Source organism: Syzygium oleosum, unplaced genomic scaffold, assembly GCF_021117445.2.
Source record: "Syzygium oleosum isolate NSW1041296 unplaced genomic scaffold, Sole_v2.1 Sole_v2.14, whole genome shotgun sequence".
Lineage (NCBI taxonomy): Eukaryota > Viridiplantae > Streptophyta > Magnoliopsida > Myrtales > Myrtaceae > Syzygium > Syzygium oleosum.
This window is the reverse complement of record NW_026607498.1, coordinates 6,719,334-6,788,891: the sequence shown is the minus strand read 5'-3', so window position 1 is coordinate 6,788,891 and position 69,558 is coordinate 6,719,334. Positions and strand designations below refer to the sequence as shown.

At 40.9% G+C, this 69,558-nt stretch overlaps 6 protein-coding genes across 10 annotated transcripts; 4 read left to right on the top strand and 2 right to left on the bottom strand.

Moving 5' to 3' along the window:
• Window positions 1–2,237: 2,237 nt before the first annotated feature.
• On the top strand, window positions 2,238–5,298 carry LOC115690029 (lysine-specific demethylase JMJ32). 2 transcript variants are annotated; one of them, XR_008817986.1, is made up of 5 exons: window positions 2,238–3,056; window positions 3,141–3,316; window positions 4,354–4,424; window positions 4,537–4,912; window positions 5,064–5,298. XR_008817986.1 is itself a non-coding variant. In XM_030616248.2 (4 exons), the coding sequence occupies exons 1-4, from the start codon at window positions 2,361–2,363 to the stop codon at window positions 4,647–4,649; spliced, it is 1,056 nt and encodes a 351-aa protein (XP_030472108.2). In that variant the 5' UTR covers window positions 2,238–2,360; the 3' UTR covers window positions 4,650–5,016. The 2 variants fall into 2 exon arrangements, 1 of the variants encoding a protein (XP_030472108.2); XM_030616248.2 differs by lacking the exon at window positions 5,064–5,298 and having other exon boundaries at window positions 4,537–5,016.
• An 8,897-nt stretch (window positions 5,299–14,195) lies between these two features.
• Window positions 14,196–16,253, top strand: LOC115690013 (probable carotenoid cleavage dioxygenase 4, chloroplastic). Its single transcript, XM_030616234.2, has one exon. It carries the CDS (start codon window positions 14,245–14,247, stop codon window positions 16,072–16,074), a length of 1,830 nt encoding a protein of 609 aa, XP_030472094.2. The 5' UTR covers window positions 14,196–14,244; the 3' UTR covers window positions 16,075–16,253.
• A 3,510-nt stretch (window positions 16,254–19,763) lies between these two features.
• On the bottom strand, window positions 19,764–26,234 carry LOC115690023 (WAT1-related protein At4g19185-like). Of its 2 annotated transcripts, none has more exons than XM_030616243.2 (8): window positions 25,315–26,229; window positions 24,887–24,949; window positions 24,536–24,652; window positions 24,095–24,380; window positions 22,812–22,967; window positions 21,003–21,154; window positions 20,582–20,805; window positions 19,764–20,133 (listed from the first exon to the last, which is right to left on the bottom strand). In XM_030616243.2, the coding sequence occupies exons 1-7, from the start codon at window positions 25,524–25,526 to the stop codon at window positions 20,595–20,597; spliced, it is 1,197 nt and encodes a 398-aa protein (XP_030472103.1). In that variant the 5' UTR covers window positions 25,527–26,229; the 3' UTR covers window positions 19,764–20,133; window positions 20,582–20,594. The 2 variants fall into 2 exon arrangements, with proteins under 2 accessions (XP_030472103.1, XP_056173873.1); XM_056317898.1 differs by lacking the exon at window positions 19,764–20,133 and adding an exon at window positions 20,184–20,478 and having other exon boundaries at window positions 25,315–26,234.
• Window positions 26,235–31,300: 5,066 nt separating this feature from the next.
• On the top strand, window positions 31,301–36,092 carry LOC115690045 (F-box protein SKIP31). Its single transcript, XM_030616275.2, has 9 exons — window positions 31,301–31,557; window positions 31,672–31,878; window positions 32,007–32,080; window positions 32,777–32,852; window positions 34,451–34,561; window positions 35,074–35,248; window positions 35,364–35,482; window positions 35,641–35,701; window positions 35,786–36,092. The coding sequence occupies exons 1-9, from the start codon at window positions 31,492–31,494 to the stop codon at window positions 35,854–35,856; spliced, it is 960 nt and encodes a 319-aa protein (XP_030472135.2). The 5' UTR covers window positions 31,301–31,491; the 3' UTR covers window positions 35,857–36,092.
• Window positions 36,093–37,616: 1,524 nt separating this feature from the next.
• Window positions 37,617–45,039, bottom strand: LOC115690022 (arabinosyltransferase XEG113). Of its 3 annotated transcripts, XM_056317892.1 has the most exons (14): window positions 44,600–45,039; window positions 43,814–44,107; window positions 43,491–43,696; window positions 42,471–42,576; window positions 41,401–41,657; window positions 41,148–41,283; window positions 40,145–40,239; window positions 40,008–40,061; window positions 39,642–39,755; window positions 38,889–38,987; window positions 38,696–38,815; window positions 38,276–38,362; window positions 38,018–38,181; window positions 37,617–37,929 (listed from the first exon to the last, which is right to left on the bottom strand). In XM_056317892.1, coding segments are annotated over exons 1-14 (1,914 nt in total). In that variant the 5' UTR covers window positions 44,781–45,039; the 3' UTR covers window positions 37,617–37,928. The 3 variants fall into 3 exon arrangements, with proteins under 3 accessions (XP_056173867.1, XP_030472102.2, XP_056173868.1); XM_030616242.2 differs by having other exon boundaries at window positions 37,617–38,181; XM_056317893.1 differs by having other exon boundaries at window positions 37,617–38,181; window positions 43,814–44,101; window positions 44,600–45,037.
• Window positions 45,040–49,724: 4,685 nt separating this feature from the next.
• On the top strand, window positions 49,725–51,224 carry LOC115690020 (serine/threonine-protein kinase PBL27-like). The gene is made up of 2 exons (XM_030616240.2): window positions 49,725–50,157; window positions 50,566–51,224. Exons 1-2 carry the CDS (start codon window positions 49,725–49,727, stop codon window positions 51,222–51,224), a joined length of 1,092 nt encoding a protein of 363 aa, XP_030472100.2.
• The last annotated feature ends 18,334 nt before the right edge of the window (window positions 51,225–69,558 follow it).

Sequence of the window (69,558 nt, the reverse complement as noted above, 5' to 3'; positions counted from 1 at the left end):
TATTAGTCCTTGCGAAAGAGTAGAACCAAATTTGAGAGCCACAGGATCAGTATAATGAGAGAAGAGAACTTCTCGTTCCAAGGAAGTTTGGCTCTTTTTTGGTCTAGTGCTTGATCTTGCGGTTTTCGAACTTCCTAATTACCTAATTCACTCATCATTGTCTTCATTTTGAAGCTATTAGTGCTCAGGACGGATTAGAACCAAAGTTGAGAGCTATAGGATCATTCAAATGAGAGAACTTCCCATTGCAAGAAAGTTTGGCACATTTTTGGTCTAACGCTTGATCTTGTGGTTTCGAAGCTTCCTAATCTTCTAATTCACTTACAATTGTATTCATTTAAAAGCTATTAGTGCTTGATAAATATTAAAACCAAAGTTGAAAGCCGTAAGATCGTTCGAATGAGAGAACTTCCCATTCGAAGGAAGTTCGGCTCCCTTTGGGTCTAAGCAAACCAAATGCCGAAAAATGAGAAATATTTCCGTGAAACAAACGGAACCTAAGTAAAAGATGAACATTACTTTATGTGAATTTAGGTGCAGGGCACACACTGCTCCTGTGCATCTCTCCCTTTGTTTACTAGATGGATCTTTACTTTGAAAAAAAATAAAAATAAACTAGGTTCCAATTATAATTAATGATTATGCTTATATTTTTCTTGTGAATTTCAGTCGTTCGTAAATTTGGGCATTCTAATCCCAATTTAACCTAAGTTGTTTTTACTCAAACGCACCTAATCATCTATTGAGTAGTGTGTACTAAAAGTAGCAAGAGGATGAGATTTTATTTGAGGATGAAATAAAAACTAACTCGAAACGATATATTTCGCTTTTCTAGTTATGATGCTAGAGATGCTTTTCAAGTAGTATTTTTTTTTTTTGTAAAAAAAGGTTCTTTTTCGATATTATGAAGGATAACTTCACCAAATATATGGGTTTCGATAGTTTTAAAATATATATATATATATATATATATATATATATATATATATTTCATATGTATGACACCCATAAAAAGTATGAGTATTTTAGACAAAGAAGTCATCACAAGAGCGTGATGATACGATATTTTCAACTTTTCACTAAAATAGTAAAGAAGAGCTTAAGATTTCAAATTTTAAATTTTTTCTCCAAAAAAAAGGAAGAGAAAATCTATTTATCAAATAAATTTGAATTGTTAAACTCCTCCGTTGCGCGAATTAAAGTTTGCCAACCAAATTTTAATGTTATGATTGGATAGTCCATGATGTTTGAATTTTGTAATGACCCATGACATTTTGTAAAGTGTTGTGCGGCGTTGATCAAATTTTGCTTTGACCTCTAAGCGTGATTTGCTTTTTGTTATATTGGTTTAAGCACTTGACTGCAGCAATGGAGGGTTAATTTGCGCAAAAGTGAGTACCTACAAAAAAAAAATGAAATTAATGATAATACTGCGAAAATCCCCAAACTGGTATGCCTGTGATAATTTTACCCCGATCTAATTTTTTTACTACCAAAAACTCCAAACTGGTACACATGTGACAAATTTACCCTCAATTTATTTTCATTAAATTTTATTGTCAAATTGCTTTGTTAAATGACATGCGACAATTGACGGGTGTACTAATTTTATGTTTTATCCTCCGTTTGTCACAGGCGTACCGGTTTATGATTTTTTTTGTGGTATTAATTCAATTTAATGGAAATTAACAGAGGATAAATTTATCACAAATGTACCAGTTCGAGATTTTTGGTGGTCAAAAAATTAGTTTGGGGTAAATTTGTCACAGATGTATCAATTTGGGGTTTTTCGTGATTAAAAAATTAATTTGGGGTAAAATTGTCACGGATATACCAGTTTGAGATTTTTCGTCGTATTAACCCATAATTTTAAACAAAGTATAACTAAAAAGTAGACAATATTGATTAGTAAACCAAAAAGAAAAAAAAGGCTAGAGATGGAGAGGAGGCCGACTCGGCTGCGGCTGGCAGTGGAGCCACCATTGCCGTGGCCATTGTCGAGGTCACGAGTGGTGGTTGCGCCACCCCGCCACCCTCAAGGCGTGCTCACCGATCGGAGAAGAATTTGATCGGACTCGATGACAAAAGGAGCAAATTGCAAAGTATTTGGAAATATCGAGGGGGAAAATTAAGATTATTCAAATCTCTGGGCCAAATTTGTCAGAACCTGTAAAACGGGGGGCAAAAAGGGATGTTCCGACCGTGCTGGCGACTCGCAAGCCACCGCCGTATCCCGGGGGAGCAAAGATCGCGAGGTGGGCGTTCGCTGCACCGTCATCAGCGGCGGCGACAGGGCGGCGGCGGCGGCGGCGGCGGCGGAGAGCGGCCACTGGAAGCACAAGAGCTAGCTACTAAGCTCGATGAAGCAGATCGAGTTGCTGTGGCAAGAGGTTCGAGACCTGAGCCTCGGCAACGCCTCCTCCGTCCGCCGCCTCGACTCGCCCCCGGCGCCGCTCGAGTTCCTCCGCGACTTCGTCTCTCCCAACAAGCCCTGCCTCGTCTCCGGAGCCGCCACCGCTCACTGGCCGGCCACCGCCCTCTGGCGCGACCGCGCGCACCTCGCTCGCGCCCTCGCTTCCTCCTCCGTCACCGTCCACCTCACCCCCGACGGGCGCGCCGATTCGCTCGTTCCGATCGACGACTCCTCCGCCTCGCCCTCGCCCTCGCCGCCGCCGCCGCCTCTCTGCTTCGCCTCTGCGCACGCGGAGCGCGTGCCGTTCGCCGAGGCGCTGGACATGATCTCGAGGAGCAGCCGGGAGAGCAGTTTCGTCGCGTACGCGCAGCAGCAGAACGATTGCTTCCGATCGGAGTACGGTCCCCTGGCGCGCGATTGCGATGAGCATGTCCCGTGGGCGAGCAAAGCCCTGGGTTCGTTGCCGGAGGCCGTGAACCTGTGGATTGGGAATCACTTCTCGGAGACTTCTTTCCACAAGGATCACTACGAGAATCTCTACGCCGTTGTCACCGGCGAGAAGCATTTCGTGCTCCTTCCTCCGACGGATGTTCATCGTATGTATATTAAAGATTACCCCGCGGCGCAGTACTCGTACATTAAGGTTGGTTTCGGCATTGTGATTGGTGGTAGTTTTGTTGCTTTGGGGTGATTTTTGAAACACCTTTTGGATTGGTGGGATTTGCAGGAAACTGGGGAATTCAAGCTGGAAGTGGAAGAACCAATCAAGTATGTACCTTGGTGCAGTGTCAATCCTTATCCTTCCCCAGAGAACTTGGAGAGCGAGATGGCGAAGTTTCCACTGTATTTCAATGGTCCCAAGCCGATCGAGTGTACGGTCAAAGCCGGGGAGATCCTTTACTTGTAAGTGTTGTAGCTGATTTGAATTCACTGTTTTCGGTAGGATGGTGAGAATTTTTTGTGCTTGGAGGAAAGAATGGGAGGCATTGGCACGTCGTATTTGAGCATGATCAGTTATAATTCTAGATGATTGAGGTTATAATGATAGAATCCGTCAGATAAGGTTGATTCATTGTGGCGATCAAGTTTGGTAATTTTAGCATTTTAGCTTAAATAGAGACATGCTCGATCACCTCAGAGCGTGTTTATGGACAGAAATTGTTATCAATTAGGAATCAATCATGGTGGAGATGTGGGCCTGCTGGTCATTCCTACTTCTAATGAAAGATAGCAGATGAACGGCGAAACTTCGAGGCTGCAGAGTTGATTTATAATCTGGATCATGCTATCAGATAGAGGTGTCACAAAGTTATCATACAGGAGATCCTGATACAAAGTGTCTAGATAGTTTTTTCTTTAGATAAGTTATGTTTCTAACTGAGGGGAGGAACACTGCACGGGAGCATTCTTCTTCTTCGGGTGTATTCATTGAGGCCTCTTTGTTTGGGATTAATTAAAAGCAAAAAGTACTTTTTACTTTCCCGCCAAAACTAAAAAAATTATACATCAATCTATATTCCAACATTTATATCTCATGAAAGTTTCAGCGGTATTTGTTTGAAAATAGTGAAAGTTCATGAACCGATAAATTTAGATTAAGCAAAAAAGAAAAAGTTAAAGTTAAACCGGACACAAATTGAGAAATTCCATCGGATGTACTTCTGAGACATAGATAGTTGTTCAATTGATACTTAGATAGCGAAAGTCGTCTTGGTGTATGGGATCAGCTTTTCTGGTTATCTATATGGATCTAGATATAATGCACCAGCTTCAATTTTCTTTCCCTTTCTGAAAGTCTCAAGTGGGTGTTGCAAGTTTGTGGGAAACAGGTGTTTAGACATTCACGTTCATGATATTATACCCAGATCAATGGTTTTCCTGTGGTTGAGTGTAGTGCTGACTGGTGTGGCCTATCTAATACTCACGTGACTCTGTTGCAGACCAAGTATGTGGTTTCATCACGTTAAACAGATTCCAGATGACACAGGACTCACCATTGCTGTTAATTATTGTAAGGATGCAGTATTTTATCGTTTTTCAATTAACTTCATAGTGGTTATTGTAAAAGAACAACAACCTTCATGATGATCTTCAGGTGCTAAAATAACAAGTGAATTTTTCAGGGTATGATATGCAGTTTGATATGAAATATGCATATTTCAACTTCTTGCAATCAATCGAATACCAACCAATACATGACTACACGGGGACTGAAGGAGAGTCTGAAGATTTATAATCAATCTGCATGCTGTCGTAAATCAGTGTCTCAATGAGCTGTAGCCCATAAATTCATCTCTGAACTTCTTATTGTTTTTCTCTGGTTATGGATGGAATCTTTATCTGAAGCTTGGCTTGAGATGGTTATGAACAAGGAGACAGTTTAAACTCAATATCTGGGAAAAGGTCCCTGACTGTCAGCAAGTTTGAGTAATGCTTGGGGAACAGGATCTCAGAATAGCCTTGCTGGTGCATTTACTCATTCACCAGATTGGGTCAAATGTGAGATTTAAATGCCAATCCATTCCGCTTGGATGGACTACTTCTGTCTTGTTTTACTTTAAAAACAAGGAAATATAATTTCAATTTTTGATAATTTGAAGCTACCGAGCAGTTTACCTGGCCATTTTTTGAAAGATGTTTGTGTTTGCAGGTTTTTCTGTCAGGGCATCTTGAAACTGCTTATAATTGAATGATCTCCATTGAAGTTTTCAAAGAAATCTGAAGCTACCAAGCTGTTTATCAGTTTTGTTACAGTCTATATCAAGAGGACATCATTGCAGAATGACCTCCATTGAATTTCTTGAGGTGTTTGCACAGGATTACTGGTCCAAAAAGCAACAGATGGTCCAAGGCGTATAATAGAATGATTTGTGGTTCCATAAGTACGGTGCCAGTTGCTTTATGGTTTAGTAATAACTCAGTTTATTGGGTGAGTCAGGTTCTACTTGCTTCTTCACCTCAGTAATTTAGGTCTTAAGCTAGTCTTACAGATATTATGAGCTATACGTCTAGTTAATCATCCAAAAAGAAGTCATCCTGTGCTGCGAGGTTCTAGGAGACATATGTTTGGGGAGTTTCCAAGCCATAACTTTCTTGTAGTTCAATGCTAGGTGAGTAGTATCATAGCCCCAGGGGAGAAATGAAGAGAGGGCATTCTTTTTCCTTCTCTCTTTTTTTATCTTTTTCTGGGATTGCGTTAGTTCAAGTCTCTTTCTATTTTTGCCAAATAATCTCCGAGTCGGTTCAATGCCACTCCCCAGAGCCATGGATTATTTTGCTCGTTCAGTTATCTTGGATTCTACGCGAATTAGTCATCCTGAATCAGTTCTCGCTTGTGAAGTCTACTACCAGTCTCCTTGATGCTGTGCTTTATCCTGTCTAACCAAGTCCTTTTTTTCTGATATGTTCTTTCTTTTTCGATGAGGCCCAAGTCCTTATTCTGTTTTTGTCTGAATCCGCTTTCTTCTCTGTTCTCGTGTGTGTTCATTCTGTCGTGCCTTTTCCTCCTTGATGTCTGGTTCTCACACGAATAAGAGGCATTCCCGTCTTCTATCTATCAGTAATGCTAGCAAAAGAAAGTTCTCAACAATTTCAATGACCATCTTATGATAGCTCGCAGTGCTAAGTTTCCAAATTGAACTTCCAAGGGCCAGAAGTGGATACATGATCAATAATTTACAGGAATTAGAGGCCCTAATATGCCTTTGACAGGCCGAGTACATGACTCTTTAAGCAGACATTTCAACCCACAAAGTTCCGTAAAGTCATGTTTTGCCAACCATTAAGGTAGTTACAGTCGATGAATCAAGTCTCGTGGACTCGCACCGCATCAGGACTGCAACTGTCCCCAGTTTCCTCTCACCTGCCCCATCACATGACGAAGTGGTGATTGAATGCGAGCTTCCTGTGCCGCATATTAGGTTAATTTCTGGTATATCGGAAGTGAACGGAGGCCATGGTTCTGTGCTGTTGTCAATTCTTGTTTGCTCATGCACTGTCTGAATCTCCATCTTGTTGCATAAAACTGGTCCCCGAAACTCCTAAGATTTTTTACCCCCACCTTCTCTTGAAGTCAAGGTTTCGGACCTCAGATATCTCTCTCCTACCGCAACAGATGTCCATGAAAAATACCTGAGGCAAGTCTCGTGACAGCTCGTCCAAGATTTTTCTGAGCATTCAAATGCCGTGACTTTACTCCATCATCTATGCATGGACGAGTGTAAGGTATTGCCAATGTTTTGTCACATTGCATCAGGGTTTCCCTCTTGTGGTCCACCGCATCATGTCAGAGAGATGTTGCCCCTCAAATTAGACTTAAAATCGGAGTCCTACTCACATCCCCGTGGATGTGTCCCCCTCAAATAAGGAACGGAGGAAGATGATTCATCATTTGTACGGTGGTTTCTTCTTTGTTTTTTGAGGGAATAATGACATAAACAGTCCTTAAACTTTGACTCAATGTGCAATTTGATCCATAAATTTTTAATTTGTTCAATGTAGTCCCTGAACTTTAAGCGAATGTTCAATGTGGTTCCTAAACTTTTAATTTATTCAATGTCATCCATGAACTTTTGGTACATGTTCAATTCAGTCTCTGAACTATATGAAAATGTTCAATGCAATCCTTTCCATTTATTCTAGTTCAGGGACTACATTGAATATTTTCATATAGTTCAGGGACTGAATTGAACATATACCAAAAGTTCAGGGATGATATTGAACAAATTAAAAGTTCGGTGACCACATTGCATATTGGGTTAAAGTTCAGGGACTATATTAAACAAATTAAAAGTTCAGGGATCAAATTGCATATTGGGCCAAAGTTCAGGGACTGTTTGTGTCATTTTCCCTTTTTTGAGCTACTTGGGACCAATCCTTTCATGCGAGACTCGCCATAGAGACAACAATGCTACGATTATTGAAGGCCAAGATTTTTTTTGATGATCTCACTGCATCTATTGATGTTGAGTCATGCTAGAAATGCCTGGTTGCAGTTGCTCAGGACCCCATGAAATTGATCATGGAGTGCTCATTATTCCCATTCCTTTAGCTTGAATTTTCCGGTTTTGTTCTAGTGTTTTTCCCTCACGTTATCCCCAATTAGTGAACAGAAGACTTCGACTCCGACTGAGCCCCACCCCCGCACCTCCTCGACGTTTACACGTGCGGGTGTGTATGCATGACCGTATGTCCATATATGCATTAGAACCAAGCGGAAAAGATAATTCGATTTGCCTATGAATCTTTCGTTTATCTTACAATACTTCAATCCTGTTTTCAAGTTTTTTCTTCGGAAAGCAATGCGAAAGGTTGGTATGTAAAGAAGGGCAGAAACCACTGGACCTGGAGAGGGCGGGCTCACCCTCGACGCCCGGTGAGGCTGCCCTAGCTTGGGCGAGGGTCGGCCTCACCAAACTTGAAAAGGGCGGCTTTGTTGGTGCTCGCCCTCGCCCAAGTGAGGCTGATTCTCGTTTGTGGCAGCGCGGGCGACCCTCGCTCAGGCTAGGCCAATCCCTCGTCGAACACTGGCACAGGCCATGGAAGAAAAGAAAAGAAATAAAAATTATAAGATTTTTCAAATTTAAGGTTCAATCTTTCTTATGATACACCATTTTAATTATTTATCTCTGCCCCAAATCTTCATTTATTAAATTAATTTCCTCAAATGTTATCTTTATTCGCTTTACTTTCTCTTTTGCAAGTGGAAAATGAACCGATGCACATGCATGTATTGGACATATGTCAATTTAGTTCAAATATTTTGCCTGAAATTTCAATGCAATCATTTCAATCAATTTTCGCCGAAAATTGCTGACATGGTGATATGCCACGTAAGATGGCCAGTGATAACTGGACTGTCATGTGAACAATTTCTTATGAGAATTGACTAGAATGACTATATTGAAATTTTGCGCAAAATGTTTATAACTAAATTGACAAAATTGAAAATTTTAGAATTGAATTGATATATGTATAACAGGCTAAGACTGATTGGATAATTTTCCCCAAAAATCAGTGTGTCCCCAAAATCTTGCTGATTTAGCTTTATTTTGAATTACTAGCCCATAATAAATATATATTTATAGATCTTCGGGACCATCTAATTAGCTTTCGACACAACTCGTCGGGATTATCTCCGCCTAGGAATTTCTTAGATTTTCGAAAAAAGAAAAGGGAAATGTATCCAAATTGATAAAAGAAAATTTGTGAGGTACGTTAAGAATCTGCCAACCTGGAATCAAGCGGGAGAAGAAAAGAATCTAATCGACCAAGTTCTTGAATGGATTGGACAGACACCAATCACCAAAGTCTTGAATTGGATCGAATGGAGTTAGAATCTAGTTTTTGTACCTGTCCTGCTTCTGGATAAGATGGCCGGTTGTGGCTGCAAACCCATTGAGCCTACGGTCAATTTCCTTGTGGGTTATTATAACAGCGAAAGGTTCATCACAAGGTACAAAGAAAAGCATGATCACTTTTGTTGTGCACGGCCTCGAACATATCTGTGTGCGTGTGAATGATCTGTAAAAAAATCTGCAAAAGAAAAAATTATATGTGGATAGAATGAATGCACTCGCAAAGATTATTCCATCTTAAATATTTTATGTGACGGGTATAGCAAGTGGCAGTGAATACACGGTGCAAGATTGATCAATTACCGTTGTCTGCAATCGTAAATCACATCCTACGCCATGCGCATATGCATCACAATTTTGACTGGCCGATCATACCGCGTGTTGATGAGTGGTGCTTCTGCTGCACTATATACCTTCTCCTATGATCGGGGCGTCTAGTTTAAATGCAGAGATTTCGTCGACCATTTTTCCGTCATAGGACTCAAATGGGCACATGTAAGATCTTAAACGTTTCGACAAATCATTTCTACTAAAAATTTAAGCTGTCAGGCAGACCTATCACGTTCATAGATAGCGTGTCTCTCCCACCTAAGATGGTCCTTCGACACGCAACACAAGATGTCGACCTAACTATACCGAACAAATGGTCGGAGGTAGGACATTAGACGAAATAGCGGGAATACCATGCTTAATAAAAATGAGAGTGCAAAATGTGAACTTGTAATGTTTGCTATAATACTAAGTTAAGCAATTAATGTGTTGTTTTAATTTTAAAGTGCTTGAAAATGGGTCATAATATATACACACACAATCTATTACTAAACATTAATAATGCTTGTCTTAAACTTTTGTTGTTTTGGCTGACATTGGACTCAGCAAAATTTGACGAGACATTGTTTGCACCAAAATTTAACCAGGCCATCGACACGAGTAAACACGTGGCTAAAAGATGAATGGTTATCGATACTATATATGCGAGCCATTGTTGACGATCGAAAGACTAATCGATATTAATAAACATCGATGATCATAAATTGGCTGTTGACATACGACGGCATATGGTTGACGATTGTCATAGCAAGACTAATCAGTAAGGATACAGATTAAAAAGGAACGATAAGTTACTTATTGAAATACCAAACGAACATCTTCAATTTCGTTTGGAGTAAAGTTATTGATTCCCTTCTCTATTCATGATATTTTCCATCTGGAATTGCCACGAAACCTATCTCGTCCATCAAAAATAAAAAAAAAATGACTTTCGATGAAAGATAGTTTATAGCAGAGTCAAATTCCGGCGAAACAGAGACACATGCTAGGGGGTGGTCCTGGAGAGCATTTATGTCCCCGTGAAGATATCATCCTTTCCAATTGGCATCTGCACCACAGAACTCACCATCGTCCTTTTCCAGAAGCTTGATATCCCCCACACAAACGCAGGCAAATTCACGCGATGGATCAGAAGAATGTGTCGCATCAGTCATGGCCTACCAGCGCTCCATCCTTTTAATTGGGAGTGAGATATTTTGCTCTTCGGATGCGTGCGGCAACGTGCATTTCAATTAGAAGCACACATCCAAGATATTTCACTTGTAGTTGATGCCATTCAGTTTGGCAAAGCTATTTATGGAAATTGCAAATAGCTTAGTCGTAAAATTTCTCAAAGGAGGAGAGAGATCTTCTGGGAAGCGATTTCGTCTCGATATTATCGTCTGTTTTGCACTTCAGACGGTTGTCGTTATGGGTAAAGACGCTCGAATGGAAACCGTGTTGCTTATGTGATATATATGGTCAACATATCTAATGAAGGCTCCGATGGATTTTCGCATTGCTTGCACAAGCCTGTGCATAGGGAAAAAAACCAAAAAAATCTAAAACTTATTACAATTTTACCAATTCAATCCTAATTTTTTTTTTGGCCAATTAAATTCTAAGCCGTTTGCATTTGTGCCAATTCAGTCAATCTAGTCAATTTTAGCTGGAAATCGCTGACGTAGCATCGCCGGTGCTAACATGAATGATTATTATAATTATTTAAAAAATCATGAATTATTTATTTATTTTTTCTGTTTTTACATTGCGGGCGGCGAGATTGTGCCTCGCCCGACCACCCTTGGCAGCCCTAGCCCAGCGAGGTTGAAGACCATGACGGTTAGATCTCACGGCCTCTGGCGAGGTCTGCCACAGTGAGGTGGGCGAGGTCGAGCCTCGGCAAAGGCCACGATGGTCAGCCGTCGCGGCCTTTGCCTCGCAGCCTTTGACCTCCCAGCCTCTAGCGAGGGCCGACCTTGCCGATGTCGGGCGAGGCATGACCTTGTTGGATCATGCGAGGTCGGGCCTTGCCCATGGTTGGCGAGGCTCGACCCTTACCAATCCAACCGACAGTGAGGTCGAGCCTTACTCGATTGGCAAGGGTTGCCGGCCACAATGAAAAAATAGAAAAAAGGGAAAAAAGAAAGAGAAAATAAAAAAAAATTATAAAAATTGTCCACGTTAGCAAGGTTGAGCCTCACTCGATCGGCGACCTTGCTGGCCATAATGAAAAACCATAAAAAAAAGGAAAAAAAGAGAAAAAAATATAATAAAAAATTATATAAATTTGTTTACGTCAGCGTTGACGATGTCGCGTTAGTGATTTTCAGCTAAAATTGATCAGATGGACTGAATTAGCACAAATGCAAAAAAAAAGGTTTAGGACTCAATTGGTAACAAAAAAAAAGTTTAGGACTGAATTGACACATTTCCAATATATTTAAACTTTTTTTGATAATTTCCCCCCTATACATCATGGGTGAAGTAATTACAAACTGAGATCTTTAGTATATATATATGGTCCGTTATTCACAACGCGTTCCATCTCAGTTGGTTTGGGAAATTGTTTTACCAAGTGATAAACCGAGGAAATTTAAGCCTAGACAAAGTGGGGATTGGTCGTGGTCCGCTGGGGGACCTTTCCTCCATCATGCCTCATCGTAATAAAGATTCAGTTTTATCTAAACTTCCACAAAATATCAAGACCCACAAACACTTGGAAAATCAACAGTCATTTGTATTTTTCTGTAATCACGGGCATCGGGATACCCAACCCGACCGGACCCATTGACACCTTGACGGATAATAGTAATGCAAAATACATAATGGACATACCAAGTAGATATATTTTTTTCTGTTCTTTTTGGTTTGTCGCTCGGCGAAAGACCATTAATTTCTCTCCTTTCAGAGGGAAGTTTTTCTTGCGTTCGGAATGTGTTCCCGGATTGTGCACAGTGCAACCAAACTTGCCCGTTTACGCAAGAAAGGACGCCGTTTGCGCACCGACGAAACATCTTTCTTCGCTTTCCTGGTGTTTTCCTTGCATTCCCGTCTCGCGAAAGAAAAACACCGAAACAGCGTTAACGTCTCCGAAGGAACAATCAATGTGTGTGGAGAGACCTGTTCTGAAAAGATAGAAAGATTCGGCAGCTGATGTTAGAGAAGGCCTCACAGTTGAGGACCCCGGAATGATCAGTGTCTCCACCGAATGAACAAAGGGAAACTTGCAATTATGCAGGCTCAAAGATGGAAACGCTGCGCAGCCTGGTTTGGCACGACGCCATACATCACCACCCGTTTGATCCTGAAGCTTGGGAGGTAAGATGCATGGCCGAAAGAGGAGCCAGGGAAGGGAAGCGAAGGGAAGGATGGCGACAGACTAACCAACCCTGAAGAGACGCTAAGCCTCTCTTTAAAGGTAAAGTACAAGCTCTGTCGCGTAAGCGTTTGGTTTCAGTCAGTTCCTTTTGAGGCAAAGGTCCTGTCAGGCACGAAAACTAGGTCAGGAAATGACTGAAAGGTCTTCTAGCTTATTTGATTTTCTGAGATAATAACACTGTACCTTGATTACTGAGATCCACCTAAAAAGTGGGTCTATGCCCCGAACGAGACTATCAGCAAATGCAGGTATTCGATCCCCTTACGTGGCCTCTCTTAGGCCTTATCTTCTGAGGACCGACTTTTAGTATTAAGCTTAATCCATATTCTGAGCATAAGGCTATTTGGCCTCAGAATTCCAATGCATAAGATCCTTGTGGAGGCGAGTGCAAGATATACTATTAGGATAAGACACTATCTTTATAAAGGTCTCAAATCGAAGAATCGGAGGACGGGGATTGTGGAAGGGTTGTTATATTTTAGTTGGCTCATGACTCATTGATTTAAGATTTTTTAATGAAGATAGGTCCGATTGGATATGTTAACAGGATTGGAGGAAAGTATTGGATTTCACTTACCATCTTCCCATTAAAGTTGAGATTTCAATGAGCTTGTTTCTATAGGTTTCGGTGCCACAAGATTCAACTTCTGCATAAAGTATAATCTCCTCTTATATTGTTGAATTCCAAATGTTAATCCATTTTGTGGACAGAAACCTTGTCTTACCTATTGAAATATCACACATTGCTTGATTATGTGTGTGGTCCCTCTCTACTTATTGGCTTTAAGCTTTATTAGAGTCACATTTTATTCCACCTATTAACATTGTGGTGTGTTTGTTTGAGTGAAAGAATGTAATTATTTTTCTAGACTTTAACGCATTTTTTTTTTCTGAAAATGATCGGTCAACGAAAAACCATTCACGGTAAAAAAAAAATGCATATTTAAAGTTAGAAAAATGAAGTGCCTAATCTGAAAAGAGGAAAACATTTTTCTTGAAAAACGAATTTCATGGAGAGCATTCTCATTTATCATGAAATCTTCCTCGTGACAGACACACCCTTGATATTATACCGCACCAGTTTTCGATCCCATGCTTCGCACGAGACGCTGCATGAAGTAGCCCATTGAAAGTCTCCATAGTTAGAAGTCCATGACTGTATATTTGGGTAATACTTGTGATTATGAATTTAGTTACACCTCACATTGGTGCATTCATATCAATTTACATCTACCTTAAATATAAGGTTTAATATCATGAAAAATCTCAAAACTAATAAACCTGTAATAAATTTATTTCGAATTAATTTTTTGACCACTAAAAATTCAAAACTAATATATATGTGATAAATTTATCCTAAAATAATTTTTTGACCACCAAAAATCCAAAACTGGTATACTTGTGACAAATTTACCCTCCATAAAATTAGATTAATACAACGAAAAATCACAAATTAATAAACATGCGACAAACGGAGGGGTAAAACCCTAAACTTGTCCACCCATAAACTGTTACGTGTCATCTAACTCAGTAATTTGACGGAAACATTTAACGGGAACTGACGGAGGGTAAATTTGACACATGTATATCAATTTGTGATTTTTCGTGATCTTCCCTCGTATATGTTTATAATTCGAACCCCGCACAAATATATTTTTTATTTTTCTATTTTTGAAGGCTAAACGAATCTCTTTCGAAATGAGACATTTGGGCCCATAAATACTCTCTCTCTCCTCTCGCTCGATCCCACAGGCAGCTGGAGGAGGACGGCGGCGATAACAATCATGGAAGCCTTGTCTTCCTCCTTCCTCTCCTCCTTCTCCTCCAAAACACTCCTCAAATCCGCCGTTAATCCTCCTCCTCCGCCGCCGCCTTCCTTTTCTCCTCCTGTTCCCTCCATCACCTCCGTCCGCACCGATGAAAGACCCCCCAAAACCACCACCACCACCACGACAAGATCTCCTCCGCCGCCGCCTCGACAAACACCGCCGGCGCCGGCCTCATCACTCCCCAGAACTGCCGCCACTCCACTACCGCCGCCGCCACCCGCCAGAGCCAGAAGAGACACGTCGCTCCCCGTGACCATCTTCAACGCCCTGGACGACCTCATCAACAGCTTCATCGACCCGCCGGTCAAGCCCTCCGTCGACCCCCGCCACGTCCTGTCCGACAACTTCGCCCCCGTGCTCGACGAGCTCCCCCCTACCGATTGCCTCGTTGAGTCCGGCAGCCTCCCCGCCTGCCTCGACGGCGCCTACCTCCGCAACGGCCCCAACCCTCAGTTCCTCCCCCGTGGCCCCTACCACCTCTTCGACGGCGACGGCATGCTCCACTCCATCAAAATCTCCCGCGGCCGTGCCCGCCTCTGCAGCCGTTACGTCCGCACCAACAAGTTCTCTGTCGAGCGCAGCCTCGGAATGCCGGTCGTCCCCAACGTCTTCTCCGGGTTCAACGGCCTCGCCGCCTCTGCAGCCCGTGGCGCGCTCACGGCGGCACGCATGGCGGCCGGCCAGTTCAACCCGGCCAACGGCATTGGCCTCGCCAACACGAGCCTGGCCTTCTTCGGGAACCGGCTCTATGCCCTCGGCGAGTCAGACCTTCCCTATGAGGTCCGGGTCACGTCGGATGGCGACGTCGAGACTGTCGGGAGGGAGGATTTCGACGGCAAGCTGTTCATGAGCATGACGGCTCACCCCAAGATGGACCCCGAGACCGGCGAGGCTTTCGCGTTCCGGTACGGGCCGGTCCCGCCATTTCTGACCTACTTCCGGTTCAACAAGGATGGGCAGAAGCAACCGGACGTGCCCATTTTCTCGATGGTCCGGCCCTCGTTTCTTCACGACTTCGCCATCACAAAAAAATACGCGATCTTCTCGGACATACAAATCGGGATGAACCCGATGGACATGATATTCGGAGGCGGATCACCAGTCGGCACGGACCCAGGCAAGGTGCCCCGGCTCGGGATCATCCCTCGGTACGCGAAGGACGAGTCGGAGATGCGGTGGTTCGACGTCCCGGGGTTCAACATCATCCACGCGATCAACGCGTGGGACGAGGAGGACGGCGACGAGGTGGTGCTGATCGCGCCGAACATCATGTCCGTCGAGCACACGCTCGAGCGGATGGACCTCATCCACGCGCTGGTCGAGAAAGTACGCATCAACCTGAGGACCGGGATCGTGTCGAGGCAGCCCCTCTCGGCCAGGAACCTCGACTTCGCGGTGATAAACCCTGGCTACATGGCGAGGAGGAACAAGTACGTGTACGCGGCCATCGGGGACCCGATGCCGAAGGTGTCCGGCGTGGTGAAGCTGGACGTGTCGAGGCCGGACCGCCAGGACTGCACGGCGGCGTGCCGGATGTTCGGGCCGGGGTGCTACGGGGGCGAGCCGTTCTTCGTGGCGAGGGAGCCGGACAACCCAGCGGCCGAGGAGGACGACGGTTACGTGGTGAGTTACGTGCACGACGAGCGCGGAGGGGAGTCGAGGTTCCTGGTGATGGATGCCAAGTCGCCGGAGCTGGAGATCGTGGCCTCCGTCCGGCTACCCAGGAGGGTGCCGTACGGGTTTCATGGGCTTTTCGTGAGGGAGAGCCACCTCAACATAGCATAGTGTTCATAGAATGAGGTGATGAAGTGACACGTGAAGCCCGGTGAAGGTACACAGATTGGGTTTTATTATAGGATTTTACATAGTCTACAACAAAAATGAAACATGATATACACCAGCGCCAGTTACAGGAAAATGGAAAATTTTATAGACAGGCTATATGTCACGGCTAAATTACGTGAGATTTACGTGAAATTCACTATTTTTAGTTACGTTGTACTAATTCGATATATTTTATAATACACTCGTGATGTACTTTTTTCAGGAATAGAGGATATAATCTGTCTCATGTAATGATTTCTTCGAGAACCCCACAAATTTCGTTCGGACTATAGTCGACGGGGGTAGGGAGTGATATCTTCCTTAGCTTGCCAATGACCTTCCGAGGCTATTTCGTGTGTTGCCGCAGCACTTTTATCTTGACCGTGGCTCGTCGTCGCTGTCTAGACTTAATTCACTGGATCAAGCCAATCACATAAAAATCGGTAAAGCCGGTATCGGTCGTTGCCAAGATATGAAATTCCACGCAGTTCCTCGCATCACGCAAAGCTATTTAATAAGTCTATCCAATTCTTTCTGATGCTTCGTCCACAAAAGGTTGAGTAAAGCACCGTGCAATGACAAATCACCGAAAGGGAAAAGGGGAGCAAGGAAAAGAACAGAAAAGCAAAAGGGAATAAAGTTGGGCACAAGCCTCACGGTGATAAGACAGTTCATTCCCATAAGGAACAAGCTTCTAATTCATACATGCTTTTAATTTTGTGTTGGGTGGTTTTGGGCGCTCAAACAGTGAGGCCTTCCCGATAATCTTCTCCTCACACATCGGGTTTAGGTCGGAATATCAACAACCCTCTCCGACTGATTATTGAATTTAGATTTGTTGGTAACCTAAGCTCTCATATGAGTATTGGGTGATTTTTGACCTTTATTGTCTAAAAAAAACTAGCTCAAAATGTGAGATTTTCTCCGCATATTTATAAACTATCAACCTGCCCCTTCCGCAACGATATGAGATAACCCAACACTTTTATGATGTTACCTATGACAAATGACGTTTTGGGACGACAGCGTATGACCCAACCACCGTCATGGGTTTAGGAGTCTGTTCCTAGGGTCAAAAGCTATTTAGGCAGAACTGATGTTCGGACGTGAAATCGCCTCTTCATTCCGTACCTGAGGTTCGGTTATGATCCCTCGGGAGACCAATCTGTAGCGGTGCGTTGGAGTTAAAAGTTTTTTTTTCACCGTGTCTCTCAAACAAGTGTCAGAACACACAATGACTGCGGAATTCTTAGTGTTTGCTTGCTATTACATTTTACGTAGGAGGTGCAGCAAAAACAAATTTCAGTTATGATGAGGTGCGGCGGGAGATTGGTCTCCCAACGATTTGGATTAGGAAGGTACCTTCGGTTCAATTGTTAAGGAAGGAATCCTAAGTCGTCCTTAATAAAGTTTAAGGAATTTCAATGCAGAGGAAAGTCTTGCGTGGTCCGGACAACATCATTAGGAGTCCACGTGGGATCCAATATCGTCGATAATTTCGAGTGACGTTACTTATGGAATCAGTAATTGAGTGATAGACATAAGTTTCGGCGTGTCCAATAGGCCTGATGAAGAATTTATTGGATAAGCCAACACCATTCAATTCTGCAGGCTATCGACAGATGTATGAACCGTGGATGGAACATGTGGGCCTCATGTGAGGTCCGGATAAGTTGATCGCGAGATATTCTATTCCAGGAGAAGGCATACCACTAGGACAAACACTTCGGTCACATACCAATAAAGGGTTTTGTTAGCAAAACAGTTTTGGAGCTATTGGGAGAGTAACAACATATTATGAATAACAAATTATTGAAAGAGTATACCCCACAATAGTTTAAAATTATTTGTTTTGTCACCCAGAACAAGCTATTAATAATCTCAATGTGAATTAAGAACAGTCACTTAATCATTTCTCATCAATAAATATCGTGTGTTTAGTGAGATTTTTAGATTTTTAAGAGTACTTACGTTGCCCAAGATTGGCTCGGGAAGGAAGACCAGCCACTGTAGCAAAAGAATCCAATTTCCCCTATAAGACCCAAACAAGCGAAAATCATATGGATCAACCCAATCACATTTTGAGAATCGGTGAAACGCACGCACGGTCACAGTAAAAAGCACAAGTGCCCGTATAATTCCTGCTTCGTGATTGGCTCTATCCACTACGATCAAGTCCATACAAATTTTTCTCGACTCAAAAATCGTTTTTTCCATGAATAACTAGCAGTTCCTTAGGGTCGAATCATTCAATGAGATCCGTTTCTTCTACCATGATCTCTTCTTGTAAAAATCTCTTAATTCGAAACCCTAAGGAGCGGAGAAATCATCTTAGTTTGAAGCAAAAGCTCTTGGCCTGCCGGCGCTAGATGATGACGCCCCGGTCGCTGATTCTCTCCGTTCGGCCTTCTGTCTTGGCTAGTGTGGCCTCTTCTTTTGGCCTAGGCTTCTACGTGATTACTACGAAAGAAACCTGGAAGAAACAAAACAAATTTTGGCATCCGATTTTGATGCGAACGTGATCGAATTTCGCATTTAACTTGCTCGTTAGATAGCTCAGGCGCTGCGGTCGCGTCGTTTACTTAAAGTAGGAAAAACTCTAATGACAAAGAAAGGTACTACGACGTGGACCTTAACGTCGATACGACGACTAAATGAGTTTGCCTTGCGCAATAGACTGAATCCATATCAATGTTAGGATAGGAATTGATGTCTGAGAACCACCCGCGCCGCGAAATCCGACATCGGACTCTTTTGCCCGTGGGAGCGGAGTATCGTGATCGGGTCGGAGCGGTTCAAGATCGCTCTCGAGCTTAATGACTCGGTCTCGGTGGAGTGAAATTTATTTAACACACAGCTGCTGATGGAGTGAAATGAAAAGCATGGCAAGTACGAGTAGTTGCTGCACGAATAGTTCCTTGTGACGAGACGTTCGCCAGCGGACACGCAAAGCATCTAATCGAACTCAAGCTTTTCTTTTTAATGATTCGATCGTGTGTAATGGCAATGTTATTTCGCTGTCGCGTGAGGGTTTTTCAGATACAATCGTATAGACTATAATTACTGACATTGTCGACTTAATGCAATAGGGCTCTGCAACCATTTGGGACAATAATGTTCCAAGATCAGACTCTGAGGAAGGAGGAATCGCACGCAGTGAAAAAGGGAAATGGAAGGCAATGAGCTTGATTCCTCGTGCTAAGTAACTTTTGCGCCAGGAACGAGATTAAACATGCTCAATCCCATGCTCAATCCATTCATGACATTTGGCGAGATGACAATTTCCATTCGACCCCGCACTACTTCTACCGAATGCGCGGGGAAGAGGTGATCATTGGGCAGGCTTGAGTTTGGCCGAGTCCTCAAGTCGGGTCCGACTTGTGTGCCAAGTTCCGTCGTAGTCTTTTGTGGGCCGGGCAGACCTGGTTTGGGTATGAACGAGATGTATCGGGCCTTATACCTAACCTGTGCCCAAGCCAACCATATAGGTCCTAGAGCGGGTGGTCCGACAAGCCTATGATCAGGTCTAGTTAGTGCCGGGTCCAAAGGTCAGACCCTAAGGATCTGCACCAGGGGAACAGTATAGTTCTGGCTTTGAATCACGAATCCTGTTTCGAAAAGCAATTTCTGCTTTTAAGAAACACGAATCATTTTCTAGAATTTAAGCACGATTTTTATTTCTCTCGTCTTCTTCAACAATGCCAAACGGATAAGAAACATGTTTTCCAACAACTAGTTTCTCGGCATAACATATGTAACCTAATGATAGCCTCCTCCAAAAGTTCCCCCCCTTCCCCAACGCAGAAATTGCGACGGGCACTCCAGCTCTGCATTCTATTCAGCCTCCAATTCCTTCCACCAAACATGTTCATATAGAGCAACAGGTAGTAGGCAGGGCACCACTAGCAGGATCAACAGGTTCAAGGGGAGCCTTTTCCAAAGTTCAACTAAAATGTCCCGGGACTTCGTATACGTACTTCATCTAGAAAATCTGTAAGGCTGTTGCTGACAACGACGTCCCTGCTGGAGATATCAGGATTCAGGACAACAATTAGAATGCAAAGAGAAAGGAAGAAAAAACTAGGCCACCTTCGATCTTGGCTTAATACTTATGAACTCACCAAAAACAGAAGTACGAATTCTCTAGATGCGGTCCATGTGGACTGGATAGATCTGAGACATCAGATAAGGTGGGTCTGGAGTGACACCCGCTGATCTGACGTATCATGTCATTTTAGTCCACATGGACCTGAACTAGTGGAGTTTTTGACACCCTAACGTCCATCACTCAAGACTTCAACATACTTCAACAACCACCTCAAATAAGCCATGCTAAAAACACGAGGAAAAACTCAATGATTTTTTCTGTGACAGAATGTATTGGAGTCAATATATAGTCCCCATAACAAAGTCTAGCATGGATATAAACAACACGAATGATGCTACTCTATCTAGCCACAAACGATACCTGACGTCTGAGATCAATCCAAAGCTTTGCGTAATGATGTAGAAGATCCTGAGAAAATGAGTCCTCTCTGGTCAGATAACTTGTTAATAGGGCCATCATTGTGAACTGGCGATTCTGATGATCGAGCGACGTGAGGAAGAATCCCAATCACGGCCTGTGTTTCTCTGTAGGATGCCCAGGTGACCACATAAAGTCCCCCAATAATAAGGGCTCCTCCTAAGATGCTGCTCACCGACATATTGAACAAAGTCAGCTTTGTTTTCATAATAGAAAGTTAAAGTGCAATTTTAACGAAACATGGACCAATAAAACTTGAACAAAAGAAGCATACATCTATTAAGCAAGAGAGCCACAAATACTGTGAAATCACATCATATGTCAAAAAGTGATCATTTGCGAAGGTTGCCATTGAAGAAAGTACCTCCCCAAATAAATAGGACTCCCAAGGAATATTCTAGACAGAAAGGCAGATGCAGCAGGTTGAAGTGGATTGTACAAAGCAACCAGAGATGGTCCAAGGATCTTATTTGACCATGTCAACAGTCCATAGTTAAGGGCTGATGCAATTACTCCCTACAAAAGAATATTAATCATAACAGGTACTTTAAGAGAAATTAAAAAATAATTTTTGCAGGACACAAAATGTTCTTGTCAGATAGACCAGCATTTAAACCATATCGCATTTTGCACTAATTGTAATACATAAAGAGAAACTGCCAACCATGCTTTCCAGGTTTTGTGCAATTTCCATATTTTTTTTCTCCTTAAACTAATTATCCAATCGACTTTTTTCATCGAACTCGCAAATCCAAGATCAACTGGCAATGTATGCAGAGAGTCTGATTTAATAATTCTCGACTGGTTGGCATATCATTCTCCACATACCCTGTCTTTTTGCTCATCTGAACTGTGAGCAATTTAGTTTCTTCCGTGAGCAAAAGACTCACCAATCTTAAGCCTTTCCAAACGGAAAGATTATTCCAGTCACATCAACACATACTCCACCAAACCTACCAGACAAATTCTGAACCTTCTCATGTTCCATAACTCTTCTGACTGAATCCAGCTTTTCCATTTTAATGCTACCAAATCATTTTTTTAGCTTTTATTCTCATATCTTCAATCTACCGACAGAAGAAAGGGCTGTAAAACTCTGACTAGGCACTAATGCGCCAAGATCTGCTGAAATTAAAAAGCCCATGTATGTATCGCTCAAAACGACAAGAAGAAATGGAACTTCTCCACAAAACTATTTTGAAGTATCAAGTCGTGGATTTTGGCCTCCTACTATGTAAGCTCATAGTGCTTCTTCACAGATAAGGTACCTACGTCTGATAAAGTCATTTTCCAGGATCAGATAAATCTCTTCCTAATCAAGATCATTAATACTTTAAATGATCTCAGCTCCTCCCACATTAATGATAACTCCTAATCACAAACTAGCACTGGATCCAACACCTTATCTCAGGATTCTCACAACAATGAAATCATTGAGAAGCTCACAGCTGCTGATTTCACCCACTGTTGCATCTACAACCAGAATTAGGCTATACAAGGGTTCGCTCAAATACACATCCCATTCTATTCCCCACCCCCAAGCCCCAAAAAAAAATTTGCATTGATTGGACTAAATCGGAACAATACAAATCAAGATTAACAAAAGTTAACACCATTTATTAGCAAAATAAACAGTCGGATCAATACAACTCATGCCACCAAGAGTTGTATCTATCAACAAAGACCTCTAACCTCAAATTCTTTCTAGAGGAAATCTTAGGTAGTGGAATCTCAAAAATGCATATTCAACCCTCTAAGAAACACAGACAGCCATATTTCCCCCTCTAACACACACAGCAGCCATTACTTGATCTTTCTTAACACATATACTCAACCAACAACAGCACTGAATAGTTTTTAACAGAGTCACGGTTTTGGCAAAAAATGCCAAGGCGACAAATTATAATCATCACTGTCCTTTTCTAGATAATGAATTCGGTTCAACACCAAAGTTATATGTGTTCTGTCTAATTTACTCTTCATATCTATTTCCTATCCTGATTCTTAGATTAGCAAAACAAAATGAAGTTACTTGACTAAGTTGATAATTTTCCTAGGCTATATTTACAGTTAAGCAGGACTCCCATGTGAGACAGCTCTTACAACTGCCCACCTAGATATGCAAGGATCACAGAACCAATGAGCAAATGTATAGTACGTCTCCAGAACTTACAGCATAGATGACGGCAAAAAGCTCCGATTGTGTCAGGCTCCATTCTGTTGACTCGCTTGTCATGAAGAATGCTACAGTTACCATAAATACAGCACCAAAGAAGTATGAATATGCCGTTACGGAGAGGCTTGCAGGATATTTGGCTAAAAGTGGAGCCTGAAACAGTTGCACATTAAACTATTAGCAACTGATTCAGCATTTCTACTAGTATATTCTGATATATATATATAAATAATTCCGACCAAAACAACACAATTTAATCGTTACTATGAAGCAAAAGAGTATCATTTAGTATGATACAACAAAGACTAAGAAAAAGAGCCTGAAGAAAATTGGGTATCACGAGGTGCAATGCTTCTTAAGATTCGAAATGTAGCTTCAAGAGATCTGTGCTCAGTGCATGTATAAGACTGTTGCCTGATGTAGTGATATGATGCAGCCTCCTAGTTAGATAACACCGGCAGCATGACTATCTTGTTCAGGCAACCATAGTTCACCAAGTAGTAGGCTGTTTGCAAATAAGCATAACGTGCAAGCAGTTTCTCAATTGACATTTCCAACTTGATAATCTAGGTCACCCAGAAAAGGAAGAAAGAACGTTGATCCCTCTTTTCGAGGAAAAATCAAGCAAGATAAATCCATATTAATTCAATCTTCTTTGGATAGGACATCACTCCACGATATCATTAACGACTAAGAAACGCTCCACATATAAAAGAAAAAAAAAGATTGAAACTAGTGGTTTCAAAAAGATATCTTTCTATGGAGTTCAAAAATAATAAGTTACAGAACACCACTAACAAGTTTATATAGATATCCAACAAAGATGATACAAGTTCTTACAGGTATTATACCTATTTAAGCTTTCTAACTGTGTCGTTTAAAATGATTTAAGAGAGAGAGAGAGAGATAGGTCCATTCCCACCGGCCTCCTCCCTAATCAGGCTATAGGTTCATACCATTAAGTACATGCTAATAACAAGAAACTGTGATATTCACTCCTCAAGAAATAGACTAATGATGCTTTGTCAGGACGTGTGGCAACTAAATGGGGAAAAAAGTCGAAGTTTTAAATATTAAAGCCTTGCATAGTGATGACTAGCAAATGACTTATTAAAGCGAAAAGAATCAAATTGGGGAGAAAGTAATAGACCAAATATTCCTCACACAGTAGCTATGCCTTTTAGCAATGAAGGAACTTCAAGGAAATCTGCTAGTAGAATGATGGAAGCATAACACCCTAACATAATCTAATAGAGATATAGACTACATAATCTCCATACCTGAATAGCTAGAAAGGCAGCCATGCACATGCAATTTCCTATCAAACATAGAATCCCGAGGTGCCAATCTTCAATCCCAAACTCCAGGAAGCTGGATAAGAACCATCCCGCAGGCTCCGGTTGACCTCTGGCCATAATTTCACTGTGTGCAGCAAAATCTGCTTCCTTGTATCCAATCAAAGCAGGGCCACGAAACACAACCATTAATACTGCACCACAAACGCAGAGAAGAGTGCCTCCAACCTTTGCCTGACCCTCAATCCTAAGCAAATTCACTGTTTCTGTACTGCACAAAAAACTCATCTGTTATTTATATAGAATGTGATACATTTTGATATTGATAAAAGAACTGATTGAAGAAACAACACAGCATGTAATACACACATGCAAATACACACTATTTAGAAGAATCACAAAAAGATAGGAGATTTTCAGACTGACCCCATCATTACTGCGAAGAGGAAGGTGAAGACAGGAATGGCAGGCTGAATGGCAGCAGCATAAGTTGGATTTGTGTAGCTAAGACCAATAAGAAACAACAACTGGTTGCCAAAAATCCTGCCCAAAATTCACAGAAAGGGCATACTATCAAAATTTCAACATAAAGAGCTGGTCGATCTCATCTTTCTCATTGGAGGGATTCTTCGAAAGAGAGTAATACTCATCCATACCATGAGCAAGTAAAAGTAAGTTCAGTGAGAACAAATCAAGCTACTAGTTTGTGCCCACCCTCCGTCAGATATTTCTAAGATCAAATTGATGTACAGCATGTTAAGCAGATCGCGAACATACCCAGTTAATCCCAAGAAGAAAAAAGACACGAGGAGGCGTTTGGTCATCGGAAGCCGCATCCTTCTGCAAACCAAAGGGAAAAATCACGACTTCAGTTTAACAAACACGTCAATATCTGCTCAGATAAACTCTGAAGGCTTATTTTAACAGCAGAAGAACACCAAAAGCACTAATATCTGCATTTGGTTAGACACAGCAGATTATGGCCAAATTAAAGAGTCAAAGACAACATATTCCACAGTGCCAAAAAAAAAAATTTAACCTTTAGACTAACCATTTCAGGGATGCAAAAGATGATTCAAACCCAAAAGCCTATTCCTTTCCATGCCGTAACCATCAGATTCACACACAATAACGTCGCAAGATAGAACCCAAATCGTACCAATTGCAAATTTGATACAGAGAGAGAGAGAGAGAGAGAGAGATACTTCTCGCGGACATAGGCGATGGGGGCGAGGATCGAGAGAGCGAGGAGGTCCCGGAAGACGCAGAAGACGAGCTGATTGACGCCGACGTTGAGGGCCAATTTGGTGATCACGTGGTACCCTCCATAGCCGAGCTGCACCATCACCAGGGCCGCGTGCGCCCTCCACGCATCCCCTCCTCCTCCGATCGCATTCCCGTTCCCTAGAGCCGCCATCTCCGCGCACACACCCTCTCCGGCTCTCTTCCAAAGCAGGCGCCACAAAATCTGACAGAAAAAGACCGAGACTTTTCGCCAACGCTTAGCGGGTCGAGGACGATGAGTAGGCGGTGCTTGGTGGAATGCTTGCTTGGAGGACGGTCAAAAGGAGAGCCCCTCGAGGAGAGCTTGAATCTGGGATCTCCCCCGTTTCCAAGGGGGGGGGGTCGATACAACAACGAAAGTTCTCAGAATTCCTTCGGATGGAACAACTGGGAACGAGTCATTTCTAGTCAATGGACATTAAATTCGTGAGCGAGAACTCCCTTCTCTTTAAAGTTTTGTCCTTTTCCTTCGTTTGATGGTCATCATCATCCCTACATCCTACGGCTCGGTCGGGTCCCATTTCGGATTTCGCATAGTTTTCAGCTAAAACGGGTCCTCCTCAACCTCCAAAGATACTCGGCTTCTACGTGAAGACAACTACATGCCTCCTAACGCTCTCTCTCTCTCTGCCTCTGTGCAGTTGAGTCTTTCATCTTTAGACCCGAGTGCAAGGTCCCACGTTGTTCTTGCTCATCAACTGAACGGTACCCCTCACGAGCTCTGCGCTTGGTTCCTTGTAAAAGTCGAAAGATCTCTCCTTTTCCACCGAAAAATCTCTCCTTCTCCTTATCAAGTGAAAAGCTTTCTTTGAAATTTTCAGCATGACATATTTTCGTCGAGCAAAGTGACGATCCTCCGATGATGCCATGCACAGTGTGTACGGGCGCGTGTGAGGACAACACATGCTTCAATAATTGACGAGGGCGGCAAAAGAAGCTCCAGAAAAGAGGGAGGATGATTTTGTTTTCTTCTAGGATATATAGAAGGAGGGAGAGAGAACGGGTCGTCCGTCCATTCGTCGCGGACAAAATTAGTTTTCAGACTTCTTTAATCATGACCTAGAAAGAAAGAAAGCAATGTCGTGAAACAATGTCATTGTATGTAGCGAATAGAGTAATAAATATCAAATTATATCGGGTGACTCGTTAGGGTAGTTACCTTATCATTTTTCGATTTACCCATTTGTTTCGAGACGTCAAATTTAGGATTTCAATTAATATAGAAGACATGACACATAGACGAGATAAATTTCCAGGTAACGTCGGAAAAATAAAGAAACTGGACATATCTGATTGCTAAATAATAAGGAAAAATGACACAAATGATCTATGAACTTTGATCCAACATGTAATGTGATCATTGAACTCTTAATTATTTAATGTGACCCCTATCAACCAAATATATATCTATCAAATATAAAGCTATTGATTTTGGAAGATTTGGAATCTTATCTTTGGAAGTTAGAATGTTTTTCTATTTTACGTATTTCTTTTCTTGCTAGTAAATCTTCTAGAATGTACTCTTGAGTATATAAATACCCAACTAAGCTTAATGGAAATACACAAAGATTTCTGTCTCAACAGTCTCTAAAGTTTTGATACATGTTCAATCTAGTCATTGGACTATATGAAATTGTTAAATGCCGTCCCTGAACTTGAATTAGTGTAAGAACGACACTAAACATTTTCATTCGGAAACTAACTTGAATATATACCAAAAGTCTAGAGACCGCATTGAACAAATTATGTCACGCCCCACACTCTACGAGCGCGCGATCATCCCTCGATGGTCGATCATTGAATGCGACGTCCCAGGCACGTCGCCGACCCAACCCAAACATCAGAGATTAGGCACGCGCGGAAACAAATAGAAACAACCCAGACAATTAATAATGACAAGGGGTAACAATAGCACAAAACAATAACTGTAATTCCAACACTTGGCAAATACATACAGTGCTCATCAAAAGGGACAATGGTTCGCGAACTTAACTCCTCTACAAAAGGGGAAACTCAAAATACGGGACACTCGACCCGTCCTCGATCTCCGAGATACCCTTGCAGCGTCTCCCATCACTCACGGTCGCGGATCCGAAATGGTTATATAATAACCGTGAGAATGAGTCTCAATAAAGAACCCCCTATACCCCACGTAGGCCAATGCGTGCACCTGCACAAGTCGTACATAGCAAACTACCCCATAACATATAGAGTTCACATCATTATACTTACCTTGCCCTCGAATCATGAGCCAACCCTGCATATTAGTCCAAACATGACAATGCAAGAATAGTTCATCATCATATCACGGTCACCCGGCACACGCAATCTCACTCGCACTTAACCAAATTCCACCCAAGCAACCACACGTTCAACCTGGTCAATTAAATCACACGCTCAACCAACCAAATCGGGCCACACGCTCAACCAGCCCAATTCGGTCACACGCTCAACCACCAATTCGGTCACACTCAAATCACATGCGTGTCCGAACATCTTTCTCACAACTCGCGCCTTGCGCCTCAAATTCATTCTCACAGCACACAAGCCTCACAATTCGATCAATTCCAATGGCCGCCGTCAACACGTCCCAAGCCATACCATTCAATCAATTCCAGTGCTCGCCGTCAACACGTCCCAAGCCACACTTTCCTTTCACGGACCGCCGTCAACACGTCCCAAGTCCGTAGCCCTCCGATCAATCCGGGCTCAAATTCCAATGACCGACGTAAACACGTCCCGGTCCAACACACCTTTAACGGGCCACCGTCAACACGTCTCAAGCTCGAATCCATTTGGCACATTGGCCATTCATGCCTTCACACGGACCGCCGTCAACACGTCCCAAGTCCGTAGCCCTCCGATCAATCCGGGCTTAAAATCGACAGGCAAGCACACGCCAATCAATTAAATCAATTTCACGCCAATTGCATCAAACAACCCATACTCACAACTCAGTCCAATTCACAATTCGCCACCTCAGTCCACAAACCCGACGTTCAAGTCGGCCACACACCATTACCCGAGTCAAGCATATCATTTAATCCAATTTAAATAGCGCAATTGTAACATAATATAATTAAATTAAAACACGCCCTAGCCGTTCTAACCCGAGACAAGTCAATAAAGTACCCAAAATACTAGGTAGGGTTTAGGAAGCCACTTACTAGATTTTGGCCCGGGAAAAGTCGGCTCGGGCCTAAAATGGCCCGAGTGAACAGTGTCTCACTCGGCGCGGGCGAGGGCGCGACGGGCGCGGGGCTCGGCCACGGCGCTCGGCCATGGGCACGGCCCTCGGCCACGGGCACAAGGCTCGGTCACCGGGCTCGGCCACGGGCGCGGGCGCGGGCACGGGCGCGCGGCCGGCGCGCGGCGTGGCGCGGGCGTGGGCAACGGGCGCGGGCCGTGGCTGGTCGGGCCAGGCTTGCTCCGGCAGCTAGCGGTGGCGGCGACGCGGCGGCGAGCAGGGCGGCTCTCCGACGACTAGCTCGGAGGGAGAGAAGAGAGTCGGCCGGAGTGGGGTGGCGAGGGAGAGAGAGAGCTGGGGCGGTGAGGGCTCGGAGCCGGCGATGCTCGGGCGGCATGGCGGTGGTCAGTGGCAGAAGGTGTTGGATGTTTGTTTGTAAAACAAACAAAACAATGCTTTTTCCTTTGTCCCACATAGGAAAGTTTTGGGTAAGTGGGCCATTTTATAACTGTGAGTGTCTTCTTACTCCTTAGAGTGAAGACAACGGGGTGTGTGCTAGTCCACACAATACCCGCGTGCGGGTGCGCGAATAATTGCGCGATTTTGGCGCGATTATTAGACGCACTTAGCACTTAGCACGCTTGCGCGGCCGCAGTTTAATTAGCTCTAATCCCTTTATTTTTTATTTTATTTCGTAAGGTTATCTCCTTAATCTTTATTAATTGAAAGGTTGCATTTTGTTTATTAAATAATTTTCGAAATTATGAAAATTCGAAATTTTATTTATATATATTTTTTATTTTATTTTATTCCGAATTTTACATGTGTCTTTTCAAGACAACTTTCGGAGATTATACTTGTTCAGTTTTCAACCTTTTCCGAAAGGTTGCATTTGTTCAATTTGCAACTTCTTCCGAAGGAATATCTTTATTAGCTTTGCAACCTTTCGTGAAGAGTTGCCTATGAAGACCGATTTCTATATATGTCAGTTTTTTGGCAAGAAGGAAATTCATTAAATTTTTCAAGTCTTCTTTTGAAAAACTACAGCCATCATTTTCAATTGTTTCCTAGAGAGATCCTGGAGAAATACTAGAATTGCTATCTAGTATTCTCAATTTGAGACTTTGTTGTATCTTGGAGGATTTTTGCCGGTGACCATTAGCAGCATTGTGGGGCAAATAAATCCTTAAGGAAAGTGATATCACGCCTCAAAGTTTGACTTGATTGCTCTTTGATTCGAAGCCATTCAAATTTCACAACAGAAGGGACGCCGGGTGGTGGTGGACGAGGTAGCGACGTCGGCAGGCAGCGGCGAGCTGCTCCCCGACGACGATGGGAACGAAGGAAGAAGAAGAGGAAGGTGGCCGAGGCGGGTGGCGCGGCTAGGGGCGTTCGGCGGCGGCGGCGTAGGCGCTCCCAGGGCGTCGGGGCGATCTTTGGGAAGAGCTTTGGCGGGCAGTACGTGGCCGGGACTCGTCGAGCTGCTGGCCGAAAGCAAGGAGCTCGCGCGCTCGGAGGGAAGGAGGAAGGCAGCGTCGGGGCGGCTAGGCGGAGGTGGCGGTCGGATGGTGTGCGGTGGTGACGAGCGGCGGAGGTCGATCCGGCGAGCGGCGATTGGCGAGCTGGGTCGGCGCTGGGCGGAGCAGGGCCACACGCAGGCTCGTCGGGGGAGAAAGAAAGAAGACTGAAGAAGAAGAGCAGAAGAGAAGAGAAGGAAGAAGGAAGAAGAAAGAAGAAGAAGGAAGAGGAGAGAGAGAGAGAGGGGTGGGGTGTCAGAGGGGGGGGAAATGGGCGTGCGTGCATGCGTGATGGACGTGTGCATGCAAGGGGGAAAAAGAGAGAGAGAGAGAGAGGAAGGAGAGAGGGCAGACGCACGGGAAAAGGAAACGTGCAGGTCTGGGGCTCGGCGCGACAGAGGGGAGAGAGAGAAAAGAGAGAGAGAGAGTAGACGGGACAGGGGGAACGCGAGCGGGAAAAAGGGGAGGAGAGAGAAAGAGAGAGAAAAAAAAGTCCGCGCACTCGAATGCGATTCAACGGACACGATTCAAACTAAAAATCGATTTAACGATCACGATTCAAATTCGGAAAAAGATCTAACAGTCCACGAAAAATCCCAAATAATAATATAGGGCAAAGGGCCAAAATAAAATAACTCAGAATACACTACGAGGGAGATCTACTAGTCCAAATCCGCACCTGGTCCAAAATTTCACTTTTCCACTATTCCCGGCAATCTCGAGGCTGGCCACAATAATATCGACACTGTCCAATTAAATTCGTCCCGAAACTCCCGAAAATCGACTGCCAAGTTCGGGGTCTAAATAATGGCCAAATTCGATCGAGTGCGATTCTAGTGAAACCTCAACTGTAAAATAATAACCGGGAGTGATCAGTTCCCGGGCGAGATTTTACTATAAGCACACTGACGAATTACACGTTTTATAAATCCCAAAAATGGACTGAAATTTGGAATATCACAAATTAAAAATTCGAGGACCATATTATACATTGGATTAAAGTTCATAAACCATAACGAAAAGATTCAAAGTTCATGGAAAGTTCATAAACTATTCGTATCATTATCCCAAATAATATCAACAACAATAATAATGAAGATAGAAGGTGGGTGCATAGATTTCAATCAAATATCAGGGCTTTGGCCCCAAAAACGACGAGGGATTCGGGCTCGCAGAGAGGTGGGTCGGCCCAACATCCATCTTCCCCACCCGAGAATCCGTCAGTCAGGCGGAGCTTCCCGTCCATGGCGATCTCTCTCTCTCTCCTCCCTCTCTCTCCTCCGGTTCATCGCTTCTAGCCGACGTCGATCGGTCGGAGTAGTCGCCGGCGCGCCCAAAAGATCGCGGCTTGATCGCTCCCCGACCGGGAGCGACCCTCCGCCTCCTCCTCCTCCATGTCGGCTTCGGACAACGAAGACGAGAGCCTGGCCAACTTCCTCGAGTCCGAGATCCTCTCCGAGGTGAGAAAATCCGGCCCTCGTTCGGTTCGGTTCGCTCCGATTGGCGATTTTTTCTCCTAAAGTTCGAATTTTTAGAGCAATTCGATCCGGTTTCCATTTGTTTATGTCCCTCAGGAAAGCGTCGACGCCGCCGCGGCCGCGGCCGTCGCCGAGCCGGAAGCGAAGCGGCAGCGCTCGGGGGGAGAAGGGGCGCCGGAGGAGGGAGAAGGCGATGGCAGGAGCAGCGGCAGAAGCGCGGTCTCGTTGAGGTTCGACACTGGGATCCTGAGCAAGATACCTCCCGAGCTGTTCCCCAACATCCTCAAATTCCTCTCGTCCGAGGTCCGTTTATCTTTCCTCGTAGCAGTTCCTTATCAATGGCGATGTTACGCATTGTGTGTTTCTGTCTCTCTTTCTTTTCTTCAAAGAGAAAGGGGAGTATCTGGAGTTGATGGAGAATGGTGTTGCAGGATCTCATGGCGTGCTCGATGGCGTGCAAGTCGCTGAATTACGCAGCGTCTGATGAATCCTTGTGGCGCCGACTGTGAGGGCCTCTTCGAATTCCTGCTTCTTTCGATTTTTGTTTCTTCATTTCTCTGCCGTAATCATGTCGACATGCAAAGTTTAGTGTTTTTCTTTTTTTGGTTGCTTTTCCTGTGTTATTCCTTGGGTCTGAGGTGCATATCTCATTTTCCCCTGCTTTTGCATTCTTCGTTTGTTTTGGTTGTTCTTCTTGAAGTTTTAATCTTTTTCATGTTTTTTCAAGAAGAGAAAGCAGATAAGGTTCATCTGATGTCACCTTAATGCACACTTTGCACACCATGCCACACTGCACTAGTAGTTTTTTTAACTTTGAAAAAGAAGATATTTTTGGGTTCTTTGACTTTGGTTATCGATTGGCCTATAGTCCCGTGGCATTGCCACCCATCTGTGTCCTGTAGTCTGCGGCCGATGGAAGAGGTTCTTTGACAAGCGCCTGGTGGGTTGGATGTTCCATCTTGAAGCTAGTTATCTGACCATAATCTTCTAAGTGTGTTAATTGGTCAATGGTTGATGTGGAAAGATTTGTTTTTTTTACCTTTTAACATTGAAAACTATCCTGATAAAAGAGTAAAGCGGGATGGACGAAGTGGATGAATGCGATGATCTTTTGAGTTTGTTTTGTTCTTGCTGTTCCTTTTCTATGTTTACATGCTTGATCTGATCTCTAGCTTTTGTTCAACGTATCGAGTTCTTTCAGGTACCGAATTCGGTGGGGTCTGCTGCCACCAACTAATAAGATACGACAATCCGCGTGGAAGAAGCTCTATATCCAGGTACACGGCCATTTTTTATTATGCTACCTACAGAGCCTAAATTTTGCTACTTCTTTTTCAGTTTGTTAACTGCACTCACTTCTTTTTATGCTCAATAATAGTCACAACATGACCTCCGGTGTTTGTCATAGTTGCTAACTTCTTCTCCTTTCTAGTTGCGTTCATGTATTAGGAAAATCTTCCATTTTTTTTTTCAAACAAGTTGAGTCAGTCCATTCACTCTTTCTTAAATCAGAGCCGTGATACATTATCAAAGTTTAAACTGCCACAAGGAATTGTGAGCCTGTGACATGAATAGCGTGATGATCTGGTGTCATGGTTTTGTTTCGACAATTATCTGTTATAGTCAGGCAACACTTGAATTATTTTTTCTTTTTCAATTGACATGTGTGCATTGATGGAGCTGGTTTTTGCTTTGTCTTACAGAGAAAGCTGGTAAGATGGTGAGATGAAAAGGTTTTTAGTTCAGTCTTTTGGAACTAAGATCAGATGTAGATTAATTCAATTGGAAAGGCCAACTTTGCTTGACCATGGACCTCCAGAATTTGAGTGGATATGACCTGGTCAGAGACTTCTGTGGTCACTGACCTTACTTGGTGGCTCTAAAGAAGGAAGTAATATCAGTGAAAGAGGCATCAAAGATCTTGACTTTGTATATGGTTGCTTTGGTCCCGAGCAAGGTGGTGAGTTGAATGGGTGAAATGATGTTAGTGGTGACAGTGCTGTAGGATGCCAATGGATACTGTGATGCGTGTTCTGTTTTCTGGAGTTTAACAAAAGAAACAGGATTTTCAGTATCCATACAATTTGCGAGAGTAGAGTTGCTGCTGTTCCTTGGTAATAGTGTTCGCCCTTTGTTATGGGTGGGAATGGCAAGTGTCCTTGGTTTAGGATGAGATAAAGCAAGCATGCCAACGGAAGAAAATTGGAAAATGGGGGAGTAGGAGCCAGACAAAATAAGGCTAAACGTCATGCAACAAAATGAGAATTGCTTGTAGACTTGTCTAGTAAAGAATTGGTGGTTGTTTTTTTCAGTTGGTATGTCTTCAAGGTTTGTAACATGGTGAAAGATGTCCAGATAAGTGAATAAACAGTGACATACTAATAGATATTCTGCTAGTTTGCTTCTCTAAAGCGAGATGCAGGAGCATACTCACTCACAGCATAAAGGCCAATGTAACCCATAAATGCTCAGAGAGATGAGAATAAAGAAATTAAGAATTTTAAATTTTGATTGACATTCATCTGATGACAATTTTAAATAGATCAATTGCGATAGTTTCTAACATAAGGGAGCAAGCCACTTATAATGTCTAGTAGGAGGCTCTTTAGTATGATTCAGGATAGAGGTATTAGAGATTTATGAGTGTATATAGTACAGTGGATGCTATGTTGAATTAAGAGGAGATTGACAAATGACAATGTCTTTATCATTCATCTCTCAGTTGGGCAGTTGCGAATCTTCTGAGTCCACATGTTGTTCTTGATTATTGATGTTGTTTCTACTAGGCAGCCAGTACTTAACCTGGCCAATCGCATTGCACTTGTTTCAGTCGGTTCTCTTATTTGATTTGATTGTAATACTTACATGGTTGCAGCGCGATGAAGAGGACCTGAGTGAACTTGTCAGAAACTGCCCAGCAGAGTTTAAAGAATACTACATCCAAATGCAAGCTGCAAAGAGAAGCCAAGCACCTCTTCCTTCACAGGTAAATGGAGCTTGCTTTTGTAAGGATTCTTTAATGCGGTGATATTACAGGTCAAAGGTTGGATTTGTTGGAATATTGTATCAATTGGTGCTAGTGGTATAGCTTTCCAAACCTTGACTGGAATTTCTTCCAGGGAGTAGATTGTTGGGTAGAATTGTGCACTTGGTGTCTTCTGCTGTGACTTTCACATGTAGTTCTTTAGCTGTATACTAACAATATTGTGGTCGATCCTTTTCATTTTTGCATTACAACCGTTACGAAGTAATGGAAGCTGTTCAAAGAAAAAAGATTTGATGTTGCTCCATTCGTGGCTCTTATTTGTAAACGCTTTTTTGCTTGAGATATAATCCTGAATAGCATTACTACACTATTATTCTCGACACAGCATACTTTGATCAACAGGCTTTACTAGTCACTTTCCATGAAATTTTCAATTACCACACGTGTTTCTGGTTTGCTCAGTGACTCATGGGTTCATCCTTTAAATTTCACCTACATGTTTGCTTGTGAAGGTGAATGATGATCGGATGATTCTTGATAAGACAGTCGCTGATCAAGTGTCTATGTGGAAAAGCAGCAAGGGGTTCACTGATGCATTGGTTCTGGACCACGTTTGTTCAGGAGAAACATGTTCTTATCACCAAATTGGCGATGTCTTCGTTTGTGAGAAGACTGGAAATGTTCACGGTAAAATACTTTAAATGCTAACGACTATAAGTCTCTATAGTGTATCCAATTTATTATGTCGTGCAGGAATGTCTTTGCTAATTTGGTTTTTCTTCATTATTGTTTTTCCTTTCAGTCTGTGATGAGACGTGCAGAGAAACAGTTATGGATCCTGCCAATGAGCTCTTGGTTTGCAAAATATCTGGACACTGTTTAGATAGGCTGCTGTCAGCTGCTGAAATGGAGCCTGATGCTGTGAGTAGAATGTCTTCTTTTGACACTCAAATTTCTTAAAACAGAGTCGTTTTTTTGTCTATATAGCCAGGATCACAGAATTGACTGCTAGCATTTGTCGTTCTCGTAGAGTCAAATCTTTGTAAATTTAACTGATCTTTTTGCTTTTTTGCATTCAGGAGCAGCAGCAAGGTGGTGTGACAGATGAAGCTGAACCATTCATGGGATCTGGTCGATTTGGTAACTAGTTAACCCTTTCCTGTGTCTTTTATCTTTAGCTATAATAGACAACTGCCTCACACTGTGCGTCCTTGTGTCTCGCAGCACGAGCTTATTTATTGGGATACAATTGCGATGACGAAAGCGAGTTAGATGCTGTGTTGAGGTTTTGCTGAATTTTGGGGATGGCATGTATATGGTTTTGCAGGTCAGCAAAACTGTCCGAGTGTTTGTCCATTTGAATAGCTGATGCCAGCCTAGTCTGTATAGTTATATTCAAAATAATATTATTAGATGACAGAAAATTTGTTTAGGGTTCCTACGAACTCTCATGGTGTAATCTGGTTGGATAGATGTTAACATCTCTATGGAAACATGTTGTCAAAGGTTTCCCCTGATATTTTTACCATGATTCCTGGATTCGTGGTTCTCCATTTTGCTGGTGGAGCATTTATCTTTTGAATTTTCTGGTGATATCATTATACCGTTTACGCCTATATTTCTTTGTTTTAGCTTCTGCTTTGGGACATTTATTTATCCCTGGCCAGTTCATTAGCCAAAATCCTTCTCGATCATCTTGAGTCGTGATGCTGAGAGCTTGGGGGACAGATAACTGATGTTTGCAAACCTTAAGTGATCTCTTTCAACTGTCAGTGTCTACACGCTTATGTGAAGTTGGATTTACACTATGTTGATACATGTATCTAGTTGAACATGCACACTTGACACTTAACTGGCTGCACGGCATGAATGTCCCTTCTGTCTTTCTGAACAGTTCACCTCTTCATAGTGGCTTCTATACGTTACGTTGTCCAAACTAGCTTTAACTTTAGAAGCCTGACTTGGGTTAATTTATAGCTATTCGAGTGGATTGTAAACTTAATACGTTTTGCACTCTGATTTCTTCACATTGAACAAGACTGGAGCTTTTCTTGGATCATTCCGTATCAAGGCTTCAAGTAAGGCTTTTCCTCTCTATTTGTCGTAGCACAAAGAGGTTGCCTTTTTAACTATTGGGAAAAGTCACAAAAAAAGTCAAATTATGACCACCGTGACACATTTGTGCCGAGCTCTTTTTGTAACATTAACAACCCGAAACAATACCCACTTTAACACATTAAAAAACTCCAAACTTGTACATATGCGACACATTTATTCTCCATCAACTATTTTTTAAATGATTTTCAGTCAAAATAACTTCCTTTTTATTTTACTTAAGCTATGTGGACTCCATGTCAACATTTTTTGTTTTCTGGCGTCTATGTAGGTAAATTTTCAATGGTTCTCATTGACAGGAAAATTGACGAAAAGTAAATGTGCCATACAAACACAATTTTGAGATTTTTTGTGTCAGAAAAAAGTTTAGATTAAATTTATCACAGTAGACATAACTAGGGGTTTTTTGTGGCTTTTGCCCTTAACTATTTGACCGAGTAGCACATGCCAACATTGTTCCATACCGGTGATGCAACATCAACAGTTTGACGAGTTAATATCGGCATATGATGGAAGACTCCCGTCACACGAATTGACTGAGCTGAAGAACTCGATTCATTAGAAAGAACAAGAGGACTAGATCTAGAATTGTCAAAGAAACTCGTTTTTCGACTCATAAAAAGTGTTGAATAAGCATCTCTACATCATTCCTAACAAGATAAAGAAGCGTTCAAAGCCATTGGTGAACAATAAATTATCATTCGAGCAAATTTAACTGACAAACACATTATGTGTAGATTATCCCTACCTGCCAACAGGCACACAGCCCTGCTGGTAAAGGGATTGGGGGGTAGGGTCGGAAAGTACCAAGTCTGGGTTCGATCCTTGTGACCATCACACACACACACACATAGTAGAGAAGAGTGGGACCAAAAGAAATAAAACGAAAGATAATCCCTACCTAGGTACGAAGTGGCAGTTTATATTAGAGAGGCTGGTATTGAAAGTGAGAATGAATACATACGCTTTATTAGCAGATGCCGTTTTGTAATTGAACCAAACATTATGCTAGGTATCTGCTATTGTAAAAAATTACAAAAAGAAAAAAGTTGAACCCTAGTAAAAGGCTTTGCAGTTACAATTCTCCTGTATTCCCCATTATTCTTTTTTTCAGGACAAGTCATTAGGCTCATTGTGTGTCAAAATTCCTACTTCTAATCTTGTACAATGAGGAAAATCCTTAACTTGTTTCTGTATGCCAAAAATGACTTCTAGATGGAAGTACCTTCTGGGATTTTGTGTACGTTGGCATTCTGCAAGTTTGACGACGAACCAAGTCAACCTGAAAGTCATAATTTTGTGGGCATCAACCACGACTCAAGTCGCGTGGTTAGGCCTCACCAATTTGGGTGATCGTCAGCTGAAGTTTGAGGCGGCACAGGCTTCCAACCAGATTTCTCATCCCAGTACATATCATAATATATATGACCCGGCACATGATCCGCCGTGCAGCACCAAATACCCACATACCGCTTGACACGATTCCTAAATTGTTCTTCCATTTTCTGACCAATTTATGCAACAGCATCAGGAAGAGAGGAAAATGTTGCAAATGAGACCACAATCGCACGACAAAAGGGAGAACAGATGAACTCTTACCTGGTCAGTAAAACCTTCAAAAGCATCTTGCATAGAAGAGAACTGAATGACTTTGATGTCCTTGAAGGAGGAGAACACCATCTTCAGCTGTACATTTAAAGGTGATATTAGTCGTGTTCCCTCATTACTTAAGCTCCAAGTACACAGTTCACTGTCTTCATTATGGATTAACTTAGAATTACACACAGCTTTCTGAAGATAAGACATGGAGAGAAAAATAATAAAAACAAAAGAATAATTAACCAGCACTAGATGGCATCTCTGCAAGCTATGGTTTGAAATAAAAATGGATTTCCAAGATGTTAGGGTAGAGAGAAAAAGAAACTCAAAAGCTCACCCAAGAAGATGGTATACACAAACAGAGTCATATGCAAGAAATATCAAAGGATATTGGAGGTTGCCAATAACCATCTTGATTACCGTTTCTTCGTTGCTGCGCTTTGGTAATCTGATCACTCTTGGAGAGCCGGTGCTATTGGTTACTTCACAATCTTTTGTTCCTCCTTGACAAAACTTAACATCAAGCCATGATTCTTTTACCTGGAGAAGCAAAACACAATAATTTACACCGGAACTAACCAATCGAGAGACCTTGCAAATGGTCTTCCTTTACCTCTTTGGGCATCAATGTATTGTCAAGGAGAGAATACTCCCTAATGTTGATCCCAGGGCCAAATTCATCCTCTGGCATTTCCTTTAACATGACATTGACCTGTTGTGCAGTAGCTATGGATTACTCAAACAGAAACAAATTCATGCTTGATTTACCATCTTGCCTATCTTATCCAAGGAGAAAAACTGACATTCCAGAATCCAAGAAGTTCATTGAATAAAATAAGTTCTACCAATTAACATTTCACCCAACCAAAAAACTTCCGAGCGTGCTAAAGCCAGTTATGTCAAGCATAACAAAGAAGAAATACAGTTGAAAAGGGAAAGGGATAAATACAGTGAAGACGTGTGGAAAACCTGAAAAAAGGACCAAACTAACGGACTGTCCATTTTTTTATTAACAAGTAAACCAACAGAATGGACTGTCCTTGGAGCAGAAGGTACAAAAATGAGACCTATGAGGCAGAAGACATTAACATAAAGAGTTTTTGCTTGTTTCACCACTGCAGGATCCTTATAAACAATCTCCAAAGTTCCACTAAAGAGGCAAATATTCAAGATTTTTCATTTGTCAAGGCAGAAAGTTAGGAACTCAATGCACAGGAAATAGAGCATGGGCTACCTAAGAACTGGAAGAGAGGACCAAGAAGAAATAAAAATTAACTAATTAGGTCACAGGATCCAAGTCATATTACTTGCGGGGACACTTGACATGATCATGACCAAGTAAAAAATGTAGGGGACTGCGGGATACCTCAAATACGTGGTCCAAAGGGCATATAAAGGGTTGCCTAGTCATAGATCCTTCCAGAACCCCTGGGTGGGGAAACCACAGCCTATCCAATCTACACCATAGTGGAGGCATAATCTGGAAAACACGACAGATGAATACTCAGCCAAAATCTCCATAAGCATCCAGTAATTATAGTTAAAAATCAGTTGCATTGATTAAAAAGATTCACCAAACTAAAGTCCACACAGTGGTAACATTATGCTGAATATTAACAAACTTTAGTGGGCTCACTCTAAGTGTTCCTCTTCTCAATTTCTCTAGCTTTAAAATCTCTCACAATAATGAAAACAAACACAAATAATAGTGAATGATTGTGAACTTCCTCACCAGTGTACGGTTTAACACCAAAGAGATTGCAAGTGCCGTCCTTATTTGTTTTATCTGAATAAACAATTAGGCCAAACAAGGGGTCAATAACATGTCCCGATAAATGGCAGAATATAGTAGGGTTGGTTTAGCCTCACCTGATAATTGATCAGAGTAAAATGTGTGTCAATGGTATGGTCTCCATCCAGTAATAAACTCTTTGGAATAGACGGCTTAAATGATAAGAAACCTCCTGCAATAAGTAAGTCCCTTGAAAAAATCAGTTACAGCTTACTTGGAAAGAGATCACTTTGCAAGTGCCGGGTTTCAAAATGCTTCATTTAATTGGGAAAAGAACAGAGGTAAAAAGTAAAACTCTTCTGGCTTCGCAGACAAATCACAGGGGATGATTCGTTTTATAGATAGGCGCCTGCAAAAGTTACCAAGTTTGCAAATTTGGATGACAAAAGGTGGATACATCACTATTGCTTTTTTTTTTTTGGCAAAAATAGGTTGTGTTATTTGACAGAAGAAATCTTCATATGCTAAACCCACCAGCTTACTGAATACATGCACTGTTCGTACCAACAAAAATAAATCCAAAAAGATAGTTACTTTATCATATATGATTTACACTGCTGGCTAAAGACATGAAATTCAGCTTCAACTGGTCATTGAAATTCCACCAGAATGGCAAAGATGATAATATAGGAAACATTCAGCATGACATATGATATTTCTCTCAGTTACTTAAACAGATTTGTGCACAAAGAGCCAGACTGTACGTCTATAAGTGTCCCAGTAACAGACAATAGCACCATATGTCACTAACACCCAAAGAAGTGTGAAAGACTGCAAATACCCTAAATATTGGAGCGTCAGTTGAGTAAACAGATGCTTGCACATTGCAAAGTCATTACGATAGGCACATTTGGATTCCTAAGAACAACTAGGATATTCATGGACCACTCAGAGAAGCATTATGAAACAAAAGCATGAGGGACAAAGGGAGAAAAGTATAACCTGGAGATCAGTTTCAACCCCAAAAAGAAGATGCAAGTGAGCTGTAACAATTTGGAGAAGGTCTAGTCTATCTAGCTAGCTAATAAGCATCATGCAGCGTGAAATGGTAACTTCACAACATGTTGGGCTGTTAATCACCTGGTGTGTCATAATACTCCGGTGGATCATAAAATACCATTGCCTCTCGCAAGCGGTGACGTTTCCCTTCAGTGCCTGCATACTGGAATGTGGTATGCACTGCATATGGCTCTAACCTGAGCTGTTGATACATTGCCTGCAAACATATATGAATTTTTGAAGAAAAAGTTGGATTGCATGATATGTTCTATTATATGTGCTTCATCCCTACAAAAGAGGGGAAAAAAACACGACAAAAAATATCACGTCTTACCTGGACAAAATATGTATGGCCACTGCAAAAAATGCTTGCAGGCAATACTCCCAGCTTCAGACTTCCATCAAAAGCATATACAAGCCCATCATCCCCATCAACAGCTGGTCCTAACTGCCTGCGAACAATATCGTTGAAGCCATTTTGATCCCATATCTTTTCATCAGCTAGAAGCATGTCTTTCCATTCTTTAGCCAATCTTTTGGCAGATTCTGTTGGCCTCCAGTGGAAAATTCCAATATTGTATGCAGCACCAACTGGGGGTACAAAGCAAATTCACGTCATAAAGCAGCTTCGGAAAGACAATTGTGAATGTCATACAGTAGATTGGAAACAGATTTATTGCCAAATGATAGAATATAATGCTTTGGATATGCATCGAGAGAGACAAATTTGAAGCTTGTAGTTCATCTGACAGAATGATCAGAACAGCAGATCAGTGCAAAGTTTGTAAATTTCAATTGTGTAGACACAGAAAAAATATTGCTATAAGCATTTCACCCTTTCACGAGGACAACCCTTCATTTCCCAAGACTGTGACAGACAAGTGTATTTCTTTTTTGTGGACCACACAAGCATATATTGATTCAGTGAAAATCCATACAAAGGGAAACTTTGGAAAACATTCAAGAGCATCCACGTAACAGAGAGTTTATGCAAAGAGACCTTAAATTCCACAACTCCCAAACAAGCCTTTGTTTTGTCTTTTGAACTGGCAAAGATTACTAAAATAACACCTCAAAAGATCTAAACATGGACAGGAATCAAAAACTGATTCCTAGTGTGATGCCAGCTCTGTAACCAGACCACCTAAAGCACGCTCACCTTGACAGGTATCTAATCTTAAAACTGAGAAATCAAGTATAAAGCCTGAAGAACGGAGCTGAAACCCAGGAAGAGAGTATTTTGCATACTTTAGTAAGAATTTTCTTCTGGTAGGTAAACATTTTTCACAGCACAGATATCTAAACAATAGTCCAGGACTGCTCATGTACTATGGCATCATGGAAGCTAATAAACGAAATGGCAAGGAGCGAAAGAATACAAATTACAGTGGGTAAGGAGTTCACCTTGTTGCCAAATATCCAGCCTGTCATCAACAACTGTTGGTACAACTTGATCACTTGAAGTCAAAACATCTGCTTCAGGATATCGAGCAAGATATGGAAGGGGATTCTGTTAGAGGATGAAAGTAAGTTAAGCAACATGTATAATTTCTATTATCTAGACAGCATCAATAAAAAGAAAGGATCCCATAGCACCTTACATTAGGCAGCCTATCATCATAAACAAAATTAGAGGAGTCATGTACAGAATCAAGTCAAGACAGGTCAGATCCTCCTTTCCAGATGGGGATTTGCGATGTTTATTTTGTGCTACTTCTAACTTTATATTGTCCTTCTAAGATCTCGAATAAGCTTTAACTCTCTACTCCTCAATCATGGAACCGATGGACATTGAGACACGTGCTTACACTGTCTGAAACATATTTCTTTAATCTCATCCTCATTTGAAACAGCCTTCACATTCTCACGGTGAATTATCTTCTCCTCATATTTTCCCTTCACCGATCAACCAGTAAAGCATCTCACAACTTTTTTCCATATTTCGAATGTTTGCAAGCACCATTTCCTAACCACATTCAGTTTCAGAAACCAAAGATTGCATATGACCTTTTCAGAAGACTTCCTTTTTGAAAGATACAGGCATGCCTTTCCATTCCATTTCTACCCTGGCAAGAGCTGACGTGACTATTTCCGCTCTTTGTAGCATCAAGAAAGCAAGAAAAGTTATCATCCAACACCGACTTATCCTAGGTTTTAATGGTCCCATCCTCCCTAGATCACAAGTAAGATTTTTCTGGGCTATACTCTCCCACTCAACTGCAAGTCTTCAAACTATGAATCCTCTGTCAAGAGCTGTATACCACATATTTGTTGACCCAATTTTATCCACTCAACCAATATGACAAAGGGACCTCAAATCGGACAGCACCTAGTAAGTCTATGAAATAACAGCACAAAGATAACTGACATGGATATGATCTTAACAGAAACAGAAGATTGATTACTAAAAGGACCAAACTATACCTTTAACCAAACCATATCAGTATCACACATCAATAACTCATACCCAAAGGGTAGGATAGCATCTATGAGAATGACTTTTTCTCTCCCCATTTTATGAAATGTAGGGGTACCCCAGCCAACATCTACCGTGCTCATATGACTTCCCATGTCAAAAACTGGAATGCCTTTCCAATACAAAGCCTCCAGCAGTTTTGTGTCCATTGCACCTGTTTTAAAAGATTCAGAATGTGATTTACCTGTTGCTGTCGGCAAAATGATATAGGGACTTGCAGGAAAGTAAACATCAATCATAACAAATAATTAAATTGAAAATTATCACTTACCAACTAGGAGATTGGAGAGATTCAAATCAGTCAAGTGCTTAACCCAAGAGAGGATGAAATCCATGAACGCGTAATTGCCAAAAGTTACTATGATTACATTATCCTTCACCCTTTGCTCTACCAATTCCTTTGTCAACCGAAAGGTCTGCAAAGAAGGCATTTTTGAATTCTTAGGTGGGACCCATATAGAATTCGCCGGTGCATCTCCATGCTGACTTGGAGGTGCTGGTGCTGCTGCACCATCTGTTGTAGCTAGGGAAGAGTTGAATGCTTGACCTAAGGGCGAATCTACATCTGAGAAAGAGCAACAGGTTAAATCCTCAGTTGAATGATAATCAAGGCAAAAAGAAAAAATCAATGAGAGTGGTTGCCAAAACCATTGATGGGACACTAACCCAATTAAGTTCGCTTCTCCGACCCAATAACTTGAACGAAAAATAAGAAGAAATTCACCATAACACTCCAATGAAATAGTTCTGATAACTAGCATACAACCAGGCCATAGTTTGACAATGTATCAACCAACCATATGTCTTGGATATAAAAGATCATACGCGACAATTCTTCACAGAACAGCAAGCAACGAGCTTGAGGCGCTACACTTACATAAACTGACCAATTGCCAAAAGAACCTCAAGCACTCTCTAATTATAACTTCTAACCCACCACAAACAACAAGATAAAACAGCAATCAACACCATTCACAAAGTAGGCCACACCGACGGCGACACGCGCGAGACGAAGCAATTAGAACAAGAGACGAAATGGCACAGAGAGAGAGATCACATGAGAGAGAGGGAGGAGAGGAGAGCCAGGAAGTGGAGTCCGGAGAAGACTTGTCGGCGGAGTAAACGGCAGAGAAGACGTAGAGGGACGAGAGGACGATGCCCACGATCACCGTGGTGTAAATCGTCAAGAACAGCGGCCTCGAGCTCACCACCTCCTGGCACGAATCCTTCAGCCCCATCCCCCGCCGCCGTCAGCGAGCGATTCTTGCAAATGCTCAGCCAGTCACGACTCCTCCCCCAACTGAAGAAGAAGAAGAAGAAGAAGAAGAGGGTAATCGAGCTAAAACCCTACACGATCGAACCCATTCTCGTTCCACTCTCTCGCCGTCGAATGACAATGTCCGAGAGAGAGAGAGAGAGAGAGAGAGAGAGAACTGTAAAAGGTAATGGCTTTGGGGTGATGCAGAGAACTTTGCTGGATCTCTGTCTCTCTCTGTCTGTCTGTCTCTCTCTCTCTCTAGATCGCCGGTTTGGCAGAATAGACAGGTCCAGCCGGGAAAAGTCAACTTCCATGGTTGTCTGAAATCCTAATCTCTCTCTCTCTCTCTCTCTCTCTCTCTCTCCAATTTTTTTATCCCAATATGGGAAGTAGGTGATTAATGAGGGAATCTTGAGATGAATTAGGAGGTGGAGAATAGTAGTATTCAAATGTTCATGATCTTATGGGAGGATCAAAACTCTCAAAAGTCACTTTAGGAGGTTATTCATGAATGAATGATTACAAAACGGTTTAGAATGGCAACAACATTTGAGGAGCACTCAGATGTTGGATTTCAAGCTAGTCAATGTTGGAACCACTTAAAGTGTGTTTGGTGGATCGGATATAACTCCGGATATGATAATTTATTTATCGTATTTGGTTGTGAAATCCGAATAGGACGGATATGAAAAAACACGGCGGATATATGGCACGAGAGATAATACGAATGTTATTTGGATATTGCACGATCGAGACCGGTGCCCGCCTCGCTGCCTATCGCAAACTCCAGAGATAGCAATGCTAGCCACCACGCGAGGATCACCACCTCGCGGTTGTTTTCGATCGTGTTCCCCAATCGGAGCTTCCCGATCGACATCTACACTTTTCGCTCAATCCGACACCGTCTTCTGGGCCCTTGAAATGAACACCTTCCGATGTCGCTACTCGAATATTATCACCATAGCATGCAAGCTACCACCACAGGTTGTGTGTTGCCATCACTCTGTTTCTTGTTCTCACTCGGGGCTCTCTATGTCCCGAATCTAGGCTCCCTCTCTCTTCCCGCCTGCTGGTGACCCATGTCAACATGCTCAACCCTGGTCGTCATTTAAAGACCTCTCACTTCGTTACCCATGTCTATCAATCCCATCGAGTTTTACCTCTTTGTATATGTGATATAGAAAAGGGATCGTGACCCTTGCGCACGGGTGGGATAATAACCCAAGCAGTCCTAAACCTATTCTACGGATGCTAATTCAATCATAAACTTTCCAATTGTATTAATGTAGTCCTAAACTTTTGTACAAAATTCTAATGCATTCCTTTCGGCCAATTGCTGTCGGAAATTGCTAGCACGCTAACATGGACAATTTGTGGATCATCGATTTTCGGCGGCAATTGGTCGGAAAGACTAAAATGAAATTTTGTGCAAAAGTTTAGAACTACATTAGCAAAATTGAAAAGTTTAGAATTGAATTGGCAATCGTACAATATATTTAAGATTGAATTAGTGATTTTTCCCCGTGCTGGTTGCAATCATAGAAGCGCTGATCTCAGAGCGAGTGAAGTACTAGCCTTAAGCGACCTCTAATTTGAGGTACCCCAAAGCCCCTCTTTTTCCTCACAGGCGAAACCTATGATCAAGATTGAATTGGCAATCGTACAATATATTTGAGATTGAATTAATGATTTTTCCCTGTGCTGGTTGCAATCATAGAGGCGCTTATCTCGGAGCGAGTGAAGGACTAACCTTAAGCGACCTCTAATTCGAGGTACCCCAAAGCCCCTCTTTTTCCTCGCAGGCGAAACCTACGACCAGGTTTGAGAGATCCGCATCTTCCTCCTCAATGGCTCTATCCACCCCACCCCCCTCGTTAGATCACGGCGACAACATATGATTTCAAATATATGATGGGATTTTCAATCATGTCTTAGGTGCACCAAATATATGATGGGATTTCTACAATTCAGATGATTGTAATCTCACATTATCCTATCCCATTCAAATCCGTGTTCAAACAACCAAATGTAGCCCAAATATCGTTTGCGTGAGTACGAATTGCACAACGGATTAGTGAGGAGTATCGACGACTCCACCATTAGATAGAGTGACGTTTTGTTAGCACAAGGTGAAGTCATAGTGAGAAGCTCGCCAACCTCAAAGATTCGAATTGCAAATGGTTTTGAGCCTTCATGGCTTAAATTGAAAATTGGAAAGGGGGTACAAGACTCGTGAGTAATAAAGGAGATTACAACGGCGATTGCCGCTCCACATCATTTTCATTCAAGAAACAAAGGGGCACATGTGATTTTACAATACTCCAAGGGCAATGTTTTTTGCTCCAATCTACCTTTTGATTGGTGGATTGAAGATATAATATCATCCATATTTCATTTCACTAAGTGCACATTAGTGATGTTTATACTGGTACCACACCAATTAAAGGTATGGTTTGAAAAAATACCCTCCATCTAATTTAACAATATAGGAAAATATAGCCCAAATAGATATCCTTTTCTCTTTCATGAATGAAAATGATGGTGAATCCTCAATTACCTCTAGAAGCTATGTTTCAAGTGTTGATCACCCTAGACTCAATCATAGCTTCACGTTTGATTTTGACAATGGCTATTACATTCAGATTAATTAGATATTAAAGTATTTATTTGCAATAATAACTATTATTTTGTAGGAGGGCATTTTTTAGGAATTATTAATTGTTCCTTGAAAACATAAGTATTTCCATCGAAATACATGACTTTTTGGAATGTGTTATTACTCAAAATTATTTTCAAATATGTGCGGATATGCGTCGTCACTATTGTCACTCGAATTTCGGTTAACAAGACCCTATTTTGTATTCCTTAGTCATGACAGGTTTTACGCAAATCTTAAGCAATAGAAATTATGTATCTATATCGCAGCTTATTCCTTATAGTAAATCCATAAAAATGCTGGCCTTTCTCTGCCCCCTCTTACTCATTAACAATTACTATCGTAACTCAAAGTTACTTGACATTTAGTAAATCATTTAATTGAACACCATACATGATATTAATCGTCTATTAACAGACGTCTCTTGCATGAGCATTCTGAGAGACTCGAACTTCATTCAAATCTGACGTTCGAACTAACTTTAATTGGACCTTGATTAAAGCAATCCGCCACTGCAGCTCCCCTACTTTGACTCATCTACACTCTTTTCATCTCAGGTTTGCTCTAATGCCTTTCACGGAGGGAGAAGAGAATCCTCAGTAGACGGCTCTTTTGGTTGATGCTAGAGAAAAAAACACACAAAAAGTTTGTGGGAGAGAGACATTTTGTTTATTGTCATCCAAATATTACTCGATAACTAAAATATTCCTCGTTATCCTTTGAAATTCTCTACTGTTGCGCTAACATTTGGTTCATGTGTATCGGCTAGGGCTTCACCTGTGTACTGGCAGAGCATAGCTTTATAGTAAATCGGTTACCTTTTAACTAAGTTCTTGTTCATTCGATCAAATTCATTTACAAGTGACATTTGAATATGTTTCCACCCTGTCAACATATTTGCAAGGACTTTCTCAGATTCAGATCTGGCGTCTCCAGTTGACTCTTTGTTTTCTTAAATTATCTGTGATTGGTAATAAGGGCGCGTTTGGTGATCATTCTGTTCTCGAAAACAATTTCTGCTGAGAAATGATTTTTTTTATTCTGTTCCCGAAAATAATTTTTAAGTATTTGAAGGCGTTTGATAACAGCCTAAAATTTCCATTCCTGGAATAGAAAAAGAACATAAATGCGTTTAGCAACAGCACAAAATATCTTTTTATTAATAATATTTTTAAATATTTAAATATTTCTTTCTTTTTTTCTTTTCTTTTTTTTTTCTTCTCTTTCTTGGCTATGGCCGGGTTGCCGGCCATGGCCGGCGATGGCTAGACCCTCGCCGCCGCCCTTGCCGGCCTTTTCCAGCTCTCGTCGGAATTGGCGAGAGCTAGACCCTCGCCGCCGCCCTCGCCAGATCCAGTGAGGGCGGCCCTTGCTCGGGCCGCTAGCCTCGAGGGTGGCCCTCACCAGCTTGGGCGAGGCCTCGAAAAGGCGGGCGATCCGACGAGAGCGACCCTTGGCCAGGCCGCGAGGGTCCAACCCTCGCCCTCGCTTGTGGCCGACGAGGGCCGCGATGCCCTCACCGGTCCTGGCCTGTGGCCGGTCGCCGGTCGCCGGCCACCAGCCACAGCCAGGAAGAAAAGAAGAAAAAGAAAAAAAAAATTTCTCTTCTATTTTTGATTTTTGTTCCTAGAATCAAGAAGCAACTTTTTTTTACTTCTTGATTCTATTCCAAAACTGATTCTGGGAACAAATTTGTGTCCGGGAACAAAAAATTTACCAAATGGATTTCCGTTCTTTTTTTTTTTTAGGAACAAAAGAAAAGAATCAATCACTATTTGGTAAGTTACCAAATGCACCCTAAATGAACTCTCGATGGTCAAAGACACCGGCTGAGTGTCTCTTTTGGAAATGTTGAGGATCCTGTGTTACATTACATGTTTTATGCATTAGTTTGGCCGTTAGGGTTTCTGGTTGAAGCATATAGGATGATGATATAGAATTTCACATGACAATTTGAGTTGACCAAGAACATAAAATCGACACATTTGAGATCCTTAATTACACACCTATTCTCCTTTGGCATTGACTCTTTAACAAGTTTTAATTAGATGTTAATACTCTCCAATGCTAAATGCCAAAGTGCTGAATCTCGGTGGCATATTTTCGTCAAAGCCAAAATGACTCCTTATTATCCTAAAAACTCGTGCCCTTTTCCCAAACCTCTTTCTCTCCCTCGAAAATATATTGTATAGCTCGATAGATAGAGGCATTGGCATTTGTTTCCGTCACTAAAACAAGAGAGCAAGCCTAGGAAAAAGAGAGGCAACTATGTGGTTCTTTGGATTCTCCACTGCAAGCGCTAGGAGTTTCATGATTATCGGAGCAATTTTGGTAGTGATCCTGTTCACAATCCTCCTGAGGAAGTTGGTCGTCTACATAGATTCACGGGAGAATTCCCGGGGCAGCGAGAAACCGCAGGACGGGTCGAAGGCCGCGTGCTCGGTGAGTTGCGCAGCGGTGATCAGGACGTATGCGCTCGAGGAGCTCAAGTGCGCGACGAGGAACTTCAGGGTCCGGATTGGGATCGGCGCCACATCGTACGTGTACCTGGCCGAGCTTGGGGACGGGAGGTTCGGCGCGGTGAAGCGGGTGATGGAGGAGAGGGGAGGGAGCAAGAAGATGTTCTTGGATGAAGTCTCGGTCTTGCTCAGGATCTCTCACCCTAATTTGGTGGGCTTGCTGGGTTTCTGCTTAGAGGCAGGTAAATTACAGAACATAAAATACTTTGAGATGATCTTTTATGGATTTGATACGAGCGCACAGTTTGATTAAAATTTTACGTTCTTTGTTGGAAGATACTAATTTCATGTATTTTATCAGTTGCGTATACAACTACTAGACTAAATTATACTTTTGCCATACCATGTGACATCAAGTTTGAGATATGCTTAGAAACACTTTATCATATGACTGACCATGTTTTGAAAACGTGAAATCTGCTATGACTATAGGGGCTGCAACTCAGAAGAAGCATAGATAGAGCCTCATGTCGCCACGAAAAGTTAACACACATAAACGAAAAAAATTGAATGAACTCATTTGATGTTCTAACTTAGATTTTAAGCTAATTTCAAGAGGCTAATATCCAAATTTATTTGTGTTCGACCAGGAGAACAACTACTCCTACTCGAGTATGTTCCAAATAAGAGCCTGTTCGACAGGATGCATACACACCGCGGCCAGTCGGCCGGAACGCTTTCATGGTCAAACCGCTTGAGTATAGCCCGGGACATAGCGCAGGCCCTCGACTACCTCCATTCGCAAGCCGACCCGCCGATCATCCACCGAGACATCAAGTCGGCGAACGTCCTCCTGATCGACAACGACCATGCCAAGCTCGCCGACTTCGGCCTCTGCAAGTTGGGCTACGAGAGCTACTATTCCCAAACTCCGTGCATCATCAAAGGCTCCTTCGGTTATGTCGACGTGAATTACCTAAAGACGGGCCACGTGTCGCCTAAGAGCGACGTGTACAGTTTCGGAGTGCTCCTGCTCGAGTTAATCACCGGGCTGAAATCGATGCAAGGTTCGGTGACGTTGCCCGAGTGGACGGAAGATAGCCGGAAGAGCAAAGAAGACGAAGCATTGATTAAAATGTTGGATCCTAAATTGAATGGTGATGTGAATGTGGACCAATTGAGGATGTTGGTTGACGTTGCTAACTCGGCTTTGGTGGAGTACTCTGAAGCGAGACCTGAGATGGGCCACATTTTGAATCGGCTTTCCAGTTGCATGGAATTGCAAATTCAACCAGAGTTGCCTGTTTAAAAAGCGAACTCAATCGCTATTCCTGTTAATATGATAGTGTGGTTTTTGTTTCTAGAACAAAAAGACCAGCAGTTCTTCTGTTCTCTGGTTTTAAGGACGACATTATTGGTTCGTTTGAGGTGATAAGACGTATTAGACTTATCACATGCACATGTGCTTCTTTTTTTCTATAAATTGACTACTGCCTACACATGGCCATTTGCCACTTCTTTTAGCAGGAGAGATTGGGCTACTGATCATTGTGGCGGCGGTGGTTTTAGCTTGGATGTTGGGCTTGTAAGAGAGCCCATAAGCTCTATGGCCCAGTAATTATGGGCCTCTGGCCCAAGTTAACCCTTTGGGTCAGGCCCATTTATCAAAAAGGGCTTAAGAATATTGCAAAATTTGAGTAGTGCTTAATGAATGATAACATGTTGGGCATACTTCTCTTGTTGGTCGGATTAACGATGTCAAAAGCGCTATATGGCTACCATTCTTGCTGCGATTAATGCTCATAAGACAGTAAACGAAACTTTGTTAATCTACGGCGCAATTATCTTAATTACTTTCCAGCATGTTGCTTTGCATGGCGGGCCATTTTAATAGTTGGTTTGCGACGTTTTTAACGCGTAGAAACAACAAAAAGATGTTTCTCATCGTTTGCATGTAATTAAAGAACTTTTCTTTTTTCACAGTGGCCGCCACCCGGGCTCTCTCTCTCTCTCTCTCTGCGTGCGATCCAGGGGCAAGTTCAAGTTGTTCTTGAATGCGATCCCCTTAGACTTTGAAACCAATTTGTTCTTGAATGCGATCCCTTAGACTTGACCGAACTATTTGACTTTAAAAGTTTTTTTGAGCATTTAACTAAAGATGTTCTCGGGTCCCAATCCTAGATCTTGCCTCTTTATTAGTTAAATTTGGAGGGAGTGATGCTTTTTATAATGTTATATCTCGAATAAAGCCGGAGAAAAAAATAATACGAAAATCAGAATCTTTATTAATGGAGTGTAGGCCTCAGATAGTGAAAGAAAAGAAATTTTATAAGACTTTGCACCCTAGAACCAATAGTGAATTGATTAAAGACAGTAACTCATGAAATTAATTATTTAGGGAAAATTACCAAAAAACATATCTTACATTTCACCCAACCACCACTTACAAGTCATAAGCACAGGCCGGGCCCAAACGAAAAAGAAATGGCCCAGACCAAACTGCACCGGCCCGGCCCGGGCTGGTTTGGCCCTTTTTTATTTAAAATTGTAAAAGTAGATTTGCTATTATATTTTTGACCTAAAAAATCACTTGTCTTATATGGTTATGTATTTTAAACCAATTTAGGACTTTATTAATGCGTTGCTACCATAACTAATAATTCAGTAATATTTATAATATTCATATTTTATGTTTGTAATATAATTTAAAACTAGTTTGGGTGATTCGAAACTCAGGCCCGAATGACCCAAACTAGCTAGAATAAAAAAGACGGTGCCTAAAGTGCCTACCCGAACCTATTTAGGCTTGAAAAATTGAGCGGGTCCGGGTTTCTGGGCTAAAGGTCTTTTTGCTCACCCCTATGACTTACATGCATCATCTTTTTCGACAATATTGAAATTAGATACATGAGTTTTACCTTGGGAACCACTTTGCACCTTTTTATTGGTTATCCTTTGTCCTTATGTACGAAAACTCCATTTTCTTCCAAAAATGACCATCTCAAAATTCTTAATTCTCATACCCACTTAAACATTCAAAACTCACAATTTCATACCACTCGAACTCCAAGCAAGATGTTAAATGGTCCACAAGGAGAGACGATTTGGTCTTTTCAATGCGAGTTTTTGTTTAGAAGTACGTGAATGATTTTTGCACAATTTGAGGTATGTAATGTTGGATAATATCCCTAACAGATTTTGGTAGTAACAAAACTTAATCCTAGTGCTTAATGAATTCATTTAAGTGCGCAGACACTCATATCTAAACTATGGAAAAGTTAGGATCTAACTTATAAGTATATGGGTCAAATTTCTCTAAGTCTTAAAATTGGAATCGAAAGGGGGTAAAACCAAAATCTTGGTTCCAGAAAGCAATCAAGCCTGGTTGCTGACACTTTCCATAAATAGATTGAACGACCATTGGAGTTTCTAAATTGAGCTCATCGCAATAAAGTATGATATTCCAAGATTATAAACACCAAATCTCACGACTAATTCGTTCAAGTGATTGGCGTGATGACGTGATCAAAATCTATCATCAAAGGAAGACATCTTGCCATTAATAAAACAAAATAAGATTGATAGCCCTTATTGAGGGAATGTTCTGCTCGCGTTTTTCAAGGAATTTTGACGAGAAATTTATAGAAAATTAGATGGACATAATGGCTACATGATCTAAATGCAGAATTTGAAGGTCTATAAATTGGAGAAAACTCAGCTACAAGTTAAATAGTCGGAAAGGGTATGCTGACAAAACTCCCTGTACAGTCAATCCACTATAATCCTAGGCTCTGATACCAGTTTGTTAGGACTGGTATGGAAGCCTGAACAAACAAAATGGTTCTACTATAATCGGTAAAAATGAGATTACAATTGTTCAATCAGTCACTCATAAGTGTTTCCCAATCCTATACCCACAAGAATCAATCATAAGAAAGAAGTTTTCTTACCCTCTGAACTCTCTTAAATGACAATTCTCAAAAGCGCTCAATGTCTCTCGCAAGTTTCACACTTTCAAGCCTCTTACAAGGAAAAGAAGTCTTGTGGAAAATCAATTTCCCTATTTTGCATCATCCACGATCTTGTTGGCAAAAGTTCGATTTGGACTTTCCTAATTTAGGTCGTGTTTCCTTGTAATTCAATTATGGATCGGATTTCAAATCAATTGGGATTAATTTCAAAACATAATGAACATGTGACTATCATAATATTGCACAATCCCATGTTGATAAAAAAAAACTATATACATTGTGCAAGAAGTTCAAGTTCTAATCATTCAAAATTTTATTAGGGTCTATGTTGTTGGGAGGTATCGCAGGAGCTTAGTATCTCACCGTAAAGATCATCAAGAGAGAATCGAAATTCGAGCCCGCATGACATGTCTCTCTTGGACCAAATTTCACTTAAACCGCTTTATCCCAAACTAGTATACTCACTTCACCAAAATGTTAGCCATAAGAGAGGCTCTTCGGCTAAGTTGAGAGAATTCTCGTACGAGATATGAATCGATGCCGGAGATTGTAAAAAGTTAAGAGTTGGAATTGGCAGAACAGAAGACCATTGGCATCTCCCGTAAAGATCCTAACGACGTGAAATGGTGAAAATTATCCATAATCACAAGGCATGAATTATTCTACAGTCCAAATCATTCTTTGACCATTCAAAGCACGATTATGTCATACCTTACGATAATCATTCAATTCCAATTATAGTTTCCAAGGGCACGTTTTCGAGCATCCCATGGAGATGGAGCACTAGGCACATATTCCTCCGCAAAGGCCTCCCATCTGGTTTCGTTCATGGGAAGCATTGATGTATTCACCAAGCAATGCATTCAATGTAAGTGCACGAGTTTCTGAACCTTCTCTTGTGATCCAATCCGACATCCGTAATCTTATTTATTGAACAACCAATGAGAAAAAGTCTACGATGAATTCCTTTTTAAGGTCTAATGGAAAATATTTTGTGGACATAAGCGAACTCTAATAAAATATAACGAGGACAGCTAATCACTCGAATGTCCAATCACAAGTAATCTGAACCGCTTAATTAATTGTCTACTCATAATTTGCCACATCACATAATGTACCGATTTTCTAATCCGGCTTTTGATATGTCTAGAGTTGTTCTACTTCATAACGAATAAATGAATGTTCAAAGCATCTATATACAAAAAGGGCCAGTTTCATAAATCACCATGAATACAAAAGAGTACTCCTTATTCATTCAGGTAACCAATTTCGTAAATATCAATCGATTTTAATCGTATGCATTTACGGGTAACAACTAAACGGTACTCTTTCGAACCCATTGCACCAATGTGCATCACGATAACACTTTCATTCTCAAGGAAGTCGACTTATACTCGAAAGAATTACTTTAAGTGAGAGAGACATTATGATTCGAATATTGAATTAACCTCGTACGAACTAATCTCTTAAGATTTAGCTTTCGCAAATCTTTTCATTTGCACACTCTGGTCAAACCAAACGCACGTCTGGATTTGCAGGAGGGTCAACCCCCGCGATCCAATGCAATTTGATATTCTCTCATGATTGATCCTAATGCTGCCCTTCTGAACAGAAGCCAGTTCTTAAACAATGAGGCAATAATTGACACACACACTCTCTCTTTCTCTCTTTCTGGAGGGCACGACGATTAAAGCACATAAGTCGAATCGTTCTTGGGACTCTGCCAAAAGAGTCCAACTGGCATTTGACCTGGTAGTTAAAATGCTCTCACTGACGCCCCAGCATGTAATCAAAACCTTAAAAACAAATATTATGGGACGCTTCCCCGAAGGATCCTTGTACCGGAGGACCTCGTAATCTAATCGCTTTGAGTACCTGGCGGATCTACGTGTACTTGCATGGGTACTTGGAATCTTTCATGTGCACGCCTCTGCATGCTTCTGCATGAGCTTGCAAAAGCCATATTTAGGAGTTAATATATTGCCCTTAAGATTTGTGTTTTTTGAGAAGAAAGTCATGGGGATCACATGCTGGCACGGCTTAATTAGTAGAGATGACCGGTTTCAAGAAGGGTCGATTCTCATCTTGAAACCGGAAACCAGCCCCTTTGATCCTGAAACCCGGCTTAAGAGAGAGTTGTGAAGAAGAGAATGTTGCTATTTTTGAACATGTGTGTTGAATAATGTATAAATTGGTTGTATTTACAGATAACCAATCAACACATCTTTTAAGAATAGATAATTTATCCTCACCATCACCACTTTTCATGATCAATAATTGCTTCTTTTTCATATCCAACAATCACCTCTTTTCATGTCCAACAATTATCGCTCTTTATGTTAACAAACTATTTCAACACATTCTTGGACTCTCCATCTGTTCCAATGACGATGTTGCTAAATGAGGAAATTCTAGAGGAGAGTCCCAGTTTCCACTAACCTTCCTCTTGAAATTTCTAACGGAGGGAAATTCTTTCCTAGTTTTGAGCCTCCCCACCCATATTGTTGTGCTCCATAGTTTGGGTTAACTCAACGGATGCATACACCAACTGGCGACTATCTATTCAATGGAATTCTCTTTCACCTGAAAAATCGAATTAAAAAAATATATAAGTGCAATAAAAGTTCTAAAACTTATCACGAAAGTGTAATTGATTCCTAAAATTTTCAAAAAGTGCAATTAAGTCCTAAAACTTGTCAAATTGATGCATTCAAGTCCTTTTGTTAACTTCGTCCAATTTGGCTAACGAAAAATGCTGACGTGACTTTGTTTATTTTCTCTATCCTAAGTGGTGATGACGTGGGTAAAACGACGTTGTTTTGGTCCAAATTTGATTTTTAATACAAAATTTGTTTAAATTATATTAAAAAAAACTTTTAAAAAACCAAAAAGGGAAAAAAGAAGGAAAAAGCTACCCCACCATCGCCGGTAGCCCTCATTTGAGTTTTTTTTTTGTTTGTTTTAGTTTGATTATTTTTAATATAATTTAAATAAAAAAATCAAATTCGGATTAAAACGACGTCGTTTTAGCATTATGTCTCATGTTTTAACCATGTCATCGCCGCGTATGGGAGCGAAAAAAATAATAAAAACCATGTTAGCATTTTTCGTTAGCCAAATTGGACAAAGTTAACGGAAGGACTTGATTGCATCAATTTGACAAGTTTTAGGATTTAATTGCACTTTTTGAAAGTTTTAAAACTCAATTGCACTTTTGTGACAAGTCTTAGGACTTCCAATGTACTTATCCCCAAAATAATGATGAGACCTTCACATGCTTTTACAATATTTGCCACAACGCCTATAGTCGGTATAAGCATGTTTCACTTGTCTAAAACTCTCAAAGCACAATTTACTTCAATGGATTGTGGAACTAGGGCCATTGAATGGGTGGGTCGGGTTAGGTTTGGGTTAGATTGAAAATGGTCCGACCCAAATTGACTCATTTATATGCAATACAAATTTAGTGACCCATACCTGACCCGACCCGTACTCGGCTTGTTTACTAAAATACTTCCACATCAAATCCACTTTATGAAAATCCATATCCACCTAGTCAATCCACTTTAACCTTTCATGTGTATAAGTGATTGGATAAAATCTCTATTGCGAATATAAGATGCTAAAGAATTGGCTTTCAACATTGCATAGAATTTTCAATTTTTGTATTGATTCACAATGAAGAATAAGAGAAAATTAGTACTTGGTAGTGAATTTAAAAAATTACAATAACAAATAATATGGAGAAATTGAAATTTTAATTAAATGGAATGTAAGATATTGAAAAGGATGATTTATGTTGTAATGATAAGAACTTGGTTTAGAATATTACATAAAAATAATAATGCCAAATGCAACCAAGGAAATATATAATCTAATAACAGATAAAACTTACAAGATTAATAAAAATAAAAAATAATGGGGAAAAAAAGAAGCCATCTTGATATTTTTAATAAGGGTGAAGTCAGGCCCATCTTACAGGCGCACCAAAACTTCTTTGAACTTGGCATTGTATGAGGAGTCCATTATTATGTCATAGATGATGAAGAGAAAGTCACAAAGATGGATTGAGTTTGGGTAAGCTTTGAACCATTTTAACACTCATATTTTTTGGGTTTTGCTATTCTGAACCATTTAATGCCTATTTACTGAACATAATAAATTCATATAATGATTCAGTATATCGAATATGGGTTAAGAAATGAGTTCATTCCCAATTTGATAGGTCTAGATTGGACTCTTATGTCAATTCTATTTAATATTATAAAACAAGTTTAATCTCATTAAGTCTTGAGTTTTTAATGTTCAGCGCTTAATTGGGTTATCAAACAGTCCCTTAGTCAATAGAGACCCGCACTAGGAATTAGATATTGATAATTATTGATTAGTAGTCCCACAAATTCCTATTATATTAGTCTAAGAGAACCTATAATACTTTTACTCAAGATATATGTCAAATCATGAGTCTGTTTGGTATCGTGTTTTAATTGCATTGTGAAATATCATAAGATCATATTCGATAATAAATAATTTAAAACTGCACCACCTCAAAACTAAGTGCAGCAATGTCCTAAAGCTACTATGTTGTGGGCGGGGCTGTAGTTGAACAATTCACAACACCTTATAAAAGTTTCAACATTCTCTTTCCGTTATGCATCCACAATTACATCCGAGTTACCAAACTTTAAATAGATCGATCACCAATTTAAAATTCTTAATGTGTGTACTTACTACTCACTCTATAACTTTACTATTAAATGTCAAATTGACGTTCTATACTCAGATCATCATCAGAATTGCAACATAACTCACATAATTACTCTTCACCACCAAATCAAGTTGCAAGAATATTCGAAAAGGTTGCTCCTCAAGATTTGGTAAGATCAGCATATGGTGACTTTTGAGTGGTTTCCAACCCACAAATTGCAGACAAGTAAACAAACAGAAAAACCAGATAGTGCACAATGGATCTTGTGGGGCTTGGAACAAAATGATTTTGCCTCCTCCTTTTCACCCCCCCAACGCATACGGTCTCTCATGCAAGAATTATAAAGAAAGGAGAGAGAGAAAGAGAGGGATATGGCTGGACAACAGAGACCAATTATGACGAGAAAATGAGAGGACAACAGCATGGATTGGCCCCCATTTAGATCACGCAGAAAGTTAGTAGTTATCTCATTCCATCCAATTGCATTGATACTAGGGATGAGCTTGATATTTTTTTTGCCCCAACGAGGTGGTTTTGCCAAACTAGGAGAGACCATGGTTTTGCACATTGTATAAAAACGTGCATTGGGATTAAATTATTAGCCATTTATCTTTTATTTATAAAGCACGGATGCTCAGTAACCGGGAGGCCTAAGGAATACCTTATAAGTTCATGAACCGATTAAGTTCAGGTTTCTAATAGAGTAGGTGGCCCTGATCTAGAGCAGTTGGTAAAATTGAATAAGTGACTTCCAGTTCATGACTCGGAAACCAATTGCGCCAACCCTGGAGGGTTAAGTATTGGTGGGTTGGGCAAGTGGATAGGGCGAAGAACCTTTGATCCATACTAATTGGGAATTATTAGGTATTTCGAGAGCACTTATCCAGCTTTATATGGAGCGTAGAGAAAAAGACACCCTAAGTGCCATAACTTTCGTAAAAAGCTTACTTAAGTTACATAAATGTTAATCGATCACTAGATTGCCGTGACTTATAAAGAAAAAAAGCACTGGAGTGCCATATTTTTTTAATCAATCACTTATGTGCTATAATTTTTAAATTCGATCACTTGTGATGATTGTTTTTTTTTCGAAAGTGTTAAATTATTTAAGTGATCGATTGAACACTTATGACATTCAAGTGTATATAAATTATGACAATTGTGGTGTCGTTATCTCCTAGATCGTGTGATGCTCCCGAAGCACCTAAACAGTACTCACCAATTCACCATGGAATCCGTTGATTACATATGCACCAGGGAGTGACATCATGTGTATGGCCATCCCTATTTTTAAAACTTTCTTTATCACAAAGTTCCTTCCACAGAAGGGTGCCCTCTTTTGACCGATTGGCATCGGAACTCTTCACTTAGCTAGCCACCACACCCTTTCATATTTTATTCCCAAAGAGATAGATTTCTCTGGTAAGGTCCAAACCCGGTTGCATCGGACAGAAACATTGAAAATCTGGAGATTGACTCGTAGCTTGTCGATGCGTGAAACATGTTGGTTGATCGCCCCGTGAATGTGATGCATGAAAGGTGGAAATCGTGTGATGTTGACATAGATCTTTATGCAAATAGAAATGATCAAAATCTATGATGCATGAATGGAGCTCTTGAAGTTGAACTTAGCATCTCGTATGTCATCTCCTTAATATGTGTGACTTGTGTGTGCAATTGTCTTACGTCAATGTTGTGGTTATATACGCCTGACTATAGTCAATTTCCATGATAGCCCAGTTAATTACTGCTCAAATGAGATTTATAAGTAGGGTTTCAATAATAACTGGACAAGAAAAAGGAATAAGAAAAAGAAAGAAATATGATTACAAGTGAGCATTAAGTTTTAGTGTGCTAATGTGTAAACTTTGCAAAGGCATGGACTTAATTTGTAAATTTATAACATAAATTCAATCAATCCAGTCACTTACTAGTTGCATTAACTTGTTTTAGATTTAGAGTTCGATGGGTGCCCGATCAAATGACTTTAGATATATAAAACAGGTACATATAATTATTTTTTCATGGATTGATGAAGATACCATAGACAAAATCTGTCTGACAGTGAAGCTCACCAATGATTTCATTAAATGTACAAGATAAAGATTGATGAATACTCTGAATCCCCTCAAAGAATTTTGACTAGGTTATAACAATAAGTGCAAACACTTTCGTATTGGGGCGATTCACCCAGATTTTGGTTTGCGTCTTTGATCAAATCATACTGACAAATACAAACCATTTCATGTGGGATTCCCTGTCACAAAAAAAATATCGCCAAGTACCCTTGTATCATAAAAAATTCATATAGTTAAGGAACTAATAAAAATATGTGTTGGACCGATGCAACGGAAGCCCGATTCTTGCATTCGAGGAGATTACTAAGGCTTCGTTCGTTTTACGGAAAATAACTTCCAGAAAAATATTTTTCGATGTTCGTTTCACGGAAAATAAATTAGCCATGGAAAATATTTTCTCTCAATGGACAAAACACCTTCAAAAGTGAGGAAAATATTTTTCATTTTTTAAAAAGAGGAAAAGATTTTCCCCCTCCTTCTTTCATCATTCATTATAATTATTTTTATTTTCTTTATTTAAAATTTTAATTTTATTATTTTAATTATATTTTCTTTTTTCTTTTTCTTTTTCTTTTCTATCTTCTTCTCCGGCTGGTCGCCGGCTACAGGCGAGCTCGAGACTCACTACAAGCCGGCGAGGCTCGAGCTCGCCAGATTCCGACGAGGCTGAGCTCGCCCCAGGCCCAAGCTTGCCTGTGGCTGGTGATCGGTTGAAGAAGAAGAAGAAGAAAGAAAAAAAAATTTAAAAATATTAAAAACATTTTTTAAAAATAAAAATAAAAATTTATTAAAAGTAGTGCAAGGAGGAAAATATTTGCCATACCAAACAACGGAAAATATCTTCCAAGACTTTTTCAGATTTCAGCCGAACGCCGGAAAATTATGTCATTTTCCAGGAAAATGGCTTACTGGAAAACATTTTCCAGAAATGTAACATTTTTCGCGAAACAAATGGAGCCTAAAAGTGAGTCCAAGTCAAAGCTGATAAAAAATCCAATTGAACTCACATTTACTACAAAGTTTAAGCTAATGACTTATGGACAAATGGATATACTAACTAGTCAACATTACTACATCACATTCCCGATGTAAGACTTCTTTCCTCTCGCATCCTTACACGTGTACCTTAACAAATCTCCCCTAGCTCGTGAGCCACCTGCATTAGGTACACTACCTCGTTGTCCAGGTATCCTTCCGCACCAATATTATCTCAACTCGAGAATCTCTACCTTGGCCTGGCCAAGTTTGGCAAATTCCAGTGAAGAAAACATTTGTCCCTCCAACTCCACCTCAACCGTTTTGGCTCACCCAAGCTTGTAAGAAGCTGGGAGACACCATCCGCCACCTCAATTGGACATTAAAACATATTGCGAGTGGGTCATCAATCAATCATCGACTTTGATACCACTTGTTGGATCAACGCAGCAAAAACTCAATACTTTCACCCGGAGAGATCATCAAAATAGAGTCTAAATCCAAGCTCACAATAGCTTGAAATTTCTTTCACTTAAAAGTTTGAACCAATAAGGTATAACCTAATTAGGATATAGTAATTATCTAGCACTACACCACATCCCGTATGTGTAACTTTTTATCCTAACACTTTTACACGTGCACCTTATCGAATTTGTGCAATAGCTTGGAACGACCTTATCCCTGGCTAGATGTTGACCTCCACAGTGGAGCCGCCATTGATGAATGAGAGAGAGAGAGAAGCTGCCATTGATGAGAGGGGGGGAGTCCGACTATGAGAGTAGGGCAATACTGGTTTAACTGGTGATGCCACGTCAATATGTGACAACTACTCGAGGGGGGTCATAGTGAGAGAATATGCTTAATTTTTTGTGAGGGTCTGGTTGGGTAATGAGAGAACTAAAAAAAATGTGTACAAGTCCAGCTATGGGAAACGGGAGAACAAACGGGGACATTGAAGGGGACAACAGTTCCCCTTCAACTTTGTTTAGGGTTTTCCAGGGAGTTCAATGACTTGACCACCTTTATCTGTGGCTTCCACATTAGATGGTTCTGTTAAAAACGCATTTGAATATTAATTGATGATATTAATGGAATTATTCATTTTTCCGACGATGACCTTTGGATGCCCTAGTGAAGAGACGATAGAAAGAGACGAAAACATGGATTCGAAAGACGAGAGAAGACCTAAAAAGACATGAAAAGAGACTACATATAAGAAAAAGGCTTGGAGTATTTAAAAGTATAGATTAGCCAATAATGATCGAGTATGATGACTTAATAGGATTCATACAACTATTCCACCACCAGATAAGACTTAGTTTCTTAACCCCCAAAAGTTTGGTTGAATGGTTAAGTATTCGGTTTGGATCCAAGAGATCTCGTGTCCAAATTACAAAATGACCACTCATGTGAACATTGGAGGTCACACCTGCCATCTTGGGATAGAGCCTCAGCCCGATGCATGTAAACGGGGCAATTTGCATACAGCCGTGAGGATTAGTCAAATTACAAGATTTAGATATCAAAAAGCAAGTAGCTTTTTGTTTTTTGTTGTTGTTGTTGATGCTGTCGTTATTTCTGTAGAGGAACTCGCTTTGTTTTTGGAAAGCAAGAAAGACCGTAAAATATGACGCCCCCGCTAACGTACTATAGAGCACCAAGATGAGATGGGTGATGCGCATTTCAGTCAAAATTATTGCTACTAATGGGACCCAATGCCTGCAGACAACATCGAATTGATGATACTTTTTAGCAAAAGAAAAACGTCGAATTGATACACTTGTAATCTTATATGTCCCCGAATCAAATCCGATTTCCAGGAGAGATCTTCTTTTCTATTTCGGGAAGTTCATAAAGCACGATCAATACTTTTTATTTCAATAAATCCACAGGTGGCAAGCTTTTTTTATTATCTTTGTGCAATATTACTTGGCCATTCATTCTTGGGAAAAATTAGTTAAAAAGTCTTAAACCTATTGCAAATGTGCCAATTCAGTCCAAAGTCTTTTTTTAGCCAACTCAGTCCTAAATCTTTTGCATTTTTACCAATTCAGTCCATTCGAAAAATTTTGTTCAGCCGGCGCTGATATGAACAATTTTTAATAATATTTTATTTCTTTTGAATCTTTTATTATTTTTTCTATTTTTTCTTTCTTCTTCTTTTTCTTTTTCCTTTTCTTTTTTTCCCCATAGTGGCTGGTGAGGCTCTGACAGGGCTCGCCAGCCACTAGATGAGGGCTCCGCGGGCCTCACCCGGCCTCGCCCAGATCTGGACGAGGCCGTGGTTGCCTTTGCCCGTGGCCGCACCTCGCAATCTTGGCGCACGGCTGCCTCCCACCATGGCGGCCTCGCCCAAATCTAGGGTAGGCCATGGCCGCCTTCACCCGCAGCCGATGAGGCGAAAGCAAGGCTAGCCTCATCCGCAAACCTTGCCGGCCACTATGGGAAAAAAAGAAAATAAGGAAGAAAAGAAAAAAAGAAAAAAATTAATTAAAAATTCGAATAAAATAAAATATTATTAAAAATTGCCCACGTCAACGTTAGCCCGCGTCCATGTCAGTATCGGTTGGCCAAAATTGGCTGGATGGATTGAATTGACACAAATGCAAAATGTTTAGGATTGAATTAGCAAAAAAAAAATAGAAACAGTTTATGACTGAATTGGCACAATTGCAATAGATTTAGGATTGTTTTGGTAATTTTCCCTTCATTCTTGTCATGCAAAAAGTGAATCAAGTGATATCAATTTTACTTGAAGGAAAGAAATGTGAGATTTTGTGGGACAATTGTCAATTAATCTAAATGATTAAATTGGTAGATGAATGTGTAATTTAATATTTTTTATGTGATGAAGTTTAGGAGGAGGGGGGTTACGCCATGCCGAGGCCAGGGCATAGGCCTAGAAGGTTTTATAATGGACTTACAGATTGCCTACCAAAGGGGATTGCCGACATTTCAAACCTAGGCATGCCGTGCGAAGTGTTCGAACCTTACCAGCTGAGTCAACTCACTTTGGCACGTAGTTTAATATTTAAATACTTTAACACTTCTTCTCACATGTAGGCTGAACTTTGACCAAGATTAAGTCGTGGAAATATATAATGGGGAGGCCAATAAGATGCCTTAAAAGATCTGAACTCGAGATCTTCTGCTGTGATACTATGTAAGATTTCACCGAACTACTGCCAACTATTTAAAAAGTTTAAATTGGTAGATAAAGGCGTGGCTTAAGTTTTGACTACGCTAACAATATGTGTCGCCCCCTTCTTTACATTAACCATGGTGGATCCACTAGGCTTTTTATAGTTTTGTTATTCAATGTTGAGCTATATGGATCTTTGAGTGCATAAACCCGCCCTGATCTAATTCACTTCTCTTTGCCCTTTTAAGTGAATGATGATGGAATTGATGATGCTAGAAAAGAATAAATATAGGTGAAGAGTGGATATACATATCAGAGTGGAATGTGTGGTCATCCAGATACTTGATTAAGCCGATATATTCCGAAGTGAGTACAACATGGTGTCCGATTCCATCTAGCAAATGTAAAGTCAGTCCAAATTGAAAAACTTTTGGAGATCTTTGTCATTGAATTGGAAGGACTGTGTGTTCTCGAGATTCTGTTCTGATACAGCTAAAGATCCTGCAAAATTTAGTAGTTGCGGCACTTATATCCGAGAGTTGAGTGTGCAACCATCTTCTCTAAAAATTTAAGTTGTTCAAGAACGATACGGAACACATTTTCTTTTTTAGCCAGCTCAGGTGAAGGCCGGTAAGCTAATCGGTACATGTGAGTTGAAGAATTCATACAAACCAATTTGTGAAGAGGGAAAAGCTAAAAATGATAAAAGCAACATGCGCGAGGAATTAATTGAACATGAGATTTCTGACTTGGATACTATATGAAATTTTGTGAGGTCAACACTGGTTGATCTAAAAGTTAAGCTATTAGAAAACAAACAACTTTTAGAATTTAGGTTAAGAATCGAGCTCGGACCATAAGGGGCTTGTGTGGAGTGATTTAAACTTGTGACTCTATTCTCTTGTACCATATATAAGTTGAGTGCTCGAGCAACATCTTTAAAAAGTTTAAAGTGTCAGGGAACTCTCGCCAAATATATTTTGTATCTCAACAATCTACTTCTCGATTTTTGTTTGGAATTTGTTTATTCTACTTGCCAATTGGACTGTACAAAGGCCTAAAGACTAGGAATACTCAGGATGTCATTTTTACTGTAGATTTGACATGGTGAATTTCTGCTCCGTTCTAATATATATGAACATAGGCTGATGGTTGAATCACAACCGTTCCTCTTTGTTTTCCCTTCCTATTGATGGGGCTTTCGTTTGCATTGTATGCTTATTTCACCAAGTCAATTAAGGGGATGACATTGGGTTGATCCTCCGGACAACCCATCTTAGGTTGCATAATACTCTCAAGGACCACATATGATATTTTACCTAGGTCTCCACTAAATCAAAAGGGCATTATCCACAAACTTACGTGGAACAAGCTTTAAATGACAGGTACATCTAATATATAACTCAGCACATAACTTTTTAACTTTTTGTCATTGCCACGCATAGCTAGAGAAAAGTTATTGCTAAAATATCCAACGCAAAATTTTAAATTAATAGATAGATAGAGATCACGTATATAAAGAGCACATTAACCCCGTATATAAGCTACGTAGGATACTTTAACACCCTCTCTCACGTGTAAATCGGATTATGAACGACACGTCAAATTTGACGAACAGAGGGCTGCACACATGAAATAAATCGGGACAGAACCCGGCTCTGCTATCGTGTGAGAAAGTTCAACTCAAACACTAACAGGGTTGGACATTGTAACGGTCACTGTAGAATCTAGTTTCGTCCCATACTTTCTCAATCGATCCCATTCCCTTTTCATTCCACTATAAGCCCCTTCATCTCTTTTGTGTTACTTTTCTCCTGTTGCCTAATTCACCTGCCTCAACAATATGTTATACTAATGCAAACCCTTAAACTCGAAAACATCTGTTAACTCCTGGGATTACACAAATCAAATGTCTCCTTCAGCTTGTCTCACTCGCTCTTTATTCCATATTTATCAATCGATTTCACTCCCTTTTCATTCCACTACGGGCTCCTTCATCACTTTTGAAAATTCTTTTTTGCTGTTACCAAATTCACCTCCCTCGACAACATGTTAAACTAATGCAAACCCTTCAAGTCGAAATGCAACACCTTGTAAACCTGGGATGCACAAAGCAACTTCCAATGTCCCCTTCACCTTGTCCCATTCAAAAAGTTTCTACGTGGGAGATCTCGCCCTGTCTCCGTTGATAGCTGTAACCGAGTACCTAGGGAAAAAGAACAAAAAAAGGGGTTTCACCTCAAGATTGAAGCCAAAATTGACTTCTGCACACTATAGAAATTGGACACTGGGACCAATGGTGGGTCACTGTTGTGCTTCCATTTAATTAAGTAATTAGTTTAATTAATGCATGGGAAGCCGCAATTAGTACATGGGTGTAGAGGTGAAGATGAAATCGATCTCCACCGAACTTTACTTTATAATTATAAGAATAATTTATTGTTAACTCGATACCATCAACGACAAGTATCATGTATTGAGTGGATTTGACCCTATGTTTAATTGTTTCAGATTCCATTAATCAGGCTACTTTAGACTGTCACATCATTGCATCTTGTCATTGTAAAAAAAAATTGAAAAATAAAAAGTGGGGCGCCTCTACTAATTCTTATAGCTGAATTAGCTGTCTTACTTCCTTTTCTTTTTCCAGCATTTGCGGTGTGTCGTTTTCCACATATGGGGTACTCTTATCCAGCTAAAAAGAGAATAAGGTCATTCCAAGTAAGTTCCTCTTACTACCAACGGTTCAAATGAGTTCCCAAGGAAAAAAAAAATTAATATGACTAAAAATCTCAAATTGGTAATCTAACATGCATTTAGCCGAAACTAATCTTTGCCTCACAGAGAATTCCAAATGGGTATCCCATAACGCATCTGTCTCGTATTATAAAAAATCTCAAACTGGCATTTACATGACATATTTACTCCGAACTAATTTTCGTCTCACATGAAAACCCAACTAGTTCCCATGATCAAAATTTATTATCTATTAGCATTCCTTTAAATATCCCATACAAATGCATAAGTGACAGATGATTGCGAGACGGATCCGACTTGAGAACATTCATATGTGTTGACACTAATGCATTTTAAAAGATGATTGAGTGAGGTCATGGGTACCAGTTTTGATTTTTTGTGAGACGAAAATTAATTTGGAGTAAATGTATCATGGAGATACCGGTTTGAGAGTTTTTTATGAAACGAAAATTAGTTTGAAGTGAATATGTTATGAAGGTACTAGTTTGAGATTTTTTGTGAGATAGTTTGAGGTAAATCTATTATTGAGTACTAATTTGAGATTTTTAATTGTATTTGGCCAAAAAAAAAGAGAGAAAAAGATCAAGTGGCACCAAACATCTATCAATACATTGCCCACTCGACCGATAAAAACCTCATGACTTGACTCGTTTTACCAAATAGTTCAATTCTCTATTTTTCTTTCTTTTTCCCCCTCTCTAGCTCACGACCAGGCTCCACAACCACAAAAAATAAAAATAAAAACAAAAACAAAGTACGCTAAAGCAACTTCGATCGACACTATTGCGTGATGTCTCTAATGTCGCCACCTCGGCCTATCAAGTAGCTTGCGCTGGCTTTGTCCGTATTGGGAGTGTGCAGTAGAAGTCTGATACCTTCGCCTAAGAAGATTGCTAGGGGAGAGCCCAAATCCAAGTTGATCAACATATCCAATTGGACCCGCATTCACTTAAAAACTCAAGCTAATGAGTTATAAGCCAACTAAATATATTAACTGCTCCACACCAAACAAATATTCCGATATGTAACTTTTCTAACACAACTCACACTTGCATGTCAACAATCTCCCTCTCACATGTGAGTTCAACGTTAGTTTTGCTCCCCCTTAATTCATATATTATTCTACATCAACTTATCACAACTTTAATCTCCAACGTCCACCTTCATCCTGGTCATTTTTTTTCGGACCAAACCATGAAGGCCCACATTCATCCTAGTTTCTTTCTTCGAATTGAACCATGAGGGCTACCATCAGGACCATATTACTACGCCATGATGCTCACCTGCCCAAAAACTGCGTTGGTCACTAGATTTTTTCCTTGAAATATTTACAAAACACCAAAACATATTAGAGGCCTACCAATGTTAGGAGGGCGTAACAGAAGCCCGATATCTTCACCCAGGGAGATCGCTAAGGGGGAGTCCAAGTTTGAGCCCGTAAACATATCCGGTTAGATCCAACTTCACTCAAAAGTTTAAGCCAATGAGTTATGGGCTAATTATAATATACTAAATGCTCCACATCACATCACACTAATTCTTTTATGTAGAACTTCTCTAACACAACTCACGCGTGCATCTCAACAGTCTGAGTCCTACGAAGCTACTACACTTGCCACCAAGCCACACCGCAGCGCCCCTGCCCCCACCCTCTCTCTACTCGACCTCGGGTTTGGGCTTGTGATAATGGGTCTAAGGTTGCAAGCTCAGATTCGATGTGGAAACTCTGATATAGTAGTGGGACTATGTATTACTCTTGCTTCTCAATTAGAAAGAATGTTATTATTTACACCTTTTGCAATCTTTCTCCGGAGAAATTGTCCATTCAGTTATAAATCTATTGTACAGATATCAATTTAGTCATAAACTTTTCAATTTTGTCAATTTAGTCCTAAACCTTTGCGTAAAATTTCAATGTAGTCCTTCCGATCAAATTTCGCTGAAAACCGCTAGCAAGGTGTTGTTCTACGTAGAACGACTGACAATAATTGGACCGCCACGTCAACGATTTA

Bases quoted from the DNA above. Each gene is read 5' to 3' on its own strand.
- LOC115690045 (XM_030616275.2), top strand. From the start codon at position 31,492: ATGTCGGCTTCGGACAACGAAGACGAGAGCCTGGCCAACTTCCTCGAG. The intron at 35,249-35,363 runs GTAAAATACTTT...TTTTCCTTTCAG, and splicing joins GAAGACTGGAAATGTTCACG to TCTGTGATGAGACGTGCAGA. The intron at 35,702-35,785 runs GTAACTAGTTAA...TGTGTCTCGCAG, and splicing joins CATGGGATCTGGTCGATTTG to CACGAGCTTATTTATTGGGA.
- LOC115690013 (XM_030616234.2), top strand. From the start codon at position 14,245: ATGGAAGCCTTGTCTTCCTCCTTCCTCTCCTCCTTCTCCTCCAAAACA.
- LOC115690022 (XM_030616242.2), bottom strand. From the start codon at position 44,780: ATGGGGCTGAAGGATTCGTGCCAGGAGGTGGTGAGCTCGAGGCCGCTG. The intron at 43,697-43,813 runs GTAAGTGATAAT...CTTTTAAAACAG, and splicing joins TCTCTCCAATCTCCTAGTTG to GTGCAATGGACACAAAACTG. The intron at 38,182-38,275 runs GTAAGAGTTCAT...TAAATTGGTCAG, and splicing joins TTGAAGGTTTTACTGACCAG to AAAATGGAAGAACAATTTAG.
- LOC115690023 (XM_056317898.1), bottom strand. From the start codon at position 25,526: ATGGCGGCTCTAGGGAACGGGAATGCGATCGGAGGAGGAGGGGATGCG. The intron at 24,381-24,535 runs GTCAGTCTGAAA...TTTTTTGTGCAG, and splicing joins CTCTTCGCAGTAATGATGGG to TACAGAAACAGTGAATTTGC. The intron at 22,968-24,094 runs GTATGGAGATTA...CAACTGTTTCAG, and splicing joins CTGCCTTTCTAGCTATTCAG to GCTCCACTTTTAGCCAAATA.
- LOC115690029 (XM_030616248.2), top strand. From the start codon at position 2,361: ATGAAGCAGATCGAGTTGCTGTGGCAAGAGGTTCGAGACCTGAGCCTC. The intron at 3,317-4,353 runs GTAAGTGTTGTA...ACTCTGTTGCAG, and splicing joins GCCGGGGAGATCCTTTACTT to ACCAAGTATGTGGTTTCATC. The intron at 4,425-4,536 runs GTAAGGATGCAG...TGAATTTTTCAG, and splicing joins CACCATTGCTGTTAATTATT to GGTATGATATGCAGTTTGAT.
- LOC115690020 (XM_030616240.2), top strand. From the start codon at position 49,725: ATGTGGTTCTTTGGATTCTCCACTGCAAGCGCTAGGAGTTTCATGATT. The intron at 50,158-50,565 runs GTAAATTACAGA...GTGTTCGACCAG, and splicing joins GGGTTTCTGCTTAGAGGCAG to GAGAACAACTACTCCTACTC.